The sequence below is a fragment of the Cannabis sativa genome, chromosome 5 (genome assembly GCF_029168945.1).
Source record: "Cannabis sativa cultivar Pink pepper isolate KNU-18-1 chromosome 5, ASM2916894v1, whole genome shotgun sequence".
In the NCBI taxonomy this organism is placed as follows: Eukaryota; Viridiplantae; Streptophyta; class Magnoliopsida; order Rosales; family Cannabaceae; genus Cannabis; species Cannabis sativa.
The window spans coordinates 29,310,999-29,383,087 of NC_083605.1; the positions used below are offsets into that span (position 1 = coordinate 29,310,999).

General features: G+C 33.9%; 2 protein-coding genes across 2 annotated transcripts; one reads left to right on the plus strand and one right to left on the minus strand.

Annotated features, from left to right (window-relative positions):
• The first annotated feature begins 16,546 nt into the window (after positions 1-16,546).
• On the plus strand, positions 16,547-28,956 carry LOC115715636 (uncharacterized). Its single transcript, XM_030644294.2, has 13 exons — positions 16,547-17,874; positions 17,993-18,698; positions 18,804-19,296; positions 20,000-20,151; positions 20,230-23,658; positions 23,778-24,002; positions 24,154-24,357; positions 24,448-24,651; positions 26,060-26,218; positions 26,442-26,792; positions 27,072-27,501; positions 28,279-28,369; positions 28,595-28,956. Exons 1-13 carry the CDS (start codon positions 16,742-16,744, stop codon positions 28,806-28,808), a joined length of 7,791 nt encoding a protein of 2,596 aa, XP_030500154.2. The 5' UTR covers positions 16,547-16,741; the 3' UTR covers positions 28,809-28,956.
• Positions 28,957-30,393: 1,437 nt separating this feature from the next.
• Positions 30,394-32,045, minus strand: LOC115717305 (uncharacterized). Its single transcript, XM_030646275.2, has one exon. It carries the CDS (start codon positions 31,971-31,973, stop codon positions 30,528-30,530), a length of 1,446 nt encoding a protein of 481 aa, XP_030502135.2. The 5' UTR covers positions 31,974-32,045; the 3' UTR covers positions 30,394-30,527.
• Positions 32,046-72,089: the final 40,044 nt, after the last annotated feature.

Sequence of the window (72,089 nt, forward strand, 5' to 3'; positions counted from 1 at the left end):
ATGTAAATATCTACCATAACCAAAAGTTAGCTTCCACGAACAACTTGAAGAACATAAATAATACAACTAAGTTGAACCCAAGCATATCAGGATTAAGATCCATAGACCTAAGATCAACCATTGATATTGACTTAGAAAGATATAACGGAAAGTTTATGATATCTTATTTAAAATCAATATCGGTCCCTTCCAATGTATACTACATACATCCGATACTGGTAAACTTTGCCAATGCCCTGGAAAGGACATAACACTTATCTTAGGTGTAAATATACCTTATCGTTGATTATCATGCCAGTCTAATTCTAGTGAGCTAAAAAAATCATGGGAATTAAACTTTTGAACATATAATCATGATTGTATTTCCCTGTGCTGACGACACTATAATCATGAACAAATATATAAATATTTATATATGTTCTGGACTTAATAGAATTTATACATTAAACATAATCATGAAATAAATCATGTGAACCATGCTACATAGAATGATTTCTGATCTTTTTTAATTAGTAAATCTAATTATATTGAAATGAGTTTTATTTAGAGCACAAAACCCAACAATGAGAGCATCATGTTCCTTTATAGTGTTTCAACTAGGGCTTAGGGCTGAATTATATGGATTAAAAAAGAATAAATTGGGCAAAAAACACTTCAAAGGCCAGCCATAAAGTGAACCAATCTCTAGTTACAATTTTGCCACTTATTCTTCTTTCAATAATACCATATTTTCCAATTCAATCCTATAAATGTCAAAACTATTTATTTAATAATTATAATTATGAAATGAGATGAAATTACCAATTATATTATTTATTAATTAGACCATACAATGTCTCTTAATTAATATATTGACCCCAAACCTTTTTTCTTCACAATTAAGCCCTTGCTTAGTGAAAATTCATAAATAAGACATAGTCCAATTTTAGAATTATAATTGATTAATTAAAACTAATTAACTGAGTCTACAAGCAGTATTATCTCAACTAGTGAGGGGATCATGGGCCTATATAACCAAGCTTTCAATAAGTAGATGTAGAATTCACTAAGTAAATTCTCAACATATTAATTCCGTCTTGCGCCACTATAGATTTGGAATTGAATAACACTCTCAATTATATAGAACGCTCTATATGTACCACGATATAAATACGTTATGATTATCTATTGTTACAATCCTAATAGTCAAAGATCCTCTATAGATGATGTACACTGAATATGGACAAATTTACCATTCTACCATTCAATGTATTTTATCCTTAAAACACTTAGCCACCTATAAATGATACTTCAGTAAACTAATATAATTACTGAAATGAGGTCTCAATCATTTATCTCTATTCAGCCAAGCTCGAAGGAAATCATCGTTTCACTTCTAAATACTTATAGAAGCTATAGATTACATATCTATGATCAACACTCCCACTCAATTGAACTACTATGTTCCCAAGATGTAAATATCTGCAAGAACCATTCGTTAGCTTCCACAAACAACTTGAAGAACATAAATAATACAAATAAGCTGAACCTAACCATATCAGGATTAAGATCCATAGACCTAAGATCAACCATTGATATTAACTTAGAAAGATATGACGCTAAGTTTATGATATCTTATCCAAGATCAATATCGGTCCCTTCCAATGTATACTCATCCGATACTGGTAAATTTTACCAATGCTCTGGAAAAGACATAACATTTATCCAAGGTGTAAGTATACCTTATCGCTAATTATCATGTCAGTCTAAATCCAGTGAGCTAAAAAATCATGGGAATTAAACTTTTAAACATATAATCATGATTATATTCCACAGTGCTGGCGACACTATAATCATGAACAAATATATATTTATATATGTTCTGGACTTAATAGAATTTATACATTAAACATAATCATGAAATAAATCATGTGAACCATGCAATATAAAAGAAATTTCTGATCTTATATTAATTAGTAAATCTGATTATATTGAAATAAGTTTTATTTAGGGCACAAAATCCAACAATAAATTTGAATTCGTGCGCACTATATGATGAAGATCTTTGTATAAAATTAAAGACATGTACGTAAATTATTATTTGAAGATACACGTATGATTATCTATGCAATATGAATTTGTAAATTATGTATTGTAATAGGCTCTTGAAGAATATTCGATTATATTATAGAATACTGAAGAACAATTTTTTTTATTTAGAGAAATATTATATATATTATTATCATCTGTATCATGTTCATATCTACTTTAGTGGAATACATACTTTGGTATGAACAATATTATATGTATACACATGAATGATTCAATAAGTTGGATAAATATTAATCTTCCAGGAACTCCTCATCCATAATTTAGAAGTCCACACATACTCTACAAGAGTTATAGTAAATACACTGTCATAGATAATGTATAATGATATGTTAAAAGTGATAACAATAATCTTATGAGATATATTATCACTAAAATATTTATGGATCATATGTGCATAAGGGGAGACATATTCATGTTTCACTCTTTTTTCCCTTAATTTAGGTTTTGTCTTAATGAATTTTCTTGACAAGGTTTTTAACGAGCTAACTTGCAAATAATAATGAATACGAAATATATATATTGCACTCTTTTTTCCTTAGCTTCGATTTTGATCCTAGGTTTTTCTGACAAGGTTTTTAACGAGACAACTTTATATCATGTTAGGATACTTGCAATTCATGAAGTAAGTAGAAAATATGTGCAACTGAGATCAATGACACAACATATTAAAGGAAATGTTTATTGATGCCCAATAAAGAAGTACAAACAGTCCTCTATGAATTGCATCACTCAACTAAAAGGAGGGTACACTAAAAGAGATAAAACTAAACACATTTCACCAAAGTTCATCTTTACGCACGATCTTCAAGAGAGTGGTGATATCGGCTAATGTCCAACAAATTTGATCAAGTACTAATCTTCAAGACTTTCATAAAATCATTACCAACATCAATATTTGAGAAGACAATACATAAGATTAGAATTCATCGATTGAAAGATCACCAAAATGAGGGTGAGTTTATACACACCGCACTCTTTTCCCATGACCGAGTTTTTGTCATACTAGGTTTTCTAGCAAGGTTTTTAATAAGGCAGATATTATGGATATCTAAAGAGAAATATTATGAATATTCTATATATATATATGTCCAAATTACCCAAATCAATTATTACCATAAATACTATTGTATTTCTTTTTATTTTATTGATTTGCGTTTTTCAATTTTTTTAGCCATATTTTTGTATAAAAATAGAGATTCACCCCATTGGTTGAAACTTCTCATTTATTTTTTTTTTCTCTTTATTTTTTTCTTCTCTATTTTAGCATATTCATAATAATTGTATAATAATTATATAATTTTAGTTGTGTTTAAAAAAGAAACTATATATTTTTAGTTATTTCCTTTTTAGGATTTAAGATATTTAGTTGCTATTAAGTTTTTTTTAAGAAACAGTTGCTATATTTACGTAAATACCTTCCGAGGAAATTATATTATATATCTATTTTATTTAAATTATTTTAATATGGGTAAATTGCGGCATAAATACTTAATATTTCAAATTTTATACACTTAAATACCTAATGTTTATTTTTGGAGGTAAAAATACATAATGTTACAATTCTCTTACACCGTTACTACAATTTCCGTTAACTCATAAATATAGACACGTAGAGGGTTCAGATGCATTACATTTATTTTTATTTTTATTTTAAAACTTAATATTCTTAATATCAAAAACTAAATGCTACTTGTTTCAAAAAGAAAAAAAAAAACCAGTTCTCATAACAATTTTCACATAATATTGACACTTCAATTCGATAATCATGTTCCATATACTGCATTGGTTCACTCAGCTATGGTAATTTAGATTGCATCTTTTTTTTTAAAAAAAAAAAAAGTAGTAGTATTTAGTTTTTGACATTAAGAATATTAAATTTTAAAATAAAATAAATAAATGTAATGCATTTGAGCCCTCCATGTGTCTATATTTATGACTAATTAACGGAAGTGGTAGTGACGAAGCAAGAGAATTGTAACATTAAGTATTTTTGCCTCCAAATATAAACATTAGGTATTTTTAAGTGTATAAAATCTGCAACATTAAGTATTTATGCTGCAATTTACCCTTTTAATATTTATCTCTATTTTTATATTCTTTAAGATATAACCACTTTTATAGATGTGTTCCCATTATACCCCTTACATTAATGTAAATTATATGTTAAACTTAAGTAGAGGGTGGAGATACATTAGGCAACTCACTCACTAAAGTAGGTACATTTTAATAAAATATAATATAAGAGTATTTTGGATTAATGGATATTTCTTATTTATTCCCAAAAATACCATATAAATTAGGGTTTTACACTCTATATTGAAATTTCCAACTTATTTATTTTTTACTGTAGGACGAAATTTTTTTCAAAATTACTGTGTAAGTTTTATAATATGTACTGTGTTAAGTTTTCACTGTTGTTCCACGATTGTTTTTTAGTTATTCCACTATTGTTTTAATTGTTTTGTTTTGTTATTTTATGGTTGTTTTATAAAAAGACAATATTTTTATAAAAATTCCATGTAACACAAAAATTATAAACTTTTGCCAAACATTTAATATTTTGTAAAAACCCCTTATAAATTCCATTACACTTTCTTTAGAAGGCCCACAAAGTAATACTAATCTCGAACAATATTCGCTAGCCCAACTCATTATGTTAGGGTTCTTTATATTTTTAATCCAAGAGAGACCAACCTCAATAGAACGACAGTAACGGGAAGTGACAGTGGTGATTGAACGTTGTACTGTGAATTTACATGAAATATGGGATTTTGTAAAAAAGTTACAAAAATATGACATTTATAGGTTTGCCACTCTTCTATGGCATTTTTTTCACATTTAAGACTTTTTATGGTATTTGATATGCCATATTTTTGTAAACCTATTATCCAAACCCATATTTCATGTTTTTCTTTCTAACTTAAATAGTTTTATTTTTTTTTAGTTTATTTTACATTTACATTTTAGGGTTTTTTTCTATTTGAAAAATTTACACCAAATACTAACTTTTTGTTTTTCGAACATTACTTTTATAATTTGACAAAGATATTTTTACATTAGGTAAGTGTTTAAAATTACATGTATAATTGGACATATATAAACATTAGGTATTTAAGTGTATTAAATCTGAAACATTAGGTATTTATGCTGCAATTTATCCTTTTAATATTTATCTCTATTTTCATATTCTTTTAGATATAACCACTTTTATAGATGGTGTTCCCATTATACCCCTTAGATTAATGTAAATTATATGTTAAACTTAAGTAGAGGGTGGGGATACATTAGGCAACTCACTCACTAAAGTAGGTACATTTTAATAAAATATAATATAAGAGTATTTTGGATTAATGGATATTTCTTAATTTATTCCCCAAAATACCATATAAATTAGGGTTTTACACTAGATATTGAAATTTCCAACTTTTTTATTTTTTACTGTAGGACGAAATTTTTTTCAAAATTACTGTGTAAGTTTTATACTATGTACTGTGTTAAGTTTTCACTATTGTTCCACGATTGTTTTTTAGTTATTCCACTGTTGTTTTAATTGTTTTGTTTTGTTGTTTTATGGTTATTTTATAAAAAGACAATATTTTTATAAAAAATTCCACGTAACACTAAAATTATAAACTTTTGCCAAACATTTAACATTTTGTAAAAACCCCTTATAAATTCCACTACACTTTCTTTAGAACGCCCACAAAGTAATCCTAATCCCAAACAATATTCGGCTAGCCCAACTCATTATGTTAGGGTTCTTTATATTTTTAATCCAAGAGAGACCAACCTCAATAGAACGACAGTAACGGGAAGTGACAATGGTGATTGAACGTTGTACTGTGAAAATTACATGAAATATGGGATTTTGTAAAAAAGTTACAAAAATATGACATTTATAGGTTTGCCACTCTTCTATGGCATTTTTTCACATTTAAGACTTTTTATGGTATTTGATATGCCATATTTTTGTAAACCTATTATCTAAACTCATATTTCATGTTTTTGTTTCTAACTTAAATAGTTTTTTTTGTTAGTTTATTTTACATTTACATTTTAGGGTTTCTTTCTATTTGAAAAATTTACACCAAATACTAACTTTTTTTTTCAAACATTACTTTTATAATTTGACAAAGATATTTTTACATTAGGTAAGTGTATAAAATTACATGTATAATTTGACAAATATAAATATTAGGTATTTAAGTGTATAAAATCTGAAACATTAGGTATTTATGCTGCAATTTACCCTTTTAATATTTATTTCTATTTTTATATTCTTTAAGATATAACCACTTTTATAGATGGTGTTCCCATTATACCCCTTCAATTAATGTAAATTATATGTTAAACTTAAGTAGAGGGTGGGGATGCATTAGGCAACTCACTCACTAAAGTAGGGACATTTTAATAAAATATAATATAAGAGTATTTTGGATTAATGGATATTTCCTATTTTATTCCCAAAAATACCATATAAAATAGGGTTTTACACTGGATATTGAAATTTCCAACTTTTTTATTTTTTACAGTAGGAGGAAATTTGTTTCAAAATTACTGTGTAAGTTTTATACTATGTACTGTGTTAAGTTTTCACTGTTGTTCCACGATTGTTTTTTAGCTATTCCACTGTTGTTTTAATTATTTTGTTTTGTTGTTTTATGGTTATTTTATAAAAAGAGAATATTTTTATAAAAATTCCATGTAACACTAAAATTATAAACTTTTGCCAAACATTTAATATTTTGTAAAAACCCCTTATAAATTTCATTACACTTTCTTTAGAAGGCCCACAAAGTAATACTAATCCCGAACAATATTTGGCTAGCCCAACTCATTATGTTAGGGTTCTTTATATTTTTAATCCAAGAGAGACCAACCTCAATAGAACGACAGTAACGGGAAGTGACAGTGGTGATTGAACGTTGTACTGTGAAAATTACATGAAATATGGGATTTTGTAAAATAGTTACAAAAATATGGCATTTATAGGTTTGGCACTCTTCTATGGCACTCTTTCACATTTAAGACTTTTTATGGTATTTGATATGTATTTTTGTAAACCTATTATCGAAATCCATATTTCATGTTTTTGTTTCTAACTTAAATAGTTTTATTTTTTTTTTAGTTTATTTTACATTTACATTTTAGGGTTTCTTTCTATTTGAAAAATTTACACCAAATACTAACTATTTGTTTTTCGAACATTACTTTTATAATTTGACAAAGATATTTTTACATTAGGTAAGTGTTTAAAATTACATGTATAATTGGACATATATAAACATTAGGTATTTAAGTGTATTAAATCTGAAACATTAGGTATTTATGCTGCAATTTATCCTTTTAATATTTATCTCTATTTTCATATTCTTTTAGATATAACTACTTTTATAGATGGTGTTCCCATTATACCCCTTAGATTAATGTAAATTATATGTTAAACTTAAGTAGAGGGTGGGGATACATTAGGCAACTCACTCACTAAAGTAGGTACATTTTAATAAAATATAATATAAGAGTATTTTGGATTAATGGATATTTCTTAATTTATTCCCAAAAATACCATATAAATTAGGGTTTTACACTGGATATTGAAATTTCCAACTTTTTTATTTTTTACTGTAGGACGAAATTTTTTTCAAAATTACTGTGTAAGTTTTATACTATGTACTGTGTTAAGTTTTCACTATTGTTCCACGATTGTTTTTTAGTTATTCCACTGTTGTTTTAATTGTTTTGTTTTGTTGTTTTATGGTTATTTTATAAAAAGACAATATTTTTATAAAAAATTCCACGTAACACTAAAATTATAAACTTTTGCCAAACATTTATCATTTTGTAAAAACCCCTTATAAATTCCACTACACTTTCTTTAGAACGCCCACAAAGTAATCCTAATCCCAAACAATATTCGGCTAGCCCAACTCATTATGTTAGGGTTCTTTATATTTTTAATCCAAGAGAGACCAACCTCAATAGAACGACAGTCACGGGAAGTGACAATGGTGATTGAACGTTGTACTGTGAAAATTACATGAAATATGGGATTTTGTAAAAAAGTTACAAAAATATGACATTTATAGGTTTGCCACTCTTCTATGGCATTTTTTCACATTTAAGACTTTTTATGGTATTTGATATGCCATATTTTTGTAAACCCATTATCTAAACTCATATTTCATGTTTTTGTTTCTAACTTAAATAGTTTTTTTTGTTAGTTTATTTTACATTTACATTTTAGGGTTTCTTTCTATTTGAAAAATTTACACCAAATACTAACTTTTTTTTTTCAAACATTACTTTTATAATTTGACAAAGATATTTTTACATTAGGTAAGTGTATAAAATTACATGTATAATTTGACAAATATAAACATTAGGTATTTAAGTGTATAAAATCTGAAACATTAGGTATTTATGCTGCAATTTACCCTTTTAATATTTATTTCTATTTTTATATTCTTTAAGATATAACCACTTTTATAGATGGTGTTCCCATTATACCCCTTCAATTAATGTAAATTATATGTTAAACTTAAGTTGAGGGTGGGGATGCATTAGGCAACTCACTCACTAAAGTAGGGACATTTTAATAAAATATAATATAAGAGTATTTTGGATTAATGGATATTTCCTATTTTATTCCCAAAAATACCATATAAAATAGGGTTTTACACTGGATATTGAAATTTCCAACTTTTTTATTTTTTACAGTAGGAGGAAATTTGTTTCAAAATTACTGTGTAAGTTTTATACTATGTACTGTGTTAAGTTTTCACTGTTGTTCCACGATTGTTTTTTAGCTATTCCACTGTTGTTTTAATTATTTTGTTTTGTTGTTTTATGGTTATTTTATAAAAAGAGAATATTTTTATAAAAATTCCATGTAACACTAAAATTATAAACTTTTGCCAAACATTTAATATTTTGTAAAAACCCCTTATAAATTTTATTACACTTTCTTTAGAAGGCCCATAAAGTAATACTAATCCCGAACAATATTTGGCTAGCCCAACTCATTATGTTAAGGTTCTTTATATTTTTAATCCAAGAGAGACCAACCTCAATAGAACGACAGTAACGGGAAGTGACAGTGGTGATTGAACGTTGTACTGTGAAAATTACATGAAATATGGGATTTTGTAAAATAGTTACAAAAATATGGCATTTATAGGTTTGGCACTCTTCTATGGCACTCTTTCACATTTAAGGCTTTTTATGGTATTTGATATGTATTTTTGTAAACCTATTATCGAAATCCATATTTCATGTTTTTGTTTCTAACTTAAATAGTTTTATTTTTTTTTTAGTTTATTTTACATTTACATTTTAGGGTTTCTTTCTATTTGAAAAATTTACACCAAATACTAACTTTTTTTTTTCAAACATTACTTTTATAATTTGACAAAGATATTTTTACATTAGGTAAGTGTATAAAATTACATGTATAATTTGATAAATATAAACATTAGGTATTTAAGTGTATAAAATCTGAAACATTAGGTATTTATGGTGCAATTTACCCTTTTAATATTTATCTCTATTTTTATATTCTTTAAGATATAACCACTTTTATAGATGGTGTTTCCATTATACCCCTTAGATTAATGTAAATTATATGTTAAACTTAAGTAGAGGGTGGGGATACATTAGGCAACTCACTCACTAAAGTAGGTACATTTTAATAAAATATAATATAAGAGTATTTTGGATTAATGGATATTTCTTAATTTATTCCCAAAAATACCATATAAATTAGGGTTTTACACTGGATATTGAAATTTCCAACTTTTTTATTTTTTACTGTAGGACGAAATTTTTTTCAAAATTACTGTGTAAGTTTTGTACTATGTACTGTGTTAAGTTTTCACTGTTGTCCCACGATTGTTTTTTAGCTACTCCACTGTTGTTTTAATTATTTTGTGTTGTTGTTTTATGGTTATTTTATAAAAAGACAATATTTTTATACAAATTCCATGTAACACTAAAATTATAAACTTTTGCCGAACATTTAATATTTTGTAAAAACCCCTTATAAATTCCACTACACTTTCTTTAGAATGCCCACAAAGTAATACTAATCCCGAACAATATTCGGCTAGCCCAACTCATTATGTTAGGGTTCTTTATATTTTTAATCCAAGAGAGACCAACCTCAATAGAACGACAGTAAGGGGAAGTGACAATGGTGATTGAACGTTGTACTGTGAAAATTACATGAAATATGGGATTTTGTAAAAAAGTTACAAAAATATGGCATTTATAGGTTTGACACTCGTCTATGGCATTTTTTCACATTTAAGACTTTTTATGGTATTTGATATGCCATATTTTTGTAAACCTATTATCCAAATCCATATTTCATGTTTTTGTTTCTAACTTAAATAGTTTTATTTTTTTTTTAGTTTATTTTACATTTACATTTTAGGGTTTCTTTCTATTTGAAAAATTTACACCAAATACTAACTTTTTTTTTTAAAAAAACATTACTTTTATAATTTGACAAAGATATTTTTACATTAGGTAAGTGTATAAAATTACATGTACAATTTGACAAATATAAACATTAGGTATTTAAGTGTATAAAATCTGAAACATTAGGTATTTATGCTGCAATTTACCCTTTTAATATTTATCTCTATTTTTATATTCCTTAAGATATAACCACTTTTATAGATGGTGTTTCCATTATACCCCTTAGATTAATGTAAATTATATGTTAAACTTAAGTAGAGGGTGGGGATACATTAGGCAACTCACTCACTAAAGTAGGTACATTTTAAACAAAAATATAATATAAGAGTATTTTGGATTAATGAATATTTCTTAATTTATTCCCAAAAATACCATATAAATTAGGGTTTTACACTGTATATTGAAATTTCTAACTTTTTTATTTTTTACTGTAGGACGAAATTTTTTTCAAAATTACTGTGTAAGTTTTATACTATGTACTGTGTTAAGTTTTCACTGTTGTTCCACGATTGTTTTTTAGTTATTCCACTATTATTTTAATTGTTTTGTTTTGTTGTTTTATGGTTATTTTATAAAAAGACAATATTTTTATTAAAAATTCCATGTAACACTAAAATTATAAACTTTTGCCCAACATTTAATATTTTGTAAAAACCCCTTATAAATTCCACTACACTTTCTTTAGAAGGCCCACAAAGTAATACTAATCCCGAACAATATTCGGCTAGCCCAACTCATTATGTTAGGGTTCTTTATATTTTTAATCCAAGAGAGACCAACCTCAATAGAAAGACAGTAACGGGAAGCGACAGTGGTGATTGAACGTTGTACTGTGAAAATTACATGAAATATGAAATTTTTTAAAAAAGTTACAACATTATGGCATTTATAGGTTTGTTACTCTTCTATGACATTTTTTCACATTTAAGATTTTTTATGGTATTTGATATGCCATATTTTTGTAAACCTATTATCCAAACCCATATTTCATTTTTTTGTTTCTAACGTAAATAGTTTTATTTTTTCTTAGTTTATTTTACATTTATATTTTAAGGTTTCTTTTTATTTGAAAACTTTACGCCAAATACTAACTTTTTTTTTCAAACATTACTTTTATAATTTGACAAAAATATTTTTACTTTAGGTAAGTGTATAAAATTACATGTATAATTTGACAAATATAAACATTAGGTATTTAAGTGTATAAAATCTGAAACATTTGGTATTTATGCTGCAATTTACCCTTTTAATATTTATCTCTATTTTTATATTTTTTAAGGTATAACCACTTTTATTGATGGTGTTCCCATTATACCCCTTAGATTAATGTAAATTATATGTTAAACTTAAGTAGAGGGTGGGGATACATTAGGCAACTCACTCACTAAAGTAGGTATATTCTAATAAAATATAATATAAGAGTATTTTTGATTAATGGATATTTCTTAATTTATTCCCAAAAATACCATATAAATTAGGGTTTTACACTGTATATTGAAATTTCCAACTTTTCTTTTATTGTAGGACAAATTTTTTTTCAAAATTACTGTGTAAATTTTATACTATGTACTGTGTTAAGTTTTCACTGTTGTTCCACGATTGTTTTTTAGTTATTCCACTATTGTTTTAATTGTTTTGTTTTGTTGTTTTATATGATTTTATAAAAAGACAATATTTTTATAGAAAATTCCATGTAACAATAAAATTATAAACTTTTGCCAAACATTAAATATTTTGGAAAAACCCCTTATAAATTCCACTACACTTTCTTTAGAACGCCCACAAAGTAATAATAATCCTGAACAATATTCGGCTAGTCCAACTCATTATGTTAGGGTTCTTTATATTTTTAATCCAAGAGAGACCAACCTCAATAGAACGACAGTAACGGGAAGTGATAGCGGTGATTGAACGTTGTACTGTGAAAATTACATGAAATATGAGATTTTATAAAAAAGTTACAAAAATATGGCATTTATAGGTTTGTCACTCTTCTATTGTATTTTTTCACATTTAAGACTTTTTATGGTATTTGATATGTCATATTTTTGTAAACCTATTATCAAAACCCTATTTCATGTTTTTGTTCCTAACTTAAATAGTTTTATTTTTTTTAGTTTATTTTACATTTACATTTTAGGGTTTCTTTCTATTTGAAAAATTTACACCAAATACTAACTTTTTTTTTTCAAACATTACTTTTATAATTTGACAAAGATATTTTTACATTTATAATTTTCTCAATTTTTTTTCTTTTTTACTGTTTTTTACTTATTAAAGTTTTAAAAAGCTTTTTTTTTTTGTCTTTTTTATATATTTTTTAGTCAATTTTGGCTCTCTTTTTCTTTTCATTTTTTAAGTCAGTTGCTGATTTTTTTCTTTCTTTCTTTCTGTTCTCTCTCTCTAATTTTCTCTTTTATTTTTTTTTTTGTCTCTTTTTTTTATTTTTCTCAAACTTTTTGTATAATTAGTGTACATTTTTGTATCTTATTTTTTTTACAAAAAGTTAACTTGTTTTTTTTTTCTATTTAAACTACTATTTATTTATTTATTTTTTTGTTAAAAACTAATTATTTTATTAAAAATAAAAAAAAATACCAGTTTCATTAACATCATACTGAAAAAAAAAACAATATAAAAAATCATAATCTAAAAAGAATACAAACTTTAAAAACTAGTTTCATCAACATTGAAAGAAACTAATAATTTCATTAAAAGATTAAAAAAAAATAGTTTCATGAACAAGATAATGAAAAAAATTACAATCTAAAAACGATACTAACTTTAAAAACCAGTTTCATCAATATTAAAAAAAAACTAATTATTTCATTAAAAGAGGAAAAAAAAATAGTTTCATCAATAACATAATGAAAAATACACAATGCCTAATAACTAAACTTTTACAACGCTACTAAATTTAAAAATCAGTTTTGAACATATAAATTTTATATCAATACCTAATACCTAATAACTAAACTTCTAACTTCATTCTTTATTTTAGCATTTAATTTTTATTTGCTTGCTCAAAAAATAGAATTGATTTAAACATACGTTATGTAGCAAATGTTGGGTTTTGTGCCTTAAATAAAACTCATTACAATCTGATTAGTTATCAATTTAAGAGATTTGAAGTGATTATGTTAACATGTATTTTGCATGCTTATGGTTTAATATATATATTTAATATATACACAAAATCAGTTAAGTCAAGAACATATATTTATTCACAATTACAGTATTGTCAACACAGTGGAATGTGATTGTGATTATATGATTCAAAAGACTAAGTCCCTGTTTCATCAAGGTTTCAGATTTACACTGATGTGATAATCAGCGATGAAGTATACTTACACTTGGAGTAAGTGTTATGTTCTTTCCAGGACATTGGTAAAGTATACTAGTTTCGAATGTGTGGAGTATACATTGGACTGGACCGATATTGAACTTAGACAAGATATTATAAACTTACCGTTGTATCTTTTCAAGTCAATATCACTAGTTGATCTTAGATTAAAAGAATCTAAATCTTGATATGCTTAGGCTCAATCTCAGGAGTGATATTCATGTTCTTTGATTTATTAGTTAAGCCTACTTTTGGGTCAGGGTGATACGTATATTTTGGGAACATGATAGTATGACTAAGTGAGAGCGCTAAACATAAATATGGAATCTATAGCTTCTACTAGTGTATAGAAGTCAAGTGATGATTCCCTTCGAGCTTAGCTAAATAGAAGTAAATGGATGAGCTCTTGTTTCAGTGACTATATCTTAGATCACTAAAACATCATTTACAGGTAGCTAAGTGTTTTAAGGGGCCAAATACATTGAGGGGTGAAAACGGTAAATTTTATCCCATCTCGATGTAAATCATCTATATAGAGGATCTTTGATCACATTAAGATTATAACGATGGTTAAATGAGATAACATATCTATATCGTGGAACATATAGAATGCTCTATATAAGTCTGAGAGTGCAATTCCAAGTTCTAAGAGTGGATTCAACAAGGAATTAATAAGTTAAGGGATTTACTTGGTAAATTCGGTTCAGCTTATTGGAAGCTAATTAATATAGATCCATGGTCCCCATTCTAGTTGAGACCATACTGCTTGTAAGACTCAATAATTGATTTATGTTTAATCAATTATAATTCTAAAGTTAGACTATGTCTAATTTGTAATTTTTCACTAAGCAGGGGTGAATTGTAAAGAAAAGAGATTCTAGGTTTATTTATTAATTAAGAGACTCTATATGTCTAATTAATAATTATATTAAATGACAATATTATTTAATAATCTATTTTAGTTATTAAATAATTAGTTTTGACATTTAAATGGTTAAAATTAGAAAGTTGGCATTTTTGGGAAAGTATAAATAGAAATTGTGAAAACTACAAAATCCAAGTGAGGCCCATTAACACCCTAGGCCGGCCACTTGTGCATGCATTTTCCAAATATTATTTTCATTATTTTAATGCCAATTAATTACTAACCTAAACCTAGCAGTTGTCTATAAATAAAAAGTGATGGCTCACACCAAATCAAGCAATCAGGAAACTGAAATTTGAGCCTTCCCTTTTCTCTCTATAGCCGAACCCCCTTTCTCTTCTCTTGCTCTTCCAATTTCGAAAGACCATAGTGAAAAGAGTAGTGCCCACACACATCAAGCAGTACCTCAATCATAGTTTGGAAGACTGTGAAGGATCCAAATCCAAGAGAAGGACATTCAGACTCAGATCTTGATTATACTCTGCAACAGAAAAGATTCAAGGGTTAGAGATTTGAGTGGAAGGAGACATATTATTCCGCTGCAACCAATGTAAGGTTTCTCTTAACTTTATATGTGTTTACTTATAATCGTTTTAGAAGTTCATATTTAGGATGTTAATCAACATACTTGTGAGTAGATCTAAGATCCTGGTAAAATAATTCCAACAACAAATATAACAAAGAGAAACAGAAATTAAAATCAAAGAGAAAAAAAGAAACAAAGATTATTAAAGAGACAAAAATGCAATAAAACCATAAAAGAATAACAAAAAAAAAAAATAGTAGAATGTGAGAAATCAGTTAGTAAAAAATTGAAACTTAAAACTCAATTATGAACAACAATAAAAAAAACCAGTTATGAAAACTAGTTACTTAAAAAAAAACAAGTTATGAAAATAATAAAATAATATGTGTGTCAGAGACTGATTATTTAAAATAAAATAAAAATTGTTGTTTAAATATCATACAATAATAAAACTGGTGCAACCCCATTATAGAACAATTAAAACATGTGAAACCATTTTTGACGCTATAAAAAATAATAACAAAATATAAACATTAATTATAAAGTTAACTGGAACTAGTTTCATCAGACAATCAAATAAAAAAAATGCACACACACAAAAATACAAAAAAAAAAAAGAAATACTAATCACAAATATAATCAAAACAACACACCATGCATACCAATATTAAAAACAAAATATAAGTGTAAGTTTCGAACCTAGAAACAAAATAATAAAAAAGTAACTAAAATAAAAAATTTGTAATAACATAACGAAACTATTTTTTTATTCTTTTAATGAAATTATTAGTTTCTTTCAATGTTGATGAAACTAATTTTTAAAGTTTGTATTATTTTTAGATTATATTTTTTTATATTATTTTTTTTCAAGATGATGTTGATGAAACTGATTTTTTTTCCTGCAACTTTTAATAAAATAATTAGTTTTTAACAAAAGAAAAATAAAGAAAAAAAAATAAATAGTAGTTTAAATAAAATAACAAGTTAAATTTCTGTAAAAAAACAACATTTACATCATTTTTTATTTATTTTAGTATTTTATTTAATAGAAAAAGAAAAAAAACACAAATTTAAAGATTTTATAGCATTCCTCTTAATGTTTTTTTATAAAAAATACCATAGGCTAATTAAATTTTTATGCCACAAAACATATATTTATTTTCCCTTTTTGTAAATAGCCCAATAATATTCGGCTACCCTAACTGTTAGGGTTTTTATATTTTTAATTAATCTCTCTACGACGGTAACGGGAAGTGATTGAACGTTTTGGGCATTGTGGCGGTGGCGGTAGCGGGGTTTAGAAGCGGGTGTGGCCTAGTCTGGGAGTAGGTTATTTAGCTTAGCGAGTGTGCCAAAGTTATTTTATTTTATTACAGTTATGGTGGATGATGGTTCTGACAACGGGCTTCATGAAGAAGGGGCTCCAAAGTTTGAGCTAAAAGTGAATCATGAGGCTAAACTCAGAGAACTATTACATAAAATTAATTCACTGGAAATAAAGTTATGCTCAGATGCTACAAAAGAGTTCATCAGGTTACTTAAAGGTAACTCTGGAAGTGAGTTGCTTAAATATTATGTGAGGAGTTCATGTAGGTGCTCAGAGCTTCTTGATGCTTGGAAGCTTCAACGAGGAAAACCTGGTTTATCATACATTTTAAAATTAATTTTTGTTATTTTGAGTCATCCTGATGGGAGGTATAGACCCAATGATAAAGAGGGTTTAGTTATAAGTAGGGTTCTTGATAAGTTTGCTCGATTGATTATTGAAGAACTTTTGGAAGATGTGTACAAAGAGCTCAATGGTAAAGAAACAAAGAGCCAAAATGCAGCACTTCGGCTTATGGCTTCGATTGTCCGGCGGGGTTCAGGGTTGGCTTCTGATGTTGCTAAGAATTTTGATTTCAAACTCAAAGGGTTTTCTAAGCTGGCCGAGTTCAAGAAGAAGCAAAATGAGAAGAAAGCAAAACGGTCTTCCAGAAAGTCTTTTGTTGGGTTTGCAATGTCATTTTTGGAGGTGGGAAAGCCAGGGTTGTTGAGGTGGGTGTTGCAGCAGAAGGAAATGTATTCTGGTGTACTTCGTGGGCTTGGGAATGATGATGACGATGAGACTGTTGTTTATGTTCTGTCCACTTTGAGAGATAAGATTCTTGTTGAGGAGTCATTGGTTCCTCCAGGTCTTAGGAGTGTTCTTTTTGGTAGTGGCACTTTGGAGCAATTGGTTAATATTTCCGGAAAGGGTAATGGTGGCTATGCTGCAGAGTTGGCATACAATATTCTTGTTTTGGTCTGTACTGATCCCTGTAATGGATTGATGCCTGATCTTACAAGACACCCAAGTCCTTTAAGGGGTAATCCAAAACGTCTTTTGGGGCTTATGAAGAAACTGAATGCAACTGAGAGCATCTTTCACAGAGACTTGATTTTGGCTATTGTTAGTGGGAGACCCTCTTTCGGTGCTGCATATATGGAAGAGTTTCCTTACAACCTTGAAGATTATGCATCACCTAATTGGTTAGATATCTTATCTTATTTTATTGCATTTCCTATTTTCTCTTTTGTCATACAAATTTGTTATTTAGGTATTTCCCCGTTGCTCTCTATGTTTCTATTATGACTATGTCATTTGCAGGTTTTCAATTGTGACTTTGGCTGCAAATTTGATCTCCTCAGTTGGAAATGGCCTAAAGTTTGATTTCCTTGCTTCCAGACCTCATGATCTGCTATGGCAGAGTATCTTGAAATGCTTGTGTCCTCGTTCATTCTCACGGTCAGTAATCAATAAGGGGTTGCTTCACTCAGATTTTCTAGTTAAGCATGGAACTTTGCGGCTGCTTTTTGAAGCACTGAAGTTGCTAGATTCTTTAATTGGGGCTATAAATAGTCAAAGTAGTTTTACTTCAAGTGATGTAGTTCAAGTGAAGCAACTAATTCAAAATGAGGTTCGAACATTGCTTCCTGATCCACAAGTTCTGCTGACTCTACTTTCATCTCTGAGTAGCCAATCCAAAAATCGTGTCAGTTCTCTAAAGAGGAAATCAGACTCAGGGAAGCAGGGGAGAGATAATGTGAAAAAATTGAAAACAGATCATATGAACAACACATATTCAGATATCATTGTGGGTGGAGTAAATCTTTCTACAGACCTTGCTCCATTTGAGGACAGTGACAGAATTATAGGTACACCTAGTGCAGATGAATTTGACGATGGAAAGGATATTGTAAAAATTCTTCATGAAATTTGGGGGCCACACCTGTGCGATATGTCTACTTTTGCGATGAAAGATGCAGAGATATACTTTCAGTCCAAGCTTTTTGATGCTCTCAAAACTTATTTTGTAAGTTCCATTAGTGTTATCCATACTAACCTTCCCAGAATTTGAATAATCTTTTCAAAATTTCTTTCAGGATAGCTTACACTGTAATTGATTCTTGTTTTGCAGCGAGTAATGCCAACTGTTTTGGAGGGATCATTCGAGTTCCTTATAAATCTCCTAGTTGATCCTTTGGGACTAGATACTAACTTACAGCATTCTCTATTGTCTTTGCTAATAGAATATGTTGTATGGTCTCCTACTGGAACTCCTGTATCGGCTCCTCCTTTGATGTATAAACATCTTCAGTCATTTATGACATTGTTAATTTGTTCACCCTTAAGTGAAGTTAAGAATAAAGCTTGTGATCTAGCACAAGCAGCGATGCTAAGTACTGGTGCCTTTGATAGAAATCTTCATGAAATTAGATCATGGTTCTTGTTTATACCAGGTTATGGCAGAAGAAATTCTGATCTACACATTCCAGGTGTGGAAGTATTACAGAGCATGTGTCAGGTTGTCATCTCATTCTTATGTGATGCAATTTCTACTATGGGAAATAATTTATTCAAATATTGGGACATGGTTAAGCTTCGTACCTGCAACTTAGAAGGGCTAAAAGGTAACTGTAACTCACATGGTCATATGTGCTTCTTAGTGTGGTGAAGTAATTCTGTTCACTTTTGAGTATAATTGTTAAATGCTACAGTTTGTTGTTTTTTCTGCATCAGTTTATAATTTGTTTTAGAAACTTGAGAGTTGAGACATCTAATTATTCTGTGATATGGATTTCAAAACAAATATGTGCTATGAGAGTATGATTAAGGACAAATCTTTGAGATGTGTAGCATCATGGTAAGGCTGAGGAAGGCCATGAAAGAAAAGTTGGTATTTTGACTATTCACGATGATATATTAAAATAGTTTTAGCAATTTTGTTTTCCGTTATTGGAGATTGTATATGTAATTTCTTAATTTTACTCAATATAGCCGAAGATAAATGAGAAATTTATTAGATGCTGGGGTGACTATTTTATTCTATCTACTTGTGATTTGATTTGTAATGATTTTTTGCATGAAAAGTACAGTTATGTTTGCCAGATTGTTTGCTGGGATCGGTTCATTCATTTTTTTATGTGTTAGATTAGTAACTAGTGCATTGCTGTGTTTGATTATTTCTTTTTTATTATTTCTTATATAATTAATTGTAGTTGTATGGAAGTGGCCACACTATGAAAGAAGTGAGAGGCATTTTAGCTTCAGTTGATGTTTTTTACCCTTTATTGACCTATGACTTGTCTTATGTTTATCCCTTTATTCTGGCAGATAGATCACCTGATTTCAGCCCTCTTGTTGTATGTATACTGCAAAAGTGCCTAAGGTTGCTTGATTCTAAATCTGAGACTTTTACATCGCCTGAAAAATCAATGATATCATTGTATGTGGGTAATACACTAAAATATATCTTGCAAACTCAGGTAAACAGTGTAGCATTTTAGTTTAATAATTGCTTGCTATCCATAAAAAAATCTGATTGGGGAACATATTTTTTATAGGTAGATGCGAGGTTACTGTCTGCTGTAGTTGATTCAATGTTATCTGAGAGATTTTGTGAACATAGTTCTGTTAGTGATGTTTCTGGTGCTGCCTTCTGTGAGTGGAGACCATTGAAGAATTTATTTCTTTTATCGCAATGTATATCTCATCCAGAAACATCTGTCTTTTCTATTGATAATAAAGCTATACCAGCTGTTAGATCTTTTGGAGATAAAGTTAAAATATTCATAACCAGTGGGAACAATGGTGAAATAGCTGGAATGACCAAAGATTTTGCTTCCTCAATCATTTGCGCAACGCCTGAAGAGATTTCAAAAAACTTTCCAGCTGTTGTGACTGTATTAAAAAATCTTTTTGGTGTTTCCACATATCTAATGCCATCTGTGTTCTTTCTTGATCATACGTTTCTGGCAAGTATTTCTAATTTATGGCCTGATATCTTTCTTCTTGGCCTGGAAATGGCTGTATCGGGTAAAAGCAAAGACAAAACAGATGATGCCGGCGGAGATACCGATGGTGCTTTTGTTGCAGGAGAAATGATTTGTGACAAAGGTTTTGATGCAAATGAAGCTGCAGCTACCTTTAGTTTCTTTTTAAAGCAGACACCTTTTCATATATTATTACCTTCCCTTATGTGCAGTGATGGTCCTTATTCCACACACCCCGTGAAAATAAAAGACCTTCTGTTGGCTAAACTGGCAGAGTGGAAATTTGATAACTGCTTTGTCTCTTATCTGCGCCTTTTGCTATTCTGGATTCATCAGTTACAATCATCTTATACGGTTAGCCCTTTAGCCAAAGTCCAAGAGCTTTCTGAGGTTTGCTTTATTCTCTTAAAAGACTTGTTGGGTCAGTTACATTTGAATGGGGATTTTGATTCTCCCAGAACTACTAGAATTCATTTGTCAACCCAAGAAGTCCAAGAACTGGCTGAAACTATCTTTTGTCATCCCGCAGTAGAGATATCACTTTCTCGCCCTTTTACCTGTGAGATGGGCTTGTCAAATACAAGCCTTGTTGACAATATGGATACTTTAATTAATTTATCCAGGCAGAGCGTTCATAAGTTAGATCATCATGTTTTAGATATGCTGGGAACAGCTTATGAGTACTTTCTTTCTCTTTGCGACGATCAGCATTTTAATACCAAACATGAAAAAGGCATTGGGAAACATCTTAGGAAAGTTTTTAATGTTCCAATCCAGAGGGTTATTGAAGCGGTGAAGGATAGGTTCAAGGTATGCATTTGCACAGAAAATATGATGCCCCTCCTCCAACCATACTATGCTTTATATGTTCTGAATCATTTTATAGGCCCCTTTGAGCTGCTCGATTTAGTGCAGTGGATGTTCAATAGAGTTTCCATGGATACTTATGCAGATTGGAATGCTAACAGGATATCTGCTATTTCTTTTGGGTTTTGCATTGCTGCTGGTGCTTTCAGAAATCTATCTAGCTATTTGGTGCAGCCATTGTCAAAGAGACAAAAATACAATATACTTTGGGAAATGGAAGGGAATAGAAATGCAAAGAATGTTGAGGAGATCTATTTTCTGGTGACAAAGTTTGCCTTGAAAGTTAAAACAGATTATGCGGATCTCTGCTTGCTTGAGGCTGTTAAAGCTGCACACAGACAAAAATATGTGCAGCACGATGATTTTCATTCTTGTTTGGTATTGTCAAGAGTTGTCATAAACACTTCTGTGAAAATCATTTCCCATTGCATTTATGAGACAACAAAGACCAGAGCTAAGTTATTGTTTTTTCTCACTGATGTCAGCTCCCTTCATATATCAATCTTTGGGCATTTATTTTTTAATATGATGAACAAAGATATATCTCATAAAAGTAAATTTGTGGAGGAGCTCCCTGAATTTGCTCCTTCTGATGAGCATTATTTGATGCTTCTACCCACTGCTTTGTCATACTTGAATTCATACTGCGTGAAATATGGATTGCAGTATTACAAGCACTTTAGAAGTATTCCTTGTTTTTATTCGAAGTTTCTTTTGAAAAGTCTTGTCAATTGGAAGAGCTTTGTGCGTAGTGACGTGTTTCAGGAGGAATATGGTGAGTTTGTACCATCATCTACTGAAGAACTTCTCAATCTTGTAAATGATAGTCTTCTTGGAAAAGCCATCCGTATGTTGCAGTATCACTTTGCCTTAAATGGAGATTCAGTACAACTGAAGAAGCGGCTGAAGCTATTTAATTCCATATTCCTGGATTCTTTTGAACGTGAGGAGCTGATGGACTGTGATTTTGCTGAAATTGATTCTTACTCACTTGGCGACTCATTGAATTTTATTATAAGAGTTATTGCAAAGATTTCATTTGGAAGGATGTTGTTGTTTCCCATTTGTAATCAAAGTCAGTTACTTCCATTAGAAGAAAGCGGAGTTTTGAAAGATATTCAGATGGAAATGGGGCCAACTAGAGATGAAAGTTCAAAAATGTACTTTATTAACATTTTAGTGGGAATTTGGCAATTGATTGTTAAAAAGTTCTCTTCTGTTTCTTATAGTGGTCAAAAGAGCACATATGTTTTGCCCCTGTATGGATACTTAGAAGCTTTCATATTAAGAAGTATTCTTGAATTAACTAAAGATATGCATGAGACTCTTATCCAGCTAGAATCCATTCCCTTTCTAGAGCAATTGATGAAGTCTGCTCTTAGATATCGATTTGAAGATCCCACAACTTTGAAAATGCTCCAAGATATCCTAACTCTGTTGTCTGATGGGGAATTTTCACGTGACTTTTACCTCCAGCTTCTACTTTCCCACTCCCAATTTGAGTCTAGTGTTCAGTCGGTCTCTCTCTCAACAAATAGTTCGCAACTTGGGGCATTTTTGAGGCCTATATCTGGTGTTCTGAGACATCTTGTTTTTCCTACTGAAAATAATGCATCTGATAGCAGTTATTTAAATCTAGAATCAACTGTGTTGTACATGAGAAAGTTGGAGCTTATTAAATTGTTGCGGACACTCTTTCCATCCAAACCACATGAGTCGGCTTTTGATTTGGAAAAAAGTGTAGGCATAAATTTCAGAAGTCTGCATTTAATGCTTTTGTCTTCCTATGGTGCAAAGCTTAGCAAAATTGATATGGAGATATACAATCTGATGTTGGCAATTGAATCTATTGATGGATTGGAGGCTGAAAACATTGCTGGTTCTGATCACCTGTGGGGTAGTGCTGCTTTAAAAATAGAAAAAGAAAGAGCTTTGGAACATGATCCATCTAATGTGGTGGCTGATGATGAAGCAGTAAAAGAACGTCATAGAAGTCAATTTAGAGATAACCTTCCTATTGACCCCAAAATATGTGCTTCTACAGTGCTATATTTTCCCTATGATAGAATTGCATCTAATGAAGCTATAACCTTGGAAAATTTTCAATCAAGTGATTTTACCCGTATGCTTGCGGTACGTCCTTTATTTTTAGTTCAATGATAAAAGTATTTATTGGGTTGAGCTACACAATCTTTCAGTAATTTGTATTCTGTTTAGTCTTACTTGCATAATTCTCAATAATTTGTATGTAGAATTATGCCCAGACTAGTACACCTGATGATGGAAATCTAGAGCGATATGATCCTGTCTTCATCTTGCACTTCTCGCTTTATAGCCTATCAGCAGGTCATATTGAACCCATGGAGTTTGCTGGTTTAGGCTTGCTTGCTGTTGCATTTGTTAGCATGTCATCACCTGATGATGGGATAAGAAGATTGGCTTATAGTATTCTTGGGATATTTAAGAAAGCACTGGAGGTAGTAACTTCTGGTTTACTATATTTGTCTTTTCTCTTTCTTTGTTAAGTACTTGATGTAGAGCTGTTTAATTCTGTTTTTAGGATGACCACGACATTTGCTTTTTTTTTTCAAAGTTTTTTGTTGATTAATGTTGAAACTATCTTTTCAGCTATGTAAAAAACGGAAAGAAGTGACACGGATACGACTTTTGCTTAGTTCTTTGCAAAATGGTATAGAAACACCATGGCAGAGAGTTCCCTCTGTTGTTGCAATATTTGCTGCAGAGGCATCATTTATATTGTTAGATCCTTCACATGATCATTATGCAACAATAAGTAGGGTTTTGATGAATTCGTCTAAGTTGAGTATGAAGGTATGGGTTTTCTGACATGAATATATTATGTACTGTTTCCATTTTATTTTTCCCTTTTTGTTTTAATAGAGTTCAAATTACATATTGCAGAATGTACCTCTTTTTAATGAATTCTTCTGGAGTACATCTGTTAATTTTAGAGCAGAAAGGTTGTGGATACTTCGTCTCCTATATGCGGGGTTGAACTTGGATGATGATGTTCAAATTTATACGAGGAACTCCATTCTTGAGACTCTAATGAGCTTTTACTTTTCTCCACTTTCAGACAATGAGTCCAAGGATCTAATTCTTCAGGTAATCTCTTATCTAATTGTGATGATTTGCTACCAAATAACACAGTCACGAGCAAAGCACATCTCTCAAAAAACAGTAGAAGATTGAGAACAATAATTTTTTGATTTACTTTTAAAGAGAAATGCAAACACTCACTATCTCTGGTGGTATTCAAGAGACCACCCCTCTCTCAAGAGCAATAGCTCTTAATCCAAATTCTTAAAATACATAATACCCTTAATCTCTCCTACACTATTTGATTACACTCATTGTTTCTAGAAATTCTTTTAATTTCCTCAAAATCACCAACACTCTTTTATTACAAAATATTGTAGAAAATCTTTAAGGCTCCCCACTAAATTTCTTTCTATCTGATTCTTTATTGGGCCCCTGACAGTTTCATTACTCATTGTTCTATCTTAGACACGTGGATAAAAGTTGAAGATTATTGTCTGATCTTTAGTACTTACTATTGTAAGAATTACTGTTTTCAAATTTTAATTTGTGAGTTTGTCTTTGGAAAGTACTGTTTTCAAATTTTAATTTGTGAGTTTGTCTTTGGAAAGTACTACTCCATTAATAGTGTGAGCTCATAGTCACAGTACAGTCATATAATATACAAGAAAAAGGAAATATACACCGTACTGAAGTCCTTTACAGATCAACTATACACAAATAATTGGAAAAAGCTAAGTAATTGCAATGGAACAAAACTAAATAGTCAGTTGTATAATTTCTGAATCAGAAAGGTTTCTGGTACCTATTTAAAGGATCCTGGCCTTGATTCATGCTTAACCACCCTATTTGTATAGACGACCCAAATTCTATTGCTACTAAACTGAGAAAATTATACTTTCATTGCATTAATATGAGAAACATGCATGCCACTTTGGATGGGCTCAAATGGTTTGAATGTGATTGTGTGGATGTGGAGGGCAAGGGTTCAGATCTTCATTGTATCCAAAAAACGATATGACAGAGAAATATGCATCACCTGCCAATCTAAATGATTATTTGCACGCACGTAAAGGATTATAATTGTCATTGAGGTCTTGAAAGTAGAAAAAGAATTTTGGTCATAAAGAATTAAAATAGTTATTGATGTTCTTGAAAGTTAAAAAAGATCTTTAGTTAACGAATCTAAGAAAATGTATGGGTGAATATGCATTGCCACTTTTGCACCTTTTAGCTTGTAGTAAGTTATCATTTTGTGTGAATGTATATAGCTTGTACAGTTCATAGCAATATTTGGTTGAATGTGAAGTTGTCCTAATATTGTGAGTGTTTTTTTACTTTTCTTTTTGGAAATAACAAATTTAAGGTGTGCCTTTTAGCATCATGTTCTGTGGTTTTAAGATCCTGTGATGGTTAATTGACAGAGTTGCTTACAAGCTTTCTAATTAATAGAACTTTCTCATTTGTCTCACAGATATTGAAGAAATCACTCAAATGTTACAAAATGACTCGACATCTGGTTGAAAATTGTGGTCTCTTTTCATGGTTGTCTTCTGTTGTCTCGATCTTCAGTAAAATGAACTCTAGAGAGGAAAAGAACATTTTCATGATGCAATTGACTGTAGTGTTACAGGTAAAAGCAAAGAACCATTTATTTCCCCCTATTTCCTTCAAATGTTTGTATCAGAGATTTTATACGTGATCAAATGCTTGGCAAAGATTTGTTAGGTGTTTGATGAGTATAATATTAGTAAGTTAATGAAAGCTTCATTACAATATTAGTGTCAAGAGCAGTTTTAGATAGGAGACGAAAAGAAGACTGATAAAATATTTTATTCTCTTCATTACAATATTAGGCTGTCTACAATATCATGTTCTCCAGAAACACAATCGAGTGGTTGCAAAAGAAGGCCCTTGAACAGCTCATGGAACTTATGTCTCACCTGTGCAGATTTTTGGTTAATGGTTTGATATTGCTAAAGGATCATGTGACATTGGTCAATTTGATTCTAAAAATTATGATATCAACTTTGAATATATCCCATAAAAGGAAAATATATCAGCCACAGTTTAACCTATCAATGGATGGTTTGTATCAAATATGTGAGGCTATTCGTACGGATGATGATGCAATAACTTTGGGTGATCCTGAGCTTGGGCTCAAAGCTATACTCATGAGTACACCTCCAGCTGCTGTGTTTTGCATGGTATCTCCCTCCCTCCCTCTCTCTCTCTCTCTATATATATATATATATAACTATATATATATATAACATATGTGTGTCTATTAGTATCCTACTGTGTATATTAAGGTCATCATTTATAAAGAAAGTTTCAACTTCGTGCATTCCTGAACATGAGAGAGCAGCCTAAAGGAATGATCTTTGTTTTTGCAATGAATTATCTTCTCTCTTCACCCAGTTTCTTCAACTGACAGATCTGATTTAACTGTTGCTAAAATGAATACTTGTTTTGATGTGTTCCAGAGTCTAGAGAAGCTATCAAAGTTCATTGGATGGGCAATTTCCTCTGCTTTGCAAGCTGATTCAGCAAAATTGCATCAAAACAAAGAACCTCAGCACATTCTCTCAGCTATTTCAAAGGATGAGCAATCTGAAGAATCCCTAGTATCAAAACTTCTACGTTGGCTTACTGCTTCCATAATCCTAGGGAAACTTAATGTGGAATCCAAAGATTTGGATCCAAAGCTAGGGTTGAACTTAAAGGATCTGGTGAGTTTATTTGAACATTCTGAAACTGAATGTGAAGAAGGCAGAGAAGATAGAATTCAGCGTCACCAGTTTTTAGCTTCTACAATTCTCTACCTCCAATTGCTTGTTCGCACCAACCACAAAGTTCTACCATCTGTCGTATCTGCTCTTAGTATTCTCCTTGGAAATGCCTCAAGTCTTGCAGGTATACCGATTCGTTTGTTTGGCTACTTCAATTACTTGAATCTGGATTTGGTATTTCGGGTTAGGGTTGATGAAATTCATCAAAAGGCATTAGGCAGGAACCTCGGGGTAAAGCTCAAGGAAAACCAGCTCTAAACTAGGGGACAGATTATAATCTAACTCACTAACTTGCAAGTCTTAATTCTTAACACACCATTGGAAAGGTAGCAAGCCTTAAGAGAGAAACCACAAAAAGAATGCATGAACAATAAGAATGGGTTAGAAATAATAATTATAAAGGATATCTCCACATATGACCCTAATAAAAAAAGTGGCGGCAAAAATACCTTATCTTACAATTTTGTTGCAGTCTTATTTTTTTTTGGCTGTTAAGTGCCAATTATATTGTCACGTGTTTCTGAGCTAGCACTTGATGGCCAAAAAATAGTACGACTGCAACAAAATCATAAAATAAAGTACTTTTGCCGTCATTTTTTTTAATTAGGGTCATATGTGTAACAATTGTAAATGTTAAGGGGGTTTCACCGCAAATGTCCCTAATTATTATTGATTTTAGTTTCTTTCCATTTGCTTGAAAGTCAAACAATAACTACTTAAGGATGGGACAACTTTGATTCAATTGTAAGCACTACCTTTATTTTTTTGAGTAGTGAAGTTTACAATTGTAAGCAATACATTGATTAAATGACACTGTCATTTGACATTTTACTTTGGATTGGCAGTTGCTTATTTTATTGTTTCACTAATTTTATTTACAATTTTATTCTCTCTTATTCAGATGATACACATAAAAATGGGGTTCGGCTGTTATTGGAATCACTGTGGTTGAAAATACGCTACCCTGTTGAAGCTAATCCTGCATGGAGATGGTAATACATTGTTATTTTTCTGCCCATTATGATTTTTCCTTTCTTTTCACTTCTCGTTTATATTGATATTTTCGGAGATTAAAAACAAATCATGAACTATAGATGATCACTACTGGGTTCTGTTTCACTTGCATATCAGTTTATAGATGTGAAATCTCATGAAAATCCCCTGTCAATTACCTTTTTAGTGAATACTTTCCTGATCTTGCACATTGCTTTTTGAAGGTCATTTTACCAACCATGGAAGGATCTCTGCTTGGAATTAACTGATTTACAAAAAATAGATGAACTCCATGCTTGCCAAATTCTTCTCCATATCATGGCACATCTACTTGGAAGTCCTCAATCTGAAGGGCTGCAAAGTTTGGTAGAAGAAGTTCAAAGAGTCGATGCCTTTGAATGGGAAAAATACATATTCGAGACTGTGCATTTATTATAAACTAGCTGCTTGTGTTATGATATATCTTTGTTTTGAAAATTTACACAATCATGTCTTGAGATTTTGCTTATAATTGTACAGAATACAGACATGTAAATTTCAGAATTATTAATTGGTAAATGAGAGATCGTCAATTTTTGTTCCTTTATATTAATTTTTCTGCTAAACCTTTTTAACCCCCCAGTTTAAATTCTTCAAGATCATTAGATTTACATAAGTTTAGTGTAATGTTCGTATAGAACCAGGACACTAGCCAAGAGCTAGATAAATTGTTTCAGTGTCTTGGCACATTTTTTTTTTCAGAAAAAATATGATAAATTGTTCATTTTAAAATTATTTTAGTCCTTGTATTGTATTATTATTGATATAAGGTATGTAACTGTTCCTTCTTATTGTGCCCTGATTAACTTTTTTGTGTTTGAGAAAAAGATGCAGTTACATATTAATCCGGATAAGTCATACATAACATAAGAGACAGTCTATTGGAAAGGGAGTTTCCTCCAACTAAATTCAATTGCCAAATTATTAGTAGACCTGAAAATATGAGAAATCTTAGCTCTAGGGAAGATGGCTATAAAGATTTGTGATATCAGTGAAGGGAATGAAAGGGAGTATGAAGAGAGTGAGCACACTGCAACCATTGCGCAACTTATAAAGATTTATTTTCCTAGTAATACACTGGAAACTCAAGGTCATCTTCCAGCTATTTCAAAACATGCGCAAGCAAGAGTCATATCTTCTATTTCTTCAAGTTGGTAATATCCAAATAAAGCTTGACATATTTGAGTTCTCGAGAACATACTGCCATGAAGATTATCAATAGTAGTTTTCGAGCGAGGCCGGCTTGTTGAATGGTGTTTTAGCTTGAACAACTTGCTGGCTTGGTTCTTTGACAGAGGTAGAGCAAAGTTTAGGACTACACGCATCGAAGTTGATCTTCTTCACCTTGAGAACAAGGTGAATTTCAGGCGGTCGGTATTGTTAGGCCTTAGGATAAATAAAAAAGGTATATCAATATGGGTCATTGTAATAGAGATATTGAGAGAGTATATATAGGAGAGTATTAGAAGAATAGAAGGGTTTGGGTGTGAATGATTTAGTTAAGGAGCTTTTAGCTCTTGGGAGAGGACTGGGTCTCTCGAATACCCAACAATTTGTTCTCTTTTATCACTCTAGTATCAATATACTAGCTATTTTCCATTGTTGTTGCTCTTTCTTCCTCTATTTTGCTTCTGTAATGATAGGAAATTCCTATCACACACCCAAGAGCAACAGATGCTGGCTTAGGTCCCTTATCATGATTTTCTGAGGTAACATGAAAATTTAATCTTTGCATGTATTATAACAGGCAACAGTAAAGTCAATTTGGCAATTTTTCCAAACTTGCTTGGCCGTCCTGCAAAGAAACAAAGCGTGTATAACCGATTCATCATGGTGAGAGCATAGAGTGCATGCAGCAGATGGCATGATGCCTGTATTTTTATTATTCTGTAACGTATATTTATTACATATGAAAATATATAAGAACATGCAGAACACAACCTTCTACTTTGCATGATGAGTCAGAAGTGAGAGCTGTGTGATATAAAAACAACACAAAAAAAGTCTTTCTGCATAATTAATGAAACATGGCTTACAACAAGTGGTGCTTTAAATGAACTAAACGGAGCGGTAGTGCAATAATAGCACTACATTTCATATTTTAAAACGACTCTCATTTTAAATGGAATTCAAGTCATTTCTTAACCTCTTTTCTTTACATCTCTTTTGGTCATCTACCATTGACTCAAAGACATCCAAAAGATTATCCAAGCCTTGAAGATTATCATCTCCTACTGCTTTTAGTGTATACACAATGCTCTCAATGGTTGACAAACATCCAGCCTTGGGCTGCATCCTCACTCCATTATACAAGCTTACCTTATCCAATTCCAACTTCAAGTGTGGCAAAAGTTTCAACCAGGGGTTTTCAGCATATATTCTCTTTGCCTTTGCCCATGTTCCATCCAAAACAATTAAATTCTTCACCTCAAAGTTAGCAGCCCTTAGTCCATCAACACTCATTGCTTCTTCAGTTGGAAACAAGAGTACAGTTCCTGGGGGAACTTTGATCTCAAACTCTAAATGCTCTTCCAACTCCAAGCTCGCCTGCTGCCGCCGCTTTTGCAACTTTTGTACAATAAACCCTTTTTCTAGCACATCACGAGCAGTGTCAATGTCTAAAATTTTATCAAACTTTGGCTTCTCGTGATTGTTTTGCAGCATCCAGCTATGGCAAAGATGTTTAACTACACCTTGTTTGCTAATTGTTGCCGTTACAACAGGCCTTTCCTTTCCACTTTGTACATCTTCAATTCCACTACAATCAAAATTAGCAAGCTTGCTCTCATCAGACACCATATTAAGCTTCATAGCAGCTGATGTCTTATCTCCAACATCAGGTTGTTTAAATAGTTTCTCATGATGAGTTTCCAAAGCAACTTCATCTTCACCCTTAAAAGATGTTCCATTTCTCTTCGATAAGCCAGATTTTCTCTCATTACTCCAATCTTCTATTCCATTTTGAGCATTATCATAACCACTTATATCTCTCCCCAAGCTAAACGTCTCAAGAGAACCAATCATACTATTGCTTTTTTCTTTTGGGCATTTCGCAAACAGCTTGTGTCCAAAATCATCCACATTTTCTTCCTCTGTTCTTGTCCCGTCACAATGCTCATCAATCAATTTCTGGGTATCTGTAGACCCCAAAACATGATCGAATTCCATTCCATTCGATCTATAGAAAGAACCCAGTTCAGATTTTGAGTCGAGTAACCAAATGTCAAACCGGGCTTCCAAAATCACATCAGAAACAGTTGCAACAGTCACATTCTTGAGGCCTAACACAGCAATTCTAGTAGAATTAAGAGGGTGTTTTTGCTCTAAACTGTGTTGAAGGATGGTCACACTTACGGAATTGTCAAGCTCCGGGGTCTTGATCCGAGAGCAGAGGCAGAGCCTGGCAGGTTTAGTGCAGGTTTGGCAAGTGGGTCTCTTGGAGGTGGCTCGAATCTCCACCATCTTATGGGTTTGGGAAAGAGTTAAGGGCCTTCTGAGGGTACGGAAATGTTTGGTCAGTGGCGGTGTCCGGATCCTTGTCACCAACGCTGGTAAGACAACCATGTAAGGTTGATGTGTGAAACCACGAGTAGTCAAACGTTGCACTTCTTTCTAAAATATGATTTTTTTTTTTATTTTTTGGGTCGCCTTCCCTAATGCATTACTAAAATATAGTTTATTTTTATTTTTTATAAAAAAAACAAAAGAAAAAGAACAACATCATGCTCCTATTTTTTTTTTTTCTTTTTTCTTTTGAAAAAGAACCTCAGTTCATTCATTTAAAGAAAGAAATTAGGATTGACAGGGGACAATCCATCCCCTACACTGATCGAGTCCACAACTCCCAACACTCTAGCTTGGACAGCTAGATCACTCACACCGGAAATACAATCACGTTTAACATGTAAAAAAGAACAGACATTAAAAGACTTAGCTAGTTCAATTGCTTTAAAGAAACCTGCAACCAGCTTCCAATCCGGCAGAATTTTAGACTTCAAAGAGTTAACTGCCACCAAACAATCTGAGAAGAAGGTTACAGAAGACCAATTCATGTTGATCGCCCATTGCAAAGCTAAAACAATTGCCTTAAGTTCAACAATCAAAGTTGAAACACCTTCATCACTACTGCAAACCTCATGCCACTTCAGGGTAGTCATATCCAAACTAATTGGTGCCATACCACAACGCCCCTCTTTGAAGGATCCATCAGTAAACATAACATTTGAATTGAAGGGGGCCCGTATGGGACCTGTTGCACCAGCCGAGAGGGTGTCGACAGGTCAGACACACCAGCAACTACCAACTCTGCAAATCGGTTGCGGACATCCTTCAGCAGGCTTGGGATCTCACAGCTTCTTCCACCATGCAAGACCGAGTTTCTACAGTGCCAGATCGTATCCCAGACAACATAGCCACATAACAAAATTTTTACCAAGTCTTACTTACTGAGATTGGAACACAGATTCAAGATCCTCGTCTTCACATCTTCTCCCTGGATCAACTCAATTCTGACAGGTAAGGGGGCTCCAAACCAAAGAGTCTTAGCCAAATTACACTCAAAAAAGACATGTTGGGGACATTCGATGTTCCCATCACAAAGAATGCAGTTCAAATTATCCCCACTGCTGATCTTGTCCCTGGTAGGCAAAGCCCCACTGCTCATTCTCCACAGGAATATGCTAGCTCTCGGATGCAGCTCCTTGGACCATATCAACTTCCACAAGTCGTGAGTACAACCAAATTTATGCTCATTCTCCAGCCAATAGGCCTCCTTAACAGAGAAATTTCCCATGGGAGATCTCTTCCACACCACCCTGTCTTTACCAAGCCCTTCAACAATATCAATAGCATTAATTTGTCTACCCACAGTTTGACCAAAAAGATAGTTCACATATCCCATATTCCATTTGCCTTGACCACGAAGAATCAAATCAGAGACAGTTCTCAAATTAGGAGCTTTCATCCTTACTTCCTCCATAGTAAAGCGAAATTCCTCATAGCCCATCCAAGGATCCAAGGTTGCCGCCATATGTCAATGTCTATCCCATTGGCAATAATAGTACACGCCCCTTCAAAAATAATCTTTCTTGCATCTAGAATAGACTTCCAAATGCTTGGATCAACCGCCGTCTTTTCCACCACCCAAAAGGAGTTCCAATAACAAAATTTCTCCCTAAAAATCTTAACCCACAACTTCTCATCATTTGAAGCCATTTCCCAAGCTAGTTTAGTAACAAGGGCTTTATTAATATCTTCAAATTTTCGAAAACCCAACCCTCCCCTAGCTTTTGGCTGGCAAAGGGAGTCCCAACTTCTGGAGGCCAGAAAATGTGTCTTCGTCATACCCCCGGTCTACCAAAATCTCCTTACAAGAGCATCCATCTTCCTACATACAGTTAGTGGGATAGTAAAGGTTGACGTAGAATACACCGGCATTGCCAAAGCCACTGCACTGACCGCGGTCATTCTCCCAACATAAGACAAAGTCTTAAGCCTCCACCCTTCAAGGCAGTTCTTTAACTTTTCTACAATAAAACCAAAGTTACTAGATCGATTCTTAGAAAGAAACATCGGATTTCCCAGATAAAAACCCCCAGCCTCCGAGCTTTTCATTTGTAGGATCCTTTCAATTTCCTTTTTTCTGCCATTAGAGCACCTTTTAGAAAACAAGATACTCGATTTTTGATTGCTACATAGCTGGCCCGACCAACTCTCATACTTGTGTATACACTCCTTGATACAGATAGCCGCATTCTTGCTTGCCCTCACACAAACCATTGTATCGTCGGCAAACATTAGATGTGAAATTGGTGTCACTCCTCTAGCAATGGAAATACCCTTAATAGTCCCAACCATTTTCGCTTTCTGCAATAATCTAGATAGAACATCATGACAAAACAGAAATAAGAATGGGAGATCGGGTCACCTTGCCGCAGACCCCGCGAGGGTCTACACTTCTTTAGAGGTTTCCCATTGAGTAGGACCGCATAGGAAGCACTAGTAACACATGTCATGATTCGAGCAATAGTGTCATTAGAGAAACCGTGAGCTCCTAGGACTTTCCTCAAGAAGTTCCATTCGATCCGGTCATAAGCCTTATGCATATCCATTTTGATGGCCATCAGACCTCCATTGCTCTTGTTCTTTCTCACCGAATTCACCACTTCTTGGCCGAGCAAAGTTGCATCCGCAATCCAACGTCCCGGAATGAAGGCAGCTTGGAATGGCAAAATCACCCTATCCATAATCCCTTTTAACCTTTGAGAAAGGATCCGAGAAATGATTTTATAAACAAAATTGCAAAGACTAATCGGTCTAAACAATTCCACCCTCTCTGCATTCGGAACCTTAGGGATCAAGCAGATATAGTTGAAGTTTAAGTCCTGGTCCGAAATGGCCGATCGAAAAAACTCTTGCACACACTCAATCACCTTAGTTCCCACAGTATCCCAACAATTCCAAAAGAAAATACCTGACACCCCATCCGGCCCCGGAGCTTTGAGCGGGTGCAGTTGAAATACATGACCATGCTCCTATTTCACCATCCTAAAACTCATGCGGTCGCTACCACCATCAAACTCCTTTTTTTTATTATTTATTTAAATCACACCTAACCAAGCATTTAGCTAATTACCAAAATCTTAGACCATCACCAATGAAAAATCTAAAATTTATGAAAAATTAAGCACAAAAATTAAGTTTGTGCTATATTTGGCCTACTATTTACAATTGTGCTCTAATACACAAGATGTAAAATAAAGAAAAAATATAATTAATTATATTGATGATCATTTTATATTGGCTAATTAGGATTTTTGTCTTCTGAACTTTGACATGTACCAAATCATGCCTCCTGAACTATAAGGCCGTTAAAAATGCCCCATGAACTATTGAGATTGTTGGATTTAAGGACTTTTGTCTAATTTCATTCAATTTTACTATTTCAGTGATTGTTTATGTACTAAATCATGCTCCCCAGACTTTGATATCTACCAAATTATGCCCCTCGAATTTTGACATATAAATTATGGCCCCTAAACTTTCATCCATGTTAGAATTTTTTACTAAACTTAGAAAAAAAATCTTTAAATCCAACAATCTCAATAGTTCAGGGGGTATTTTTAACGACCTTTAAAGTTCAAGGGCATGATTTGTTACATGTCAAAGTTCAGGGGGCAAAAATCTTAATTAGCCTTTTATATTTTATTGAAAATATACAAAATTTATTATTTTTTATTCTTTTATTATTTAAATAATAGTAATATGGTAATTAAAGTAAATAAAGTTTAGTAAAAGTCAATTAATCATAATAATTAGTGACATTATAGTAAATAAAAAAGTAACATTTATTGTGGGCTAAATTTGACACAATGTTATATCTTGTGCAAAATTTAACACAACTTTTAGCATGTACCAAATTTAGCACACTTTTTAGAACATCGTTAGAGTATAGTTTTTCTGAAGTGTACTAAAATATAGTAATGTACCACTTTTTTGACACTGCATTGGAGATGCTCTTAGAGCACTCATAACAAGTGAGCTATAATAACTAAAAAGGTAAAATAAAATAGCAAAGACTTTAAAATTGAGCTTCATCAAATGTTTTAATTTCTTAGCTATTATACATATTTCCAAACTCCAAGAATCTATTCTCTACATATAGCTCAATGAATAGTGGAGAGGTAAACATATTTTATATTTTCTCTTTCTCTTTTTTGTTTTTTTAATTAATTGTTATTCTTCTTTTTACTCTATTGTGTATTTTTTTTTTATTTTATTAATAAAATATATGTGAAGATATACTATTTAAATGATATAGAGAAAAATTTAAAGAAGTTGATGTATGGTGTAATGTAAATGTGTGAGGTAAAATAGAAAAAGTAAAATTTTAATGAGATATTTTAAAGGATAGAGTAGAAAAGTTGTTGGGAGTGCTCTTAGTAACTACTTAAATGTAATGTAAGCTCCTATTTTTGTTGCTACCATTGACTCTTGTTGCTACTGCCACCGTCAAACTTCCGTCTTCGCTGCCACAATTTCCATCAACATCCCTAGTAATCGTCGTTGTCATCCAACCGCCCAATAAAGGTACAAAACCAATCTCTTTCTTTGCAAATTCTTAGAATAATATCTCAATTTTTCTTATTGTAATTTGGAAAATGAATATTATATTTTACAAACAAAGTGTTAGTATTTTATTTAGTGATAATTAAACTAAAAAGTTATATTAAATTTTATAATAAGAAATTATCATGTAGCACCTAAATTTGAATATTATTTACAAAAATAATCTTGTTTTTGTGAGTAAGTTTTGTTTATGCATTGTTGTTGTTTTTATAGATGTTTTTTTTTTAAACGTTTTTTTAGTTTGGACTTTTTTTTGCATACATTACCGACCCATTTTTTTTTGAATCTCTTCTCTATTCGCGCGCGCGTGATGTTAGCCTGAGAAGCCTACAACAAGTCAATCACGTAAGATTGTCTTACTAATATATTTATTTCTATCCTTTCTTCAATTTTTCATTTTCTTTTTTTCTTTTCATTTTAAATCTTTTTAAATGTGTTAAGCGAATATCAGGGTTAAGGTTTGGTTATCTTCTCATTCTGATCATATCGGTTCATTAACTAAAATGGCAATCATTCAATCGTCTATTTATCCTTCTCCTTTACCTCTCTCTGATTGTGGTAGAGCTAAAAATGATTTATCAATCTGTGTCTCTGGTGGATTGCGAAGAAAAAATGAGATAAGAAGAAGATAGGCGAGAAAGGAAAGATTTTTGAATATGATCGTGTTGTCAAAAGAGTTAGGAAATGTGCTGCTGTGGATTCTGATTCTGAGGATGAGTTAGATATGGTGTTGAGGTTTGACCTCTTGAATCTATTTCTTACTGTCAGTTTTGACAGTTCGTATCTACCTAACTAACTTAACTGTTCTGACAGTTAAGTTAGTTAGCTGCCATCTCTATATAAGCCTTGAAGTTTCCTATGTTCAGAGAGGAGTTTTTAGACAGAAAATTCAGAGGTTTGAGAAAAGATTGAGAGAAATAATTGAGAGCTGTAATTGACCTCTCTTGTGTTTGAGAGAGAGTCACTCGATTGACAATTTGTAAGGAGCAAGACTCCATTTGATTTCAAGGGTTTTAATCCCTGGTTTTGTACCTCTGTTCAGATTAATAAAACTCATCACCTCAGCCATGTTTAAGGCTGCTTTCTCCCGTGGATTAAGCTCATGATCACCTTGATTATGTAGCCCAAACACGTAAGTTTTATGTGTTCATTTAGTGCTTTCTTTAAGTTGATTACTGGTTTATTTTCTGGTTTATGTTGCTGGTTTAGTGTTGATTGTGTTCTTGATCATTGTGTGTTTATTTTGGTGCTGTGTTGGTTCTTGTTGGGAGTTCAAGCCTCCACAAATTGGTATCAGAGCCGTGGTTAATCTCGGCTATTCAAGAATCAAATCAGTTCTTCAAAGAACTCACCAAGAAGATCAAGAATGTCCAGCTCAAAGTTTGAAATTGACAAGTTCAATGGTACCAATGACTTTGGTCTATGGAGAATCAAGATGAAAGCATTGTTGGTTCATCAAGGTATTTCAGAGGCCTTGAATCTAGAAGCTCTAGCAGCTATTGATGATAAGAAGAAGAAGAAGTTCGAAATAGAAACTAAAGCACACAGTGCAATTTTACTCAGTTTGGGTGATGAAGTTTTAAGAGAAGTCTCAAGTGAGGAGAAAGCCTTGGGATTATGGGACAAACTTTCTGAGATTTACATGAAGAAATCCCTAGCCAACAAATTATACCTCAAGAAGAAACTCTACACTATGAGAATGGATGAATCCAAAGAATTAAGAAAGCATCTTGATGACTATAACAAGATTATCTTGGATCTGTGCAACATTGGGGTAAAAATTGATGATGAAGATCAAGCAATTATTTTGCTAAGGTCCTTGCCTAAAGCCTATGAACACTTTGTTGACACTATTCTATATGGGAAAGATTCTCTCACCATGACAGAAGTTAAGGCTGCCCTAAGTTCTAAAGAGATTAAAAGAAAGGATGACAACAAGATTGAATCAAGTGGTGAAGGTTTATTTACTAGAGGCAGAAGCACAAAAAGAGAGTATAAAGGGAACAAGAATCATCATGGAAATGGAGGACACAAAGCAAGATCTGGTTCAAGAAATGCAGCAGGGAAACAATGCTACTATTGCAAAAAGGAAGGGCACTTTAGGGATGATTGTCTTGCTCTCAAAGCCAAATTAAAGAGAGAGCAAAACAAGAAAATCAAGTTCAAGGGAGAAGCTGATCTAGCTGCAGATGGTTATGAGTCTGCTGATGTACTTGTTGCATCAAGCATAAAGTCTGGTGAAGAATGGATACTAGACTCGGGTTGTTCTTTTCACATGACACCAAATAACAAGCTCTTCAACACACTGTCAAATGAACAAGGTGGAAGTGTCCTATTAGGCAACAACAAATCATGCAAGATTGAAAGAATCGGCTCAGTTCAAATGAAAATGCATGATGGAGAAATTAGAATTTTGCAACAAGTAAGGTATGTACCTGATTTGAAAAGAAACTTACTTTCAATTGGTGCTTTTGATAAAAATGGCTATACTGTTAAGATAGGTGATGGCACATTGAAAGTTACTAGAGGATCACTTGTTATTGCTAAAGGAAAACTCAAAAATGGCATGTACTATCTTGATGGTCACTGTTACTGGTTCTGCTGCACCAGTAATAGACAAATCACTTGAAAATAGTATCAAAATGTGGCATCTTAGGCTGGGACATGTGAGTGAAAGAGGATCGATGGAACTTGACAAACAAGGTGTATTCAAAGGTGGTCTAAAAGAAAAGTTAGAATTCTGTGAATCTTGTGTATTAGGGAAAAGTTGCAAAGTAAAATTCCCTAAAGGAATGCATACAACAACAGAAAAGTTAAGCTACATACACTCTGACCTCTAGGGTCCTTCTAAGATTCAAACATTAGGAGGTGCAAATTATTTCCTTAGTATCATTGATGATTACTCTAGGAAAGTCTGGGTGTTCTTGCTAAAAAATAAGAATCTAGCATTTGAAACCTTTGTAAATTGGAGAACAATGATAGAGAAACAAACAGGGTGTTGCATTAAGGTTTTAAGGACTGATAATGGACTTGAATTTTGCTCAGAAGAGTTCAAGAGCTATTGTACAAGAGAAGGAATTAGAAGACACAACACAGTTGTCAAAAATCCACAACAAAATGGATTGGCTGAAAGGATGAATAGAACTCTTCTTGAAAGAGTGAGATGTATGTTGAATAGTGCTGGTTTGGAAAGGAAGTTTTGGGGAGAAGCACTAAAAACAGCCTGTTATTTAATTGACAGGTGTCCCTCAACAGCAATCAACTTCAAAACTCCACAAGAAATGTGGACTGGTCAAATTCCTAAGTATGAGCATCTAAAAGTATTTGGATGCACAGCCTATGCACACATTAGGCAAGACAAGCTTCAACCTAGAGCCATTAAATGTCTATTCCTAGGCTACCCTGATGGGATCAAGGGATACAAGTTATGGTGTCTTGAAACTAGTTTTAAGAAGTGTATCATAAGTAGGGATGTTGTGTTTATAGAGGATGAGATGGCCATGAAAACAACTACAAGACAGACTGAAACTGCTCCTACTGCAGATACTAATTCAAGCAGTTTACAGCTTGAGGTGGAACCAGGTAATGACTCAGATTAGACTCAGGGAAACCAGATTGAAGAAAGACAAGATAGATCAGATGATGAACAAGAGGATCTCAGCAACTATCAGTTGGCCAGAGACAGAGAGAGAAGAGAGATAAAGCCACCTGACAGACTTGGATATGCTGAGTTTATTGCATTTGCACTTACTGTTGCTGATGAAATTGATAGTTCAGTTCCTTCAAACTTCTATGAAGCAGTAAATGGTAAGAATGGGAAGGCCTGGTTACAAACAATTCAAGAAGAAATGACCTCACTTAAAAAGAACCGAACTTGGATTGTGGTTAAGAAACCAGCTGGAAAGAGAGTTGTTGGTTGCAAATGGATCTTCAGAGAAAAGGAAGGTGATTCTAATGATGGTTCAAAGAAATTTAAAGCAAGATTGGTAGCTAAGGGTTTCACTCAACAAGAAGGTGTAGATTTTAATGAAATCTTCTCACCAGTTGTCAAGCAAGCCTCAATAAGAATGATACTGTCAAAGGCTGCTAAATTTGATCTTGAGGTGGATCAAATGGATGTGAGAACAACCTTTCTACATGGAAATCTAGAAGAAGAAATTTATATGCAATTACCTGAAGGATTTGAAAGACAAAGACCAAGTCTGTCTCTTGAAGAAATCTCTATATGGTCTTAAGCAAGCTCCTAGACAATGGAACTTGAAATTTGATGAATACATGAGTAAGATTGGTTACTGTAAGAGCACTTATGATCCTTGTGTATATTTTGCTAACAAAATCTACTTGCTATTGTATGTTGATGACATACTGGTTGTTGGGAAGGAAAGGTCTGAAAGTGACAAGTTAAAGCATCTGTTATGTGAAGAATTGGAGATGAAGGATCTGGGGACAGCAAAGAGGATACTGGGAATTGATATAAAAAGAGAAAGACCTCACAAGATCACTCTATCTCAAAGCAACTACCTTAAGAAGGTTCTTGATAAGTTTGGGATGCTCAATTCCAAAGCTGTATCAACACCATTAGCACAACATTTCAAGTTATCTGCTACTCAATCTCCAACAACTGATGCTGAAAGAAAACACATGAGCAGTATACCCTATGCCAGTTGTGTAGGAAGCCTAATGTACTCAATGGTGTGTACAAGACCAAACATTGCACATGCCATGAGTGTTACAAGCAGATATTTGGCAAATCCTGGTATGAAACATTGGTCTGCACTCAAGTGGACAATGAGGTACATTAAAGGTACTCTGAACACAAGGTTAGTATTTGATGGTAGAAATCAAATACATGGTGATGTAACTGGCTATGTAGATTCTGATTATGCAGGGAACATTGATACCAGAAGATCATTAACAGGTTATGTGTTTACTGTTTATGGAGGGTGTGTTAGCTGGAAATCGAACTTGCAAAAAGTGGTTGCTTTGTCATCCACTGAAGCTGAATATATGGATGCTACAGAAGCCATCAAGGAAGCAATTTGGCTCAAGGGAATGTCATCTGAAATGGAAGTAAACTCTGATGATATCACTGTTTTCTGTGATAATCAAAGTGCTTTGCATCTCATGAAAAATCCCATGTTTCATGAGAGGTCAAAGCACATTGATATAAAATTACATTTCATTCGAGACATAATTAGTTCAAAGCAAGTTCAAGTCAAGAAAATTGGTACAAATGACAACCCTGCAGACATCTTCACAAAGAGTACCACGGGTGACAAGTTTAGACATTGTCTAAACTTACTCAGAATCAACTAAAATCCTTGTCTCCTATTGGAGACAACCTATATTGGAATTAGAAAGCAGTCTATTTTTTTTGGAAAACTTTCAGAGATATTCAAGTGATCAAACCAGGTGGAATTGTTGAGGTTTGACCTCTTGAATCTATTTCTTACTGTCAGTATTTGACAGTTGGTATCTACCTAACTAACTTAACTGTTTTGACAGTTAAGTTAGTTAGCTGCCATCTCTATATAAGCCTTGAAGTTTCCTATGTTCAGAGAGGAGTTTTTAGACAGAAAATTTAGAGGGTTGAGAAAAGATTGAGAGAAATAATTGAGAGCTGTAATTGACCTCTCTTGTGTTTGAGAGAGAGTCACTCGATTGACACTTTGTAAGGAGCAAGACTCCATTTGATTTCAAGGGTTTTAATCCTGGTTTTGTACCTCTGTTCAGATTAATAAAACTCATCACCTCAGCCATGTTTAAGGCTGCTTTCTCCCGTGGATTAAGCTCATGATCACCTTGATTATGTAGCCCAACCACGTAAGTTCTATGTGTTCATTTAGTGCTTTCTTTAAGTTGATTACTGGTTTATTTTCTGGTTTATGTTGCTGGTTTAGTGTTGATTGTGTTCTTGATCATTGTGTGTTTATTTTGGTGTTGTGTTGGTTCTTGATGGGAGTTCAAGCCTCCACATATGGATATCTTCAATGGAGCTAAGGTTAATTTTGTTTCATTTTAGCTTTTTGATTTTTATTTTTTAGTTACTTTTTGTTGGTTGTGGGTTGCATATTTTGGATTTGTTGTTCATGTCGTTTATTCTTTTTCTATTTCATTGATTTTTTTATAATTTTTTTTATACGTGATCTTATTTGGTACCAATTTAGTTTTGTGTTATTGTATATATATATTATGTTGATTTTTCATTTTTTCTTTCAGCATCTTTTTTTTTTCTTTTAATGTTATAATTATTCGTATAAATATTTTTTTATTCTATTATTTCGTGTGTTATATTTTTGGTTTATTTTTTTTATCTAAGTTATAGTTGTTTTTTTTTTTGAATTATTTCAATATTTTTTGTTTATTTTTAGATTCAGATTCTTATATATATATATTACTAATTTTTTTAACAAATTGTGATTTTATCTATTTTTGTGTGTAGTTTATGCTGATTATTTATTAAGTTGTTTGGTTGCATTTCTTTTTTATTATTATTGTTATATTTTATAGGACTATTAGTGATTTGTTTGTTGGTTTATTTTGGTGAGATCTTGTTCTTGTTCTGTTTTATATTTATATATATATAATTTATGTTTAACTTTTTTGTTTTTTATGTTTACTTTATGTATAGTTTCTTATTTGTTGTCTATTGATGATTTAGGGTGAGTTAGTTTGGAATTTCTTCACTCTAGTATATTATTAAAAAAGAGAGCAGAACATTCTCTGCAAGAGATACGTGCATATTAAATATCAGAGACTCATGGATTAAGGCTCATTAATGCCCCAATTGCGTAAAAATACTTGTATTTACTCTCTTTAAATCATTCTTAGTGCATTAATGATTTAGCTGCCAAAAAGCTCGGTCTACATTTTGGTGCTTTCATTGAGAGCTATATAAGAAGATTCAGAGTACAATGGTGGAGACTAGAAATCATAGACGTCAGCCTCGTCCCCCCCAAGGTCCCAGAGAACTGGGGGACGAGGAAGCAACTTCACGAGTAGACGTGGAGGTAGAAGAAAAGAAGAAACAATGACGCATAGTACGAAGAAAACCAAGAAGAATATGACGCCTATGATGATGGCAGTTACACTGAGTTATTGTCCCTGAGGAAAGAAGCAACTGATCACAAAGCTGAACTAGCAGCACTGAAATAGCAAAATAGGAAAATGCAAGAGATAATGGTCGCCATCAGAAGGATATAGAGATGGTAGGAATTTACGTGCATCCAAAAGCCATGCCTCATGGACCAGGAAAAATAAGAGAAAAATCTTCACCAATTACCCAAAGACGTAAAAGTCAGGAACCAAGCCCTATCCGGTATCCCTCAGAAGGGTGTCCAAAGAGAAATCTCACGTCTTTCCCAGAAAAGAATAAGAAGGCTTAGGATCCACGAAAGGTCCGTTCTGATTTCCCAAAGGGAAAAGGTCCACAGAGGGGTAGGCTCTTTAGAGAGAGAACTGGCCCTCAAGACCGGGAAGACCAAAAAAGCATATTCGTGTATCAAGAGCCCGGGGAAAGAGGAAGGAAAAACTGAAACACCCCCTGTTGATTTAAGACAGAAGCTTAACGACAAATACAATGACCTTAGGAATCACTTGGAGAAAAAGAAACAAGCAATACCAGTTTCAAAGGAAATTCACCATGTGATTTCCATGCCTAGGCATGTGATTTCTAAAGTCAAGAACAAGAAATTTGCCATTGGTGATCTGGTCCTAAGAAGGGTCTTCCCAGCCTCCCAAGAACTCGGAGTGGGGGTACTTGGACCAAATTGGGAAGGCTCGTATGAAATTGAAGATGAATTAGGCTCTGGAACTTATGAATTGAAGCAAATGGACGGATCCATAATCCCAAGAGCTTGGAATGCTGATCATCTCTGAAAATACTATCAATAGTTAGGAGTTCAGTATTTAATTTCATATATGCATTTCATAAGTTAACCTGCAGCGAACAATGAGATATGCATTATCCCGAGTAAATTTAAGCTAAGTGACCTAATTTTTTTTAAGCCACTTAGGGGGTACCAAGGAATAAATATGCGCAAAGGCAGGAAAAAGTCAAAAACGAGACAATAAATACAAGTGCTTTCTTAGAATAAAAGTTGTCAAAAAAAGACAAGCCTGGGGAAAGGCTATAAAAATGTCTCCCCTAACAAAAAAGAAAGATAATATAAACTAAAAAATTAAAATATTATCTTAAAGGGGGTAGTAGTAAAAGGAAATGAAAAAGAGGAGGTTTAATTAATCAATTCTTAGAGGAAGTCAGTGACTCATCTGCTCAGCCAAGGCCTACTCCAGCTTCTTGTTCTTCTCCCAGAAGCGAGTCACCGTAGCCTTGGGATCAGGCACGAAATGGAGGCGAGGTTTAAACTTGTTCAATTTCTAGCATATAAAACTCTATCCTCGAAGCGCTGCACATAATGCTTACAGGTCACCGGAGATAATAATGCATCCCTCGCAGCCTTCGCGGCCTCCTTCTAGGTTCAATCCCAGAACTCACACAACTATTTGAGCTCAACCGACATACCCGCTATAGTTTCCATGTCGGTTTTATGTAACTCTTCAAGAGCCTTGAGTTTAGTTGTGAGTCCTTAAATCTCCTCTCGAGCATTTAGAAGGTCCTTCTGGCTAAAGTAAATGGTCTCATCCTTGGCCTTTAGATTCTTCTGATCCCGCTCCCTGAGGGCCTTCTCTGCCAAAGTGTCATTCTGAAGAGTCTCCATCTGGCTCTCTATCTCCCTAAGCTTCCTTAAAACTTCGTCCATGCCACCCAACTCCGAAACGACAAACCTTTGGTCGATTAATGTCTTAGAAAGATGATCGGCCTTCGTAGCAATTTGACAACAATTAGCAAGAATGGGTCAGATCTCCAGGAGAAATAAAAAAAAAAAGAAACTTAAAAAATATATACTTATGGAAGTAAGGGCTACGCTCATGTCCTAGATTTAGTAGATGGGGTTGGAGGAGGCGCAAGTCGCGTACCTCTTGGTCGGGAGCTGAGTTAGGTCAGCAACAAAATGACTCACCATCTTGGAAGCAAAGGGTTCCAGAGAAGGGCCCAAGTACCATTTGAACCAGTCGGTCATGAGATCAAGATTTAGGTCCCAGACCTCCCCAATGTACTCGCCTTGGAAGGGCCCATCATGAACCTCCTTTAGCCACTTTTTTAAAGCATCAGCTTCAGCATTGCCTTTCGACAGCTCATCCATAGCATAGTTGTGTTTGGCAATGCGGAGCTGGATCCGCTCTTCATCAGGATGAGCTAGAGTTAAGAGAATGGCTAAAGGGGTAGGAAAATCTTCAACTTCGACCGGGATCCCAGAGTCAGCACTAGGATCAAGGGTAGCAGCGGGTTTTGGCTTTTTGGAAGGCTCCAGAATGGAAACTACACCTTTCCATTTCTGGTCAAGTGGGGGTACTTCTTCCTCCTTTTCCTCAATTAACACCGCCTCTTGGTTCCCGGGCGCCTCTTCGGTCGAACCTCTGGGAGTCACCACCACTTGGGGAGGATTATGCACCTCCGACTCAAGACTATGAGTGGTGGCTAGCATGGCCAGCAGATTATCCTTGGGTTTTGCTATTCAAAATAAATTAAAGGTGAAAAAGAAAGCACATAAGAACCACATATACAAGTATAATACAGGAAGGAAGTCTAATCCTACCCTGATGCTCTAACTCTGTCCTAGAAAATTCATAAATTAAAGAGTTGGTGTCGTCATCCCCTAAAAACTATCTAAAGGAAGGAACCAACTTGAGGTCATGTAGTAGGTATGATCCAAAAGGATGGGAACATGAGGACAAGAGCCCTTTTGAGATCGACCCAAGATATGGCTCAAATTTGAAAAATATAAACCTTTTGCATTATTGCCCCACTGAGTATGGGGCATCCGAAACTTATACAGCCTCATGTCATAACCCACTAGCCTTAAGTAAGAGTAATCTTGAGATGAAGGAAAGAAATGAAGGTTCAAAGGGGACTTACGAGCTTTAGAGGTACTGGCTCCAGGGGTCTTGGATTTTAGAACCGGAAAAGGGAACTTAGGCCTGACTGACGTCTTTTCCTTTCCTGCCTTCTCCTGGTTGGACCTCTCGGAGGCACTTTAGAGGCGAGCGTAATGAAGCTCTTATTATTTTTTGTATCTATACTTGTTGTATTTGTCTTTAGCAGCCACAATAATGTCGACCCTGAGCGTCCTTTCATTCCTCGGATTGCAAGCGTTGGGGTAAATATTGGAGAAGTTGAAGTCCTCGACTGATTGGCTCTCCAAAATTAGTTTGGCCCTCCGGTAGTTGGCGGTCGTCGCCAAATCCCCCTCATTTAAATCTTCCTTCCTATAGCCAGCAAAGACTTTGGCGTGGTTCAGGAAGAGTTGAGTGAGGCCTGTGTGATGCATCGGGGTAACCCAAACCCAGTCTGTTAACAAATTTGGACGCTTAAAGGCCTTAAACCTAGAAGAAAAGAAAAAGCCGTGACGATATTCCTTAACATTCTTTTGAAAATTAAAGGGTACTGGGGTTTCATTGGCCGAATGAGCTTGTAACTTATAAAAACTTTCTTTAAATTTGTCACCCTTCTTGGGGACAGAAAGAAATTAATAAAAATATAAAATTTCAGCGGGGCTAGGGGTGGCCCAATCCCTAGCAGAATAAAAAATGAAAGGCCTAAAAACAGGCGGTAGGCTCGGGGAATAAATTGGTATGGGGTGAGTCCAACAAACACTAACAAGTCAATGAAGTAGTCTTGCAGAGTCAACATGGCTCCGGACATGAGATGGGTCTAGCTCCAGGCTCCAAAACCATTAGAATTATGGTTCGATGTCTCCTCTTCCCCGGAAAGATGGTGGTAGACTCCAGAACCATACGATTTGATCCCATTCACAACCATTATCTTCTCCAGCTGATGAGCGAAAGTCAAGGTTGAATGGAGTTCATCGACCTCCCAACCATTGGAGCGACAAGAGTATTTCTTATAAGCGACCGGGCCTTGCATAACATCTTCCACCGTGGCAAGCTTCTTTGTCGCCTTTGTTGAGGATTTGGCACTGGATACGTTGGAGTGCGACATGGAGTTTGAGGAATGGAGCTCAAGAATTTCCTTGTTGAACCCAAAGAAACCATGTTTCTAAAGGTCATGGAGAACTTCACTCATGTGAAAGATAAGAAGCCAAGCAGTTAGCCTCCACATCAAATATTAAGTCAAAAAGGAGAATGAGGGTCCCCTAACTGCTGGGAAGAGGCCCTCTACTGATGAATGACAAAAGGAATCTAACGATTCACATTAACAAACATCTAGTGCAAAACATCCAAGCAATATAAAGAAATCAAGAGAAAAAAGGAGTGGGAATGTGTGAAGAAAGTTCAATCCACTAAAAAATCCTAAATCTATAAAATACTCACACAAAGAAAATGTAAGACGAGGGGTTTCTTCCCTTTTGCCTCCCAAAGAAAAAAAATAAGAAGACAAAAATATATCATCAGACATTTTGAGAAAAGATTCTCCAAGGATAATCGCCATGGCCATTATCCAGGAACAACATGCATACAATGTCCATTAAAAAGGAATGAAGCACAATTTATCAAACTTTGCTTAACTATATGGAAAAGTAAAAAGAAAGAAGAACTTACACGATGGAGGTAATGTAGAGGTGGAAGCTGCCATACGACGGTAGTAGTTCGCCTGGCAGCAACGAAGGAAAAGTAGAAAGAAATTGGGAGAGTCTGGAATTTCAGGGAGAGGGTTTGTAAAGCCTAGAAGTTGAAATGCAGTGTGTAAGCAACCCAGTCACAAAAGGTATAAGTTTTTATAGGCCCTTAGGGTAAGTACCAGCATTAATTGAGTTCCATCGTATGGCGAGGGTTCAAACCGATTCAAATTCCATTGATCCAACGGTCAGGATAAAATCACGAGATGAAGAGAAAATGGCAGTTGAAGCGTTTGAGTACCTCTCTGACATCTACACTAATGAAGGGGTCTATCAAACAGGTGGGAATCGAATCGTTGCCTGCCAAAAACAAGGCAGAATGATTATAAAAATTAAACAGCCCATGCACATTGTAATACCCGGATTTAAGAAAAGGATTTGCAAAGCCCTAATTAAATAATTATGAATAATTGAGGAATTATATTATTATATAGTTCAATATATGTGATTTTATATGAAATTTAATATGTTAAAGACCCCGTTGGTGAGTTAGGGGCATTTTGGTAATTATGACCCGAGAAGGGTAAATTGATGAGATTAATTTAATTACGTGCTTAATAGAACTATATTATTATATAGTATGCCTGTGTTGTCTTTTCTGGTGTGTTCTGGCAGGTTGGCGTGGTAAAGTCACAACCGGGAATTTCGGGCCGAATTTGAAATGTAAATCATATTGGTTATTTGGCATTTTTATTTGATATGTGATAATCTGAAATTTATTTGAAATTAATTGAGTATTGAATGACTATTTTACCCTTGTGAGGGTGTATGTGAGTATTTAAGCCCTAAGGGAATTTTGGTCATTTGACCCCTAATTAGTATATTTGGAAAATTGATTTTTGTTAAGTTTACCAAAGTGAAAAATCTAGTTCTTTCTCCCCATCTCACCCGACCCCTCTCTCTCTCTCTCTTTCACTCAAAACCTTTTGTTTTTCAAGCTTGAATTGTTGAAGAAAAGCTTGGTTTTGGCTTGTGTGAGATTTGAGTTTGGAGGAAAGACTATTGCTCTTGTTTTATTGTGAATTGAGGATTACCGGCACATGGTCAGGAGCACCCGGAGATTTGGAATCTCTGCCTTTGCGGGACAATAGGTAAGACAGTGATTAACACGTAGAGTATGCACAGTGGCGCTTATATTGAGAATGATATGCATGAATGTTCAAGTAACCGGGATTAGGGTTATTACCCTAATAGGAACGGTCTAGTAGCCTAGGGTTATTACCCTAGTAATAAATGCGTGTAATGCCATGCCATGTGAATTAAAATGAGATTTAGGGATTATCCGCTCAAGGCATAATCAGGTTGGACTCGGTACTCATAACCGAGATGAACCACTTCTAAGGCCTTAATGTATTTAGACGTGTGAGAGTAACACGTGGGTCTATGCCATGTAGATTTAATTAGATGTGTGAGCGCAACACATAGGTCTATGCCACGTAGACATAAATGGGCATGATGAAATAATGATCAGGTCTATGCTATACAGACACGTGTGAATGAGCATATTCTATTTGTTATGAATTATACTGTCTTGCTGGGCTTGGCTCACGGGTGCTCTACTGTGCAGGAAAGGGTAAGTCAGTGGCTGATCAACCATGAGTTTCAGGAGCAGGGCGAAGAATGTACATGTTCATGCCATTTCAGACCAAGCGGGTTATGGGTCTATCAGTGTTGAACTTTTGAATTCCGTTTTGCCGCTTAAGTCGGCTAGAAAGAAAAGACTTGTAATAAGTTTGTAAATATTTTTGGGATCCCAACTATTTTGAAAGTTTAAATATATTACAAGTTTATTTTCATTCTGTTTAATATAAAAGTTTAAATTTTTCGCTATTTTGGTTAGTAATCCCGATTAGGGGATTAGGGTTTCATAAGCATTTTTGGGTAGGGTGCCTAATTATTTTTGGGCGTTACACACATGCAGGGTATTTGCCACGCCACTCTCTGAGAATAAAAGCAATATACAAGTCTCATTTACAAAATTTTAAATAAGACTTGGGGGTAAATATTGCCCCAATTTTATCCCAATATATGTGGCAATCCCATGACACGACATGTGGCAGATTAAGCTTAAGTACCCAAAGATAGTCAAACGAAAATCTTACATAGGCAGGACCCCTGAGACAACCTAAAAGTTCCTCTTGGAGCCATGGCTATGTCCGGAGGGATCCATCTTTTGTTCACCTCTAGGAGTTGGGTAGCACCCAACCCCTCTAGACTTAGGATACTAGAGATGCACTATTAATTGGCATTTAATGCAGCATGGAGGAAACGTCTACGGACGAATATGAAAATATATGTTAGACGCATTAAACCCATTCTTTAGCAATTACATGCTAATCAAAGATGTAAGTGACGGCTACATAATGTACTATCACATCAATCAAGGAAGGATAAGGGCTTGTCTCACCTAAACCCTACGCATCCTACTAGGTAGGGCCGCATACCCTACTTCATCAATTTAGGAACTTGTGCATGACCAAGGTGGACACTTATGACAATAGAGGCCTTCCTTCCTCTCCAATGAACTGCTATAAATACCCCCAACCATATTTATAATAGGGATCGAAAAAAAGAGAGCAGAACATTCTCTGTAAGAAATACCTACATATTTAATATTAGAGACTCGTGGACTAAGGCTCATTAATGCCCCAACCATATAAAAATACTTTCATTTACTCTCTTCTAATCATTCTTAGAGCATTAATGATTTCGTTGCCGAAAATATCAGTCATCAACAACATATTGATATCTTATTTTACTATCTGAGAAAGAAGATTAAGTATGACGAATCTATCCAGCTTAAAATCAATACAATTGATTATTATTTTGCAACTCAAATTTTTGAGTTGTTTGGAAACTATTTGAGAAAAGGGGAGAATAGCTTTTCTGTTCCTAAGAATTCTAAGGCTGTTGGCTATATTAAGGGGTTCCACATGCTTGTTTTAAAGTCATGGCTGTTGCTTGATTATGTTTTGATTCCAGTGAATGTTGCTTCATTGACACATTAAATTGTGAACATATTTGACATTAGGTGTAGCTGTTTGAAAGTATGTAATTCCTTGTCTGTTGGTAAATTCAAAAACTTGAAGAACTTTGTGACTGTGATGATCGCAATTTGTTGGCACAAATTGGTTTTATGGTTGTAGGAATGTGTTATCCAATTTTTTGCATAATGACATGGCAGAATACTGAAGTGACACGTGTACTGCATTTCTCGCAGTTGGGGGGAAGTGAATGTCCCGAAAAGACTCCATGTTGTACATCTACATGTATAAACTTTTGCGTACCCGAGCAGGATGAAAGGTAGGAAGACATAAATTTGGCTTTCCGAACTACTTATCAGGAGTTAACTACTTCAGAATGATCTTGTGAAGTTCAGACACGAAGGCAATCCCTAAAATCACGGGATCGAATAAGAGAAATATGGCAACCTCTTCTATTTTCTTGTTTTGTGGATCATAACTATGTAATAAATGTACTTTCCTATTTTATACATTGTAAGGAAAAAGGAAACCTTCCCTCATGCATTAAGGCCCTATAAATAGTGACTTAGCCTCATTATGAAAGGGATGGAAAGAATTGCTACATAGAGAGAGATCTAAGAGAATTACTCAGAGATTTATTGTATGAAATTTTAGAGAGAAAAACACTTCGTTCTTTCTCTCAAGTTAATATAACTCAAGGGGTATAGGTATTACCGCACTCACGAAGCCGAACCTCTTTAAAATCTGGTGTTCTTTAATACTTTGTTGTTTTTGCTCTATTTTAATTATACTCTTAATCGCTTATTAATTGACTCACTGTTGTTGGCCAAAAGCGAGGTCAACATTTTGGTGCTCTCATTAGAGCAAATACCAAAGTTTTCTATTTTTCTTAAGTTTCAACAGGCGTACAGGATGGTGGTGCAAACCCGTAGAGGCCTGGCTGATCAGGGTGACCCGATTGTGATAGATTCTAACGTGCAGACCCCTGGGACAACGAGCGGACCACCAAGGACAAACCCCAAACATGCAATTACACAGCCACCTACTGTGGGCCATAGTGTGACGTCCCCTCTGACTGGGATCACACCAGGCGTGCAAGAGACTGGGAACACCAGTTCAACAGCCGATCAATCCATTCCCAATTCTGAGGTCTCGTCCACCACTAATGCTCAGCGGGCAATCGGAGATGATAATGAGATCCAAAACCTCCGTACAACCTTGGACTCATGCAAGGCCATAATAATGCTTTGCACCATGATTAGGAGGATCTCTGTGCCACTATAAACCTTGCGTTCGATGAGTAGAGGCGTCAATTTATAGGATGGAGGGATAGGGAGATGGAAACTTTAAGGGCTCAGCAAGCAGCCAATGATGATTGCACAAGGTAGGCCACCTTACTGATAAGGAGGGCCTACCGAGTTGCCAGTCAACAGCCAGCTATCGCGTCTAGTATCCCTTTGGGCGGTATAGAAGAGTATGTTGCTGGGCATTCTGCCTAAATGCCCAATGGTTAGCCATCCAATCCACATCCACATGTCAACCTGTAGGCCAAACAGTAGACGGCCAGATCCTTCCTGATTGACCTTTGGGTGGAGTTACTCCTAATAACCTCATCTCTATTGAAATCTCTAGCCAACCTACCGGCCAAACAAGCTAGAGGCTGAGACCACCTGGTACCTCGGTATTCAATAGGTTGGGTGTTGCGCATGACCTCAAGACTGATCTAAATAGAAGAAAAGGCCTAGACGAACAGTATGTCCCACCAACTATCGAACTAGGCATCCTTATCTAGGACCCAGCTCAAAGAGATCCTAACGTGACACATGTCGGTCAACAGGCTGAACCAGTTCATTCATTTGTGCTAGCACAATTGAAAAACATGGTACAAGGTCTGACCGGTCCAAAACTCACTGATCTCGAGCTGGACCGAGCATGCGGATCACCCTTCTACCTAGAGATTGAAGTCCTTGAATTACCCCCAAAATTCAAGATGCCAACCTAGAAGATATATACGGGGAAAGAGGATCCCTTATCACATCTTAAATACTTTGAGATGCAGATGTTCCCTCATGAATTAAGGCCCTATAAATAGTGACTTAGCCTCACTATGAAAGGGATGGAAAGAATCGCTTCACAGAGAGAGATCTAAGAGAATTACTCAGAGATTCATTGTAAGAGCTTTTAGAGAGAAAAACACTTCGTTCTTTCTCTTAAGTTAATACAACTCAAGGAAAGTAGGCTATTACCGCACTCACGGGGTCAAACCTCTTTAAAATTTGGTGTTCTTTATTACTTTATTATTTTTGCTCTATTTTAATTATACTCTTAATCGGTTATTAATTGACTCATTGTCGTTGGCTAAAAGCGAGGTCAACCGAATGATATTAACAAGTGTATGGGATTGTTCAAAGGGAAGCATGAGTATGATCCCCTTGATACCTTTGTAGTTCAAGGTCTGCCACAACAAAATCTTAGGCAATTATTCATTAGTTTAGTTTTTGTTATAGTTGTTAGGTTTTTTATTAATTGCTTAATTTTTGTTGATATACTTTTTTATTTTTTTATTGATTCCTTATTTCTATTTATTGCAGTGATTGTGGTATATTCATATTCAAGTACTTTAAATATTTTGCTCATGGTTTGATTGAAGATATTCTAAATCTTTTGGATGTGAAGTTTGTATGGAACAAAGTTTGTATCGAGTTGTTTGTGCATGACATGGCAAAGCAAGTAAATTGATATATATCTTTCTCTGAACATCCTAGGAGGACGCCAGTTAAGGATGATGATGCAGATGAATAGATATTGATAGTAGTGCTCTTGTTAGAAATTTTTATATTTAATGGTACCAAACCTTTTATATGTAACTGGTTAAGTAACAAACTCTTTTTTTTATTACATCTTCTTTTATAGGCAAACTCCTTAGAGTTTGTAATTTTGTGGATATGTAAAGGTATTGTCTAGTTTGGAGTTTTTTAATGAAGCTTTAGAATTCGTAATCTTTTGGAAGTTTATGGATATATGTATAGGTTATTTCTTGTTGCAGTTTTTTGATAAGCAAACTCTTTAGAGTTTGTAATCTTTTGGAATTTTATGGATATATGATAGGTACTCTCTGGTTAGATTTTAGTTGTTTTGCTTCTTTTTCAATTTAATAGAGTTGTTAGTTGTCATCTAGCAAAACTATTATGGTATTATTTTGCATAGTTTTATGTAAAATTTCTTAGTTTTTATTTTTATATTGATTGTTTTTTTTTACTATTACAATTTTTAGTAAAAAAATTCAAGTTATTATCTTATGAGCTTCTTATTTTCTAATTTTTTTTTTAAGTTTTTATGAAAAATTTGGTTTGATCTAACTTTAATTTAATTTTGTAAAAAATTTTATTTGTTAGTTTTTTATAATCTTAACAAAGGAATATTTTGAAAGCAAGAACTAATGGGCAAATTATGACCGAAATAACAGCATAAGTTCTCCATTTAGCAACATGTTAGAATTTTAATAGATATTGAGTCCAATTTTTAACCTTCGTAGTTTGTTATTATACTTGAAATTCCGTATTTTAATATTCCTATTTTTATTATTTAATTAAATACTTAACTAAATGCAAAATAATGAAACTGATACTGAAATAGTTTTTATGTAGCTACAGAAGATAACTTTGTAACTCTAGAAGAAACTAGAAAAACAAAGAGTGCAGAAAAGTAAAAACACACAAGGTTTTTGTATGTGGTTTCAACAATCCTTTCATATTGTTACTACTCGATGGGGTCACGCCCAGAGATAAGATTTATGAGATAGATCTCAAAAATATAAAGTAATTGACTTATGCATAAATAGACTCCCTCTTATTATATGTTTCAAGCTTGATGTATTCTATCTTCTCATCAAATCTTGCTGAAACTTCAAGTGCTTGAACTCCCTTCGATCTCCTTGAAGAGTGCTTGCTTCCTCCCGAGGTAAGACTTGAAAAACAATCTCCTGAAAGCTTTGTAAAACCTTTTCCCGTAGGTAGCACTATTGTTCTTCTTCTTTGTAAGCTTGAATATAGACTCAAGAAAACATAAAATACAAATAAACAGAGTAAGAGACGAACAAGCTCTTCTCTACAATACAAAGACTCTCTTTTCTAAAGATATGAGTGAAAATCAAAGATACAAAAGAGGTACTTGACCTAGCTACCATAAGGTGTATTTATAATCAATATACACCTTATTGACAACTCATACACGGTCTGAACAAGACCAAAGCCCACTAGAAAATTCCCTAAAATAGATATTCAATCAGCCCAAGAATTTCTATTTTTGTACTTACAGAATCTGTGCAATAAGTGCAACTTTTCTTTTATAGAAACAAAAAACTTTTGCTCCGGGTTTCTCCTCAAGAAATCTGATCAATCAAAATGGGAAACTCACACAAGATCAAAATATCACAACTGTTAGATAGAAAAGAATTGAGTAATCAAACTTACCCTTTTTACCTTATTTTCCATAAATAGGAAAGCAAGACAACTTTCCTTCCAAAAATAAATTACTTAATATAAAAGTCACATACTATATATGGAAACCAATATTAACACCAGCCAAATTTAAAAAATAAATAATAAAATATTTTTGTCACATTAAAGATGCCAAAAATGGAATTAACAATCTCCCTCTTTGGCACTTTGATTGACAAAATATTTTATTCGAAGAAAACCTACATCAAGTGTTAGAAATAGAAACAATAGAGTATAGAAAATACTCCCATACATGAAAGCACTCTAACACATAAAACAAATAACTTTTTAAACGGAAAAGTTCACAAACCACAAACAAACTAACTCTCCCTAAAACAAGGGTCCAGAGTTGTAACCAACAATCCAAAAATAACTACTTTTTCCTCCTTTTTGTCTATCAAGGAGCCAAAGACAACAAACAAAATAGACAAAGTCATCATAGTACAATAAAAACATAGATAAAAAAGCAAAAAGATAAGAAATGGACCACTTATTCAACATCATTGGATTGGAAGAATTTCATGATGCTGTTCATTTTCCTGAGAAGTAATGCCTGACTTGTCTCCATTCTTCCCAAATGTAAGTTGAATTCAACCATCTCTGTAGGAGCAGAAGTGGAGGCAATGCAGGTTCATCAGTAGCACCAGGAGAAGTAGACCTAGCCTTTTTCTTAGCAGATTTTCCTTGAGGAGGTTTTTCTAGAGCTTTGAAAGTGGTACCAGTAGACATTTCTATGGATTCATTCTCAAGAATTAACTCCTCTTGGTTAGACAAAATCTTATAAATCAAGTGAGGAAAAATAAGATTAAGCCTAGGTTTCTTGCCCTTTCGAAGAGAGACAATTTGCTCCCAAATCATGTCAGCTAAATAAATTTTTGCACTAATGGAAACTTTATACAAAAAGAAAGCAAGTTCATTTGAAACATTTACCGAATTAGAGCAAGGAAACCAATTAGATAGGGCAAACCTCATAAGAGCAGCATGATGATAGGTAAGTTGAGACATGTGCATTGTGTTTGAGAGTTCCACATCATTGTCACCAGTGAGATACCCGAACACCTTTTGATAATAAAATTCAACTTCAGTTGGCTCAATTCCCATAGGTAGGTTGAGAGCTTCAGCCACATCCTTCACAGTAAGGGAATACCAGTGTCCCCTGACAAAGACTTTGCCAAACAAAAAAGAGTCCTCATTGAGGCATTCATCAGTGATATTAGAATAAAATTCCTTGACAATTCGATCCACATAGCTATTAAACCCAATCAAAATATCCACCCATTGTATTTCTTTCAACAAGTTATATACCCCAAACGGCTTATGAGCAATGACATTGAAATTTTCCTCCACAGTAAAATACCTATTCTCATAAAATTTCATATCTCTAGCATTATCATTGTAACAAAAATAATGAGAATGAGGCTTGAAGTTTTCAAGAGTAATACCAGGGGTCTCTTTCTTTTTTGAGGAAAAATAGGGCTTGAAGTATGTAATGACCGCATTTTATAATATGGATTAGTAAAGGCAATTAGCACTAATTATTGATATTTTCATAGTTATTTGTGAATTTATTTAATTGTGGGTCCCATTATTAAAAGTGAACATTAGAGTTATAATTTCTACATTTCAGAAATTTTATTAAACTCTAGGTGTATTATTTGAGTTATATATGAATTATGCTATTTTTATAATTTTTGCTTGGCAACAATGGAAAATGCGATGAATGGCTATTTAAATCATATAGGTAAGTTTAGAACCTTTTTATTACTGGGATTAATATTGGAAATAAGTAGAATACCGGGTTTGTGCGGGGTTATGGTTTTGACCATTTTACCCCTAAGCCTTTAGATTACTTAAGGTGTAAGTAAGGGCAAAATGTTTTGCTACCTTGGTGAGGTTTGTCCTTTAATGGATTCTGTAGAATTATTATTTAACCATTATTTGTAAAAGGAATTGACTTTTCACTATTAGAGTTGGTTAGAAGACAAAGAACACTTAGAACAAAAACAACATATTTCTTGAACTCTCTCTTTCTCTATTTCAGCTAAAGCAAAACCAGGGGAAACACTAAGGGTTTTCAGCTAATTTTTGTGTTTTCTTCAAGGATTTGAGGAAGTTCTACCAAGGTATGCCCTTGAAACTCTTACTTCTTGATTTCCTTTAAGTTCTATTTGGTTATAGCATGCAATTTTGGGTTTTGGTGGCTGTTAGGGTTAGAAATGTTTGGGGTTTAGTTTTTAGGTTCATTTTAAGTTAATATTGAGTTCTGGTTGTTGATTTTGATGTATTGTGATGGAATTGAACAAGTTTGGGCTTGGAATCTCAAACTTGAGTCTTTAATGGCACTTTTGAATTTTGAGTTTTTCTCTTGCTGTTATTGCTTCGAATATATTGTGGAAGGTCATTATAGGTGTTCTGGAGAGGTTCTTGGGATTTGGATATGTTTTGAGCAGGTTGGGAATTGTATGGGGAAACCTGGTGCAAAACGGTTAACCGGTTTGCCAGGACCTGTAAAGCTGGTTAACCGATTTTGGTAGATTCCCAAACAATTCATTTTCTCAATTCGTGTCATTTCAGTGTCTTGGTTGGGTGATTCCTATTTCCTAGGGTATTGCAGTTCCAATTAGTAATAGAAGAACCTTAAGTTAGAGGTTTGGGTTTCCTTGATTAGGGTTTTGACGTGTGATTTATCCAGTTATTGTTGGGTTTTGTGCCCTAAATAAAACCCATTTCAATATAATCAGATTTACTAGTTAATAAAGATCAGAAATAACATTTTATGTTGCATGGTTCACATGATTTATTTCATGATTGTTTAATGTATAAATTATATTAAGTCCAGAACATATGTATTTGTTAATGATTATATTGTTGTCAGCACAATAGAATATAATCATGTTTATATGTTCGAAAGTTTAATTCCCTGATTTGTCAGTTCACTGGATTTAGACTGGCATGATAATTAGCGATAGGTATGCTTATACCTTGGATAAGTGTTATGTCCTTTCCAGGGTATTGGCAAAGTTTACCAGTATCAGATGTATAGAGTATACATTGGAAGGGACCGATATTGAACTTTGATTAGATATGTTAAATTTACCGTAATATTTATTAAATTCAATATCACCTAGTTGATCCTAGATCAAATGATCTTAATCCTGATATGGTTAGGTTCGATCTCAAGAGTATTATACATGTTCTTTGATTTGTTAGTTAAGCCTACTTTTTGGTCAGGGTGATACGTACATTTTGGGACCATGGTAGTAAAATTGAGTGGGAGCGCTAATCATAGATATGGAATCTATAGCTTCTATAGGTATTTAGAAGTGAAACGACACTACAAGAAAGCCTAGTTTTACCGGCGCAGTTGACCAATTGCGCCGACAAAAGTTATCAGCATAAATGAGATGCTGAATTTGGGATTGGATTCAGCTATAACTTTTACCGGTGCAATGAAATGCGCTGGTGAAAGATGAACAATGAACCGCCAAATAGCGCGAACACATGTCCACTTCTGTAAGGCTTTTACCGGTGCAAGTTTTGTGCCGGTAAAAGTTTCCCAAATTTTGGTGGGAATCTTGACCGCCCTCGTGAAAATTTGGGGGGAAATAATCCGCGTGGAAATTGGTGGTAGGTGAGATTACTTTTACCGGTGCATTAATGCGCCGGTAAAAGTGTTAAGCGAAACAGTGCGTTTGGGTTTATGGTTATATGACCACTTTTACCGGCGCAATTCAATGCGCCGGTAAAAGTGTTCATATATCTCCTTCGACGAGCAGACCCCATTTTCATTTTTTTTTTGAATTTTTTTTTTCTCTCAAATCCCTCCTTCATCCCTCTCTTTCAATCTCACTCATTCTCACTCAATCTCACTAATCTCTATCAATCTCACTCAAAATCTCACTCATTACTCTCAAATTTTTTTTTTTTTTTGGAAAAAAATTCCCCACCGCCGGCAGCCACTCACCACCGGCCGCCAGTAGCCTCCACCGCACACCACCCGAAGCCCCACCTCCTGTTATTTGTGGAAGGTATTTTTTAATTTTTTAGTTTTAATTTTTTTTGAAAAGTTTATATATAGGTATGGATTAGTGTAAATGTGTATGTGTATGTGTTTATTAGTGTATATATGTGTATATATATATATTTTTGTATTTGTATGTATGTATGTGTATGTGGATGTGGATGTGGATGTATATATGTGTATGTATGTATGTGTATGTGGGTGTATGTATATATATGTATATGTGTATGTGGGTGTATGTATATATATGTATATGTGTATGTGTATGTGGGTGTATGTATATATATGTATATGTGTATATATGTTTATGTGAGAGTATATGTAAATATGTGAGCGTATAAATGTGTTTATGTGTGTATATGTATGTGTATGTGTTTGTGTGTGTGTGTGTGTGTATGTATGTGTATGTGTATAAATATGTAAGTTTAAGTGTAAGTGTATGTATATATATTTATGTGTGTATATGTATGTTGATATTTTAATTGGGTTTTATTTTTATGAAATTAGGTCCCGTTTACCGGCCCGAAGCACCGCTTCCTGCTTGTTGTTGTCATTTTTGGACTGCTTCACATTTATTTTTTTTTTCTTTATATTAGTAATAAATTTAATAGTTTTGTTATAGGTTAGTATGCCTATACATGTTAGTAAAGTAGGTTCTGTGATAAAATACTGCAGTCTGATCGGTGGTGTGATTTATTGTTTTTCATATGTTGTTATGGAAAGTTTGTTTGTGCTATATTCATAGGTTTTGAAAATTTTGGGTTTACGCTTTTTAAGCCGTTATGCTGCCCAAATTTTGGTAGATAGTTATGTAATGTAATTTTTAATTTAAATAAATTAAATAAAAATTTGTTAAATAATGTATATCATAAAATGTCAAAAGTATGAAAAAAAAAATATTTTAAATTTTTTAAACTTTATAATATTTAATCTAAATAAATAAAATAGAAAAATTATAAATTAGTATATATTAAAAAATATAATAAGTAATCAAAATATTTATTTTAGTAATCTTTAATTTAAATTAATATATATTATAAAATATAATAGGTAATCAAAATTTCTTTTTTATTTTAAAAAATTTGTAATCTTTAATTTAAATAAATAATATTAAAAAATTAGTATATATTATAAAATATAATAGGTAATCAATTTTTTTTTTTATTTTTAAAAATTTGTAATTTTTAATTTAATTGAATAAATGTGAAAATTATAAATTACTAATTATTGTTTAATTTTAAAAAGTAAGTAAGTGATATTATGAACTTTAAAAAGGTTGTAATTTTTAAGTTTAATAAATAAAATAGAAAATTATAAATGAATATTTATTACAAAATTGAAAATGTAAGCAAATGATATTTTGAAGATTAAAAAATTTGTAATTTGTAATTTAAATAAATAAAATAAAAAATTATAAATTAATATTTATTATAAAATTTAAAATGTAATGAAGTGATATCTATAAATTTTAAATATTTATACTTATAATTGAAATTGAAAAATAAAATAAAATAAAATTTTAAAGTAATTATAGTAAGAATTTAATCTAATTATCCTAAAGTAAGTGTAATTATAAAGTAAGTACAAATGAGCATAAGATATTAAAATAGTATAAAACTAAATTTTTATTATCTTTTCTTGATCTCTTTGGTTATACACCAAAGATAGGATAGTAAAATTGTATTTGTATTTGTATTATCACATAGTGATAATTTATTTTTATTTTTTTGATTTTACACATGCACGAAATACCTTAGACCCGTTTGGAGAGGCTGAGTCAGTAAGGACTCTTAAATACGCTTCTCCAAATTATCCAGGACTATTTGTCCGCATGGATAGTTTGGGCTTGTTTTATACTTATAGTATGATCTATTGCTTATTTGATTATTTCATTAGTAGATATTTTGGTACGTCTTCTTACACGTTCTTGTAAGTCGGCAAACTTAATTATTACAAGTTTGCTAACTTATAAGAACTGTGGGGAGGTGCTGCCGAAATTTTTACAAAAATGAAATAATCTTAAGAGCGTAGATTGTACTATATGTATATTACAAACCTGAATGGGATAGGTTCTTTACCCTTTTAGTAATGGAGTGAGAAGGTGGATTATGACACTTGCACATTTTTTGTTTTTTTTTAAGTTGTTTTTGTTAATTACTTCATAGTGGAAGATGCCTACCAACCGAAGTTGGATGAAGGCGCACCGGCGCTCTGCAGAGTTTCGAAGTGGCATTGACGAGTTTGTTGCAGTCGCAATGAACCACGTGAATTCTGACGGATTAGCTCGATGCCCATGCATGCGGTGTTTGAATGTGAATTTCCACACACCTGCAACTATAAGGGTTCATTTATTTCTCAGCGGGATCCAACCTTCGTACAACCCCTGGTATTTCCACGGGGAGACTTTCTCTCAGCCCGCAGTTGAACTTCCAGAAAATGACGAAGAGCAAATGGCAGATGTGTTGGCAGACATGTTAAGAGGGGACCCTGGGTTTAACGAATCTGCTAACACGACTGATTCTTTCAATGAACCCCCTATCAACGACAACAACAAGTTTGATGACTTGTTTAAGGAGATGGAGGCTGAGTTATATCCAGGTTGCAAAAAATCAGCCCTCAATGCACTGGTAAAGCTTATGCACTGCAAGGTTTTGAATAGGTGGAGTAACCACTCTTTCGATATGTTGCTGTCCATCTTGATTGATCTATTTCCAGAGGGGACAAAATTACCGAAGTCGCATTATGAGTCGAAGATGCGATTGCGCAATCTAGGTTTGGGTTACGACTCAATAGATGTGTGCAAGTATAATTGTGCTATTTTCTGGAAGAAGAATGAGAAGAAGGAGTTTTGCCCTGTATGTGGCGAATCACGATGGGTGAAAAGAAAGGGTAAGGGGAAAAAAGTTCCTCACAAAGTTATGCGTTACTTCCCACTCACACCTAGACTAAAACGATTATATTATTCAAGACACACTGCGGAGGATATGCATTGGCATTACTCGCAGAGACCAAAAGAAGACGGTGTGCTTAGGCATCCTGCGGATGCTGAAGAATGGAAGCAGTTTGACTGCCTTCATCCGTCTTTTGCTGTTGAACCTAGAAATGTCAGACTGGGATTGGCGACTGACGATTTTAATCCATTTGGCAACATGAGCAACTCTTACAGCATGTGGCCAGTTATTTGTGTCCCATATAATTTGCCACCGTGGAAGTGTATGAGTTCTGAATCGTTGTTGTTGACCTTATTAATTCCAGGTCCATCATCTCCTGGGAAAGACATAGATGTATTCATGAGACCGTTAATTGATGAACTGAAACAGTTGTGAAAGACGGGTGTTGAAACCCGAGATGCCTACAACGGAACTGTGTTTTCAATGCGTGCGGCAATGTTGTGGACAATAAATGATTTTTCTGCTTATGCTCTAATGTCTGGTTGGAGCACAAAAGGGTATATGGCGTGTCCCACTTGCAATGAACATACTCCTTCCATTAGCCTAAATAGTAAGATTGGATATGTTGGCCACAGACGTTTTCTCGAAATGAGTGATCCGAGAAGGAGAAGCAAAAAGTACAATGGTAAGACTGAGAAGAGAGCACCACCTCCTGTATTGACGGGGGATGATATTTTATCTCAATTAGACCGAATTCCATTGACTTTGCCTGGAAAACACAAACAGTTCGGGGGTGTGAAACGGAAGCGTTCTAGTGAAGAGCTCAATTGGTCTAAAAAAGTATTTTTTTTGAGCTTGAGTATTGGAGGTCAAAGTCATTACGACATAGTGATGATGTAATGCACATTGAGAAAAATGTGTGTGACAGCTTAGTAGGTACTCTTCTAAGTATCGACGGGAAGTCAAAGGATACCGACAAGGCGAGAATGGATTTGCAAGACTTGCAAATACGACAAGAGTTGTGGTTGTATGAAGATCGGAATGGGAAGTGGAAAAAGTCTCCAGCTAGTTACACACTTAGTGTTCAAGAACTGATTGAATTCGCTGACTTCATAAAGTCTGTACGATTTCCGGACGGTTTTGCAGCAAACTTAGACAAAAATGTAAATTTGGATACGGGCAAGATTTCCGGGCTCAAATCACATGATTTTCATGTGTTGTTACAACGTTTACTACCGGCAGGTATCCGTAAGTTCTTGAAAAAAGAAATCCGGGACACAATCATTGAGCTCTGTGTGTATTTCAAACAATTATGCTCAAGAACACTTAATGTTTCAGATTTAGAAAAAATGCAAACAAATATTCTAACTATTTTGTGCAAGTTAGAAACAATTTTTCCACAGGCTTTCTTCGACATAATGGTTCATGTAGTTATGCATCTCCCTAAAGAAGCTATACTAGGTGGACCAGTGCAGTACAGGTGGATGTATCCCATTGAGCGGTCAATGTCTGTGTACAAGCAATATGTCAGGAATCGTGCCCGTCCAGAAGGTTCTATTGCTGAATCTTTTGTGGTTAATGAGGCATTAACCTTTTGCTCAATGTACTTTCGAGAAGTGGAAACTCGATTCAACCGTTCTGACCAGAACAATGACATTGTCCAAAACATGCCCACTCAACAATTTTCTGTATTCAAGCATGTTGGCCGACCTCTCGGTATGAGGACAGTCGACACCTTACCAATGCAAAGCAAGCGTAAGGCGGAGTGGTACATTGTAACACCCTAACTAACATAGGCGTATTACGTGATTTTCAAACATGCTGTGCAGCTCGTTGCTAATCAACGAGGTTTATGGAAAACGTGATTAATTAAAATTTTTGCTTTTTAGTTAAACTTATAAAATATTTATACAAAAGACTTGGGATCCCGATTACAAAATCATTTACAAAAGTTTACTGTTCATACAAAATAATTGTCGCCCAGCGACTAGTTACAAAAATAGCCTTGCTGTCCCGAAGATCGTACGCTCCAGGCCTAATCGCCCCGACATGTACAATCTTCACCGGCTCGCTCACGGTCCATCAGCTCTAGCCTTGCCTTTACCTACATATAAACATAGCACTGTGAGTCGACAGACTCAGTAAGAAAAGCATAATAATACTCATACATAAATCCCGGTCATGATCAGACGCCCATACCCCTGATCATAACCCTAACTGCCGTGTCCAACACGATACTGAGTCCCCCTAACTGCCGTGTCCAACACGGTACTGAGTTCTGAACGTTCATAGGGACGGTACTATTGATAAGTAACAGCCTGATCGATCGAACCGGTCATACTCCGACTGCTGGTCATACTCCAGCCTGTACCGACGTGTTACAGTATCAGCCTGATCGGTCGAACCGGTCATACTCCGGCTGCTGGTCATACTCCAGCCTGTACCGACGTGATACGTCAAATAGTACGGAACCACCAACCTAAGTGTCGGCTGATCGGTCGAGCCGGTCATACTCCATTCTTGGTCATACTCCAGCCTGTACCGACGTGACACAGTTGGATGGTTCGAAGCCAACATACATAACTAATGTAATCTAACAGGCTTCCTACATGCACGCTAAACATGTAATCTACATATGCATACTGTTATACTAATCTTACGGATTCGAATTCGGGTGTGCGTCAACATTTGGAACTATGCAACGCGGCGGATTACAGGCTCCTAAACCATAAAAATCACAACACTATAAGTGATACGCTAAATCACTTCCCGGGGACTTAAACTAGGAACTAAAAGTTTCCCTATCGATAAAAAGCATGGAAATACCCCAAAAAACATAAAAACGAGGAAAACTAGGGTTCCTGAATTTTCCCCAACCGGTAGACCGGTTGCCCAACCGGAATTCCGGTTCTGGGAAATTTCAGAACCCCATCCGGAATTCCGGATGCACAACCGGAATTCCGGTTCTTCGCATGCAGAACTTCAAAAATTCACACAATGCTCAAATCAATTCCAAATCACCCCAAAACTTCCAGACCTGATCTATATAACCCCTAGAACATTTCTAAAGCATCAAATCCACCCAGAATACACATAAACAAAAATCACCATTAAAGCTCAAGCTTTGAGTTCTAAACTCAAACTTGATCAAACACTACCAACATGCAATCAAACCAGTCCAAACCTACTTAAACAAGCATAAAATAGCCTCTGAAAACAACTACAAACTTCAACAACATCACAGCAACAGATTTTAACCAATTCTCTTTGAAAACCATAGCTTTTGAACAAAATTTCACAAACTTAAACCAAGTAACTAGCATGCATGAAACCTACTTAATTCCATTCAATTCAAGCATAGAAAATCACAGAAAACAACCTAAAACTACAACATCAAAATAGAACATGCAACCATTTTCATTTTTCCTTGAAAACTAAGAAAACTAAAGAGCAAGATTCAAGGCTTACCAAGAGCTTAGAATCACCCAAAAATAGCTTGAAAATCAAAGGAAAATCCAGCCCTAGCACCCACACAACCAGCCGAGAGAGAGAGAGGAAAAGAGAGAGTGTTTTCCAAATTTTTTCTATTTTCTCTAACTTTGAAATTTTGAAAAGTAAAATGAAATAAAACAAGGGATTCTAACTATTCTTTTAAGCCAACAAATAATTAAAATAAACACATAAAATTCATTTACTAAGTCAACTAAAGGACAAAATATCATTGGGGCAAAAAGACCATTTTGCCCCTCCACACTAAAATAACATAATTAACACTAAAGGGGTATTTTTGGGAAATTCTAGATTCCCGGCCATTCCCGACATTCCCAATGTCTAATAAACCGTCCAAAACCACTAACATACTAAGTTGTGATTTTACTGAGCCAAACACCGAGTTCCATAATACCGGGCACTGGAATGCAAAATTACGAAAACTACTACATGACATAAAAATGCATCTCTGAATTCAAAATTAACAGTATAATAATTATTTAAATAGCCATAAATAATTTTCATAATTAAACGTGATTAACTGCTAATTTCCAAATTAAACTAAGCGGTCTTTACATACATTTTGAACAATTGCACAGAGGTTTAGCCGTATGTCAAGTAAGTATAAATTCCAAAAATACAAACACACAATAGTCGACTTCATCTAAAAAATTCTTAACTTACTAAGTGCATTATATTATATAGTGAGCACAAGGAGTTGCTTCAAGCAAGGGGTGTAGGCAATATTGAAAAAGTGCAAGAGACTGAGTTCCCTGAATGGTTCAAAACTCGAGTAAGTCTTGTTGCCTCTCAATACTCTTAATCTTGTTCTCAATAACTGTTTAACTTTTCTTAATTTAATATTTTCCTGATATGTAGATTAATGAACTACGGTTGAGCAACCAGGGTGCAGTGTCAGATGAGTTGTATGCTATCGCTAACCCAACAAATGCAGCAATTTATTTTTATCCAGGGTTCATAGTGAACGGTATTAAATTTTTGGTCAAGGAAAGGGATGATAACCGCAAAACATAAAATAGCGGTGTTATGGTCCCCTGTGAAGATGGACAAAATTTTTACGGCACACTTGAAAAAATTATGGAGTTCACTTATTTAAAAGACTGCAGTGTTCTCATATTTTTGTGTAAGTGGTTTGATACTAACGGGAGTAGAATGGATAGTGACGGTGTTATTACTAGCATTTGCGTCAACCGACAGTGGTACCAAAATGAACCGTTCATACTTGCATCGCAATAAAAATTGATCTACTACATTCCTGATTTGAAGAACAGTAGAGAGTGGCTGATTGTAAATGAGTACATACCGCGAAATGTTTGGGACTTCCCGGACACGGATGGGGAGACACCCTTTGTACAGGAAAACAATTCAGCTGAAACCGAGTTCCTTGTTCAACTTCCACAGTTGGATGATGTTGACTATGTTCGCCATGATGTCGACCCAACTGAAGTTGCAAACATCCATCGTGTGAATTCACTGCCTCAACAATTAGATGATTTCATTGTGGATGATGACAACGAGGGTCTAAATACCGAAGAAGACAACTCCTTAGAATTAGAGAGTGACAGTGATGATAATGCTGTATATGTAACTGATGATGAGGATGATGAATTGTAATTGAAATAGTGTTTTAAATATAATAAAATTACAACCCTTCTTCTTTAATATGTTTGCAATCTGTTAGTTTATTTTATTTAAAAAATATGTGTTGTATATGTAGTATGTCTACACCAGGTGGCAGCAGTTCGAAAAAGAAAGGGGTCAGAGGTAAATACAAGGGCAAGAATGTTGAGGAGGAGCTCTCCAAAACACAATCTGCCAAGTTACAGATTGAGGTGCACGCAGAGACTGGCACCCCCGTCGGCAAAAATGGAAAAAAAAATTCAACAATATGGCGAAATGGATGACTCGGATGTCTATCCCCATTAATAAATTCAAATGGGAAGATGTCAGTAGAGCTGACATCAATGCACTCTGGGATAGACTTGAGGTATGTCTTAATAATTTTTTTAATTTCTAAATTACTATACTCTTACTAAATTGTAATTAATGTATTAATTTGTAACTTTTTGCAGACCAAGTTTGTCCTCCCACGAGATAACCCTACATTCGTAGACTACGGTGAGTACGAGATGTCAAAGGGTTTACGTGACTGGAGGGCAGACTACAAGAAAAAGTGGATACAAAACATTGAGGAGCTTGGACAGGAGATGGCCAACATGTCACCTCCTGAGGGAGCAACTCAAGAGGTGTGGAGTGACTGCATCGCTTATTGGAGCACAGACAAACAAAAAGTATATTTTTTAAAATTTCAAATTTTAGTAATGTTTAATTTATATAGTCAATAATAAATAATTAATTGTTAGAAAAATTATTAATTTCAGGCGAGAGCAGCGAAAAATAAAGAAAGTCGGGGTAAGATGAAATTTCTAGGAGGCTGGGGCTCCAAGCCTATTGTTTCACATGTTGTCGAGGGGGTAAGTTTATATTTAACTATCATTCATTTAAATTTTTCTAGTAAAATAACAATACTAATATATTTTCTCTTGAAAATAGGCTAACCCCGACACAGGAGAACTACCAACTGCGGTGGAAACTTTTCAAAAAGTTTCACCATAAAGGCAACAATTGGCGCAACGAGTTCGCGCAACGAGCTTACGTAAATTTACGTTTTAATTAAATTTTTATTTATTTCTTTCAATTTATTTTGTATTAAAATTAACCATTTAACTTATTTGTTTGTTTTAGGAGCAAATGGTTGAAATAGCGGCAACTCAACCAGCGCCCACTGAAGATGAGCCCGAAGAGCCTGCTGTTGATCCTACACAGTACCCCCGAGACTTACTGTTATGACGCAAGTACTCGGCGAACGATCTCGGCATCTTAGAGGCTTTGGCCATCTCCCCAGACAGAAGGGAGTTGGGGCCAAAAGAGCACCTGCCACGCATCCTTCAGCCCCACCGACTATTACAATGGAACAGTACGAGGCTTTACAGAAAAAAGTGGAGGAAGCGGAGCAGACAACTCAACATACGAGGCAGCAGTATGAGACACAACAACTCTACCTCAGACGATTCCAAGATCAGTTTGAGTATCTTTCTCGAGCTGTGCCGGGTTTCAACTTGCCTCCCATGGATCTTCCACCATTGCCCACTCCTGGTGCTGGATCGTCGGCTGCTCCTGGTGCTGGATCGTCATCGCAGCCTCCCGAGACTCAGAGAAACAACGATGACGACATTACCCGCCTATAGAACTGTACTTTTTTTATTATCCGGTTCGAACATTTAACATTTTGTTTATAACTGATTTTAGTAGAACATAATATAATTAATGCTGGTTTATATTTTAATGTAAATTATGTTGGTTTTTTTTGTTAATATAATATTATAATTATTTAAAAAAAATTAATTAATTATATTTAATTAATTAATATTATAATATATTATTTTTTTTAAAAATAAAAATTAATACTTTTGCCGGTGAATAGTGCGCCGATAAAAAGTGGCTAAAACTATTGGCGCCAATCTGACGGTTGGCGCCACGGTTGGCGCCAATAGTTTTACCGGCGCATTATTGCCCCGGCAAAAGCTTATCAAAGCAGGTTCAAAGCGGATAAAGACATTTTTTAACACCGGCACTTATTTTTTACTGGTGTGATTTCTCGCCGGTAAAAGGAAGTTTTACCGGCGCAGTTAGTCTATGCGTCGGTAAAAAGTCCTTTACCGACCAAGCTTCCCAGATAAGCTTTGCCGGCGCAATTAGGGTACTTTTGCCAAAAGCGGGTTTTCTTGTAGTGCGATGATTTCCTTCGAGCTTGCTAAATAGAGATAAATGATAGAACATACATTTTAGTGACTATATTAATTCACTATAATATCATTTATAGGTGACAAGTGTTTTAAGGATAAAATACATTGAAAGGGTGTAACAGTAATTTTATCCCTATGCAATGTAAATCATCTATAGATGATCATTGATTATTGGGATTATAACAATGGATAATTTATAGCGTATCTATATCGTGGAACATATAGAGCATTCTATATGACTGAGAATGCAATTTCAAGTTCTATGCGTGGATTCAACAAGGAATTAATAAGTCAGTGAATTTACTTGGTAAATTCTAGGTCTGCTTATTGGAAGCTCGATTATATAGGCCCATGTTCGCCATACTAGTTGAGACCATACTGCTTGTAAGTCTCATTTAATTGATTTTACTTAATCAATTATAATTCTAAAATTAGACTATGTCTAGTTTATGAATTTTCACTAAGCAAGGCAAAATTGTGAAGAAAAGAGATTCTAGGTTTTATTTATTAATTAAGAGACTTTATTAGTCTAATTAATAAGTATATTAAATGACAATATTATTTAATAATTAATTTTTAGTTATTAAATAATTGGAATTGGCATTTAAGTGGTTAAATTGGAAAATTGGCCTTTTTGAGAAAATGAGATGGAAAAAATGACAAAATGGCAAAATTGCAAAGTGGGGCCCATTATCCTATCATGGCCGGCCACTATGTGCATAATTTATCATTTACGTTTTCATTATTTTAATGCCAAATAATTCTAACCTAAACCTAGGTGGTTACCTATAAATAGATAGTGATGGCTTAAGAGAAAAGATGATGATACATCACATTCCTTCAGTAAAATTTTAAGCCTCCTTCCTATAGCAAAACCGAAACCACTTCCTCTCTTTTCTTCTTCATATTTTCATACCTTGAGTGATAGAGTGAGTGCCCACACACATCAGGTGGTATCTCAATCATAGTGTGGAAGACTGTGAAGAATCCAATCAACAAGAAGGAGAATCGGGCTCAAGAAGGAGAGAAAGAGATCCAGGTTCAGATCTTGATAATGCTCTGCTACAGAAAGGAATCAAGGGCTAGAGATCTGAACGGAAGGAGTCATTATATTCCGCTGCACCCAATGTAAGGTTTTCTTAAACCCTTATGTGTTTATTTCATTGTTTTAGAATTTCATATTAGGATGTTAATGAAACATACTTGTTAGTAAATCTAGATCCTGGTAAAATATTTCCAACAACTCGCCTCAGAGCCACGTTAATGATTTACTTTCATGAAATATGAATTAAAACGAAGATTTGTGTTGATTTGGATGGCTTCATGTGGTTTACGTGTTATTTGATGAATGTATGTGTTGTACAAAATTTTTTCCATTAAAAAATATATTTTTCTGATTCTGAAAATATTTTATTTGGATTCCTTGTGAAAAATTAAGAAATTTTGGCTTTTACGGAACTCGATTCGGATAAAAATTGAAAAAGATATGAAGGTTTGAAAATCGGGATTCAATGGCGTCGAGATGGTGCTCATGCGCACCAGGCGTCTCAGATAGACACCATCCATGCGCGCGGACAAAGGGGTTGATGCCTGTCTGAAGGCGTGTCACGCCCATGTCTTAAGACACGGGATCCTGCGTGCATGCCGAGAGAGACCCTGCACACGCCGAGCCCAGCCGTACATCCAACCCTTCAAATTCCATTACCCGCGCGCGTCCTAGGCATTTGCTGCCTCCTGAGGCTGCAGCGTGCAGCCTAGCTGCCAACTTCACTCAAATTTCTGAATTTTGTGGGATTTTTTTTTTTCCAATTTCAGATTTTTCCAATTTAAACACCCCAAAATTTAAATAAAATATTATTTTTTAATATATTTAAACTTAAATATCATTTTAAAATTAATAATATTTATTTTTTAATAGATTATTATTATTTTTTGATATTTTGAGGTTTAATTTAAAATTTGATTATTTTAATTTTTAAATTATGGTCAGATTTAAAAATTTGTTAATTTCTTTAATATTTATATATTATTTATTTATAAGATCAGATATTTTGATATTTGACATATTTTAAATTAAAAGATAACTTTATCTTTTTTATTTGAAATATTATATTAAAATTATCTTATATGACAAATTAAATAA

What these genes read in the sequence shown, in the direction of transcription:
- LOC115715636 (XM_030644294.2), top strand. Translation starts at nt 16,742, where the DNA reads ATGGTGGATGATGGTTCTGACAACGGGCTTCATGAAGAAGGGGCTCCA. An exon ending in AAATGCCTCAAGTCTTGCAG is followed by an intron (nt 27,502 to 28,278) that starts GTATACCGATTC and finishes TCTCTTATTCAG; the next exon opens with ATGATACACATAAAAATGGG. An exon ending in GCTAATCCTGCATGGAGATG is followed by an intron (nt 28,370 to 28,594) that starts GTAATACATTGT and finishes TGCTTTTTGAAG; the next exon opens with GTCATTTTACCAACCATGGA.
- LOC115717305 (XM_030646275.2), bottom strand. Translation starts at nt 31,973, where the DNA reads ATGGTTGTCTTACCAGCGTTGGTGACAAGGATCCGGACACCGCCACTG.